Genomic DNA, 69,171 nt, shown 5'->3' with positions numbered 1-69,171 from the left:
CCCCAGGCCTTCCGGCGGGGGGCTGCAAACCCCCTCCTGGTGCCACCTGCACTGTCTCTCAGAAGCCAGCAAGCAAACTCGGGCACTCCAACTGGGACTCGGATCTCTGAACTGTTAGGCTAAAGGCCTTCTCTGAGTGCGAGTTCTGCCATGTCGGAGCAAAACGACAGCTGTCCCTGTCCTAGCTTACGAATGCGGAAGGGACGCCCTCCAGTCGCCAGACTGGTGACATTCACGTTCACTGCAGACTTGGAAACAGGTAAGACAGAGGACATGCCAAGTAAATAAAAAACAAAAAAAAAAAAAGAAGAAAGAAAGAAAAGAAAAAAAATCCCTGGAAGTCATTCTGTCCTTCCAACCTCAGCACCTAGCAGCTGTTTCTGGCAACGCACACCTCCCCAGTCAAACAGTACCAGAGCCTGACTCTCCTGCACAGGCCAACGTGCAGGAGCAGGTGCACCGGGCAATGCTGCCTGCTGGGCGCCTGCATCCCACACTGATGTGGCCGCGGCCCTGCTCATGGTCCAGCTCCCGGACTGAGCTCTGGGCTCCCTTTGGACTGGCCACACTGACAGGTGGGGGTGAACCAGCAATTGGAGAATTTCTCTGGCTCTCTGTGCATTTCAAATAAATGAAAAGAAAAATAGCTTGTAGAACAGTATGAAAATACTCTAGGTTACGATGAGGAAGGACACTCCGCAAATAACTAAACTGCAGAAGACAAGACCAGAATCCAGCGGGGCACCAGGGCCTTGCCCCAGCACAGCCCGGTGAGCCACGCGCCTGTCACAGAGCTGGCCTGTCAGAGCCCTGCATAGTCACACCCACCCCGCCTGGTCACAAGCAGCGGGCAGAGAGGGGCTTTTCTCCAAGCCGGCACTTGAGTGGCACATGACCCTGACTCCGGCCATCGGCCGTGCTCTGCCAACTGCTCTTACCGAGGGAAGAGAGCACAGGGCATTCCCGTGACTGCTGTCTGACAGGCAGAGAAAAGATGTGAGACTTGAAACAAAAATGCAGCTGGGCCTTGGGGCCTGCGAGCAGTGCCAACCCGGGCTGCCGGGGAGGGGCCCGGGCGCGTGCACAGAACAGGGCAGGTTGCCGACAGTGACGCCCATTGTCACCATCCAACCTTGCTGGGCCTCAGTTTCCCATCTGACAAAGAGCAGTTAAGAATATGTCATGTGTTTCTTTGGAAGTTCAGATACAGTCACGGACCCAGGGACATTCTCAAGAACGCTAACCAAGTCCGAGTTCACCACACAGCGGCGTGGGGGTGAAGTGCGCGTTGACACAAGAGCCTGCGCGGTGAGACTCACCTTCCCGAGCTGTGAGCTCAGGAGGGCTCAATGAAGCCAGCGGCGTGGCCTAGCGGCTAAACTCCACACCTTGAATGCACTGGGATCCCAAATGGACACCAGTTCTAATCCCGGCTGCTCCACTTCCCATCCAGCTCCCTGCCTGTGGCCTGGGAAAGCAGTCGAGGACGGTCCAATGCCTTGGGAACCTGTATCTGCATGGGAGACCTGGAGGAAGTTCCTAGCTCCTGGCTTCAGATTGGCGCAAAACTGGCCATTGCAGTCACTTGGGGAGTGAATCATCAGACGGAAGATTCCCTCTCTGTCTCTCCTCCTCTCTGTATATCTGACTTGGCAGTAAAAATAAATAAATCCTTAAAAAAAAAAAAAGACACCACATGACCATGCTGTGGGGACAGCACTCCACTAATCAATTGTGATGAACGCCCAACACGCGCCAGGGCCCCAGCCACACCGCCCGACCTAGTGCTAGGCCCACTTTTCTGACGGAAGGGGGGGACAAAATGGGTGTAGAGTTGGTGACAGCAGGCTGTGGCCAGGCCTGCGGCAAAGCACAGGGTCACCCCTGCCCTTCCCGTCCTGGGGCACTGCCTTCTCTCGCCGCAAGACTGATAAGGCAGTGAGGCCCACATCAACACCACCCACTACGTTTTTTCTTTCTTCTTATCAAATTATTTTTAAACACTTGTGGTCATGACAGCAGCAAATCAACAAGCAGTCAAGCAGTCAACTGCCGCCCTATTATGGGACACCAAAAGCCGGTAGGGGAGCCCAGGCCAAACAGCAGCAGCTGCGGATAGCCCAGATGGCCAAGAGCCTCAGCTCAAGGGAGTTCATCACCAAATCCAGCTGGACCCCAGAGACACGACGCCGCAGAGCTGTCCCAGAGCCGGAGGGAGCAGGCGGATCTCCTACGGGGACTGAAGGAATGAACCGAAGCAGAATCTGCTGGAAGTGGTCCTCCACAGCATCAAAAATTCAACCTCAGGCCCGGCGCGGTGGCCTAGTGGCTTAAGCCCTCACACTGACCACATCAGGATCCCATACGGGCACCGGTTCTAATCCTGGTGGCCTCATTTTCCATCCAGCTCCTTGCAGGGAAAGCAGTCGAGGACGGCCCAAAGTCTTGGGACCCTGCACCCGTGTGGAGACATGGAGGAGGTTCCTGGCCCCCGGCTTCGAATTGGCTCAGTTCCAGCTGCTGTGGCCACTTGGCCTTGGACAGTCCTCTACTGCTTTTCCAGGTCACAAGCAGGGGCTAGAAGGGAAGTGGAGCAGCTGGGATACGAACTGGCATCCATATGGCATCCCGTTGTTCCAAAGCAAGAATTTAGCCACTAGGTTATCATGCCAGGCCATATAAAAATACATTTTTAAAAAGATTTATTTATTTATTTTTATTGGAAAGTCAGATATACAGAGGGGAGGAGAGACAGAGAGGAAGATCTTTTGTCTGTTGATTGACTCCCCAAGAGGCCACAAAAGCTAGAGCAGAGCCAAAATGAAGCCAGGAGCCAGGAGCTTCCTCCAGGTCTCCCAGGTGGGTGCAGGGTCCCAAGGCTTTGGGCCGTCCTTGACTGCTTTCCCAGGCCACATGCAGGGAGCTGGATGGGAAGTGGATCTGCCAGGACTAGAACCGGTGACCATATGGGATCCTGGCGCGTGCAAGGTGAGGACTTTGGCTGAGCACTGCACCGGGCCCCATAAGCCATCTATAAAAAAGAGAAAACCTGGCTCTATTCAGTTTATTTATGTCTCCGCTCAATCACAGAACACACAGTAAATGGTCTTAGACCACTATGAAAACAAGCCCATTAACTGCACTGCGGCACTGGTTCAGAGTTTGGGTCTGCTGTTCTTGGCGTGAGGGCACCCAGACAAAATACCGATTTCAGGAGCTACCCGGGCCACTTCGTTCCCCCGGCTCAGGACACAACAGCTTCCAAAAGGCCAGCAGAAACCAATCCACCAAGGCTTTGACCCGGAATCGGACTGCTCTCCTGAACTAGGCTGACCCTCAGAAATCACGGAGCGGGGCAGGTGCTGCGGGGCTGGGGATGGAGCTGTTGCTGGGGTTGCCCGGGTCCCACACCAGAGACCTTGCTGGAGCCCTGTCTGCTCCACTCCCCGTCCAGCTTCTGGCTACTGCACCCCTCACAGGCAGCAGGTGCCAGGGGAGTTCCTGGCTCCTGAAACTCAGGCAGGCATAGCCCTTGCCTGTCACAGGCATTTGGGCAGTAAACCAAAGCATGAATGAGCTGTCACACTGCCTTTTTTTCTTAGAGATTTATTTATTTTTATTGCAAAGTCAGAGAAAAGTAGAGACAGAGAGGAAGATCTTCCATCTGATGATTCACTGCCTAAGTGACTGCAATGGCTGGCGCTGCACCGATCCAAAGCCAGGAGTCAGGAACTTCCTTCAGGTCTCCCACACAGGTGCAGGGTCCCAAGGCTTTGGCCTGTCCTCGACTGCCTTTCCCAGGCCACAAGCAGGGAGCTGGATGGGAAGTGGAGCTGCCGGGATATGAACTGATGCCCACATGGAATCCCGGTGCACGTAAGGTGAGGATTCAGCCTTGACAAAGCGTTCTACAGCCTTCCGCTCTGACTCAATGCCCAAGGCAGCCGTTTTGCGCTTCCCACTGGAACGAGGTACTGCACTTTCCTGACAATCCTCAGCTCTGGATCTGGCCCAGAGCAGTCGCAGCTGGATTCGGGTTTCTCCCAGGAGGCCTGGGCACTTCTCCACACCCACCAGCACAGAGGCAGACAAGGCCATGACCGGCAGGATCTCAGCCCACCTCTCCCGGGCCTGGACACAACCTGCCTGCTCCTGCTCTCGTCCTGGAGTGGCTGCTGTCCCCATATGAGACAAGGTATTCTTTTTTTTTTCTAATGAAAATTTTTTTCTTTATTTTTGACAATCTTTACACAGTTAACTAGGGCAAAAAGGTTCAAGGGCTACAGGACAGTGGGTAAGACTGTTATTTGCACATTTTTTCTTTTTTTTTTTTTAAAGATTCATTCATTTTATTACAGCCAGATATACACAGAGGAGGAGAGACAGAGAAGAAGATCTTCCGTCCGATGATTCACTCCACAAGTGAGCCACAATGGGCCGATGCGCACCGATCTGAAGCCGGGAACCTGGAACCTCTTCCTGGTCTCCCATGCGGGTGCAGGGTCCCAATGCATTGGGTCATCCTCGACTGCTTTCCCAGGCCACAAGCAGGGAGCTGGATGGGAAGTGGAGCTGCCGGGATTAGAACCGGTGCCCATATGGGATCCCAGGGCTTTCAAGGCGAGGAACTTAGCGGCTAGGCCACGCCGCCGGGCCCTGCACATTTTTTTTTCATGTACCGGGGATAAACGGGGAGATAAAGGGAGAAGCCCCACCCAGTCCCCCACCCATCTGCCTGATGTGGGGTATGCTCCGAGGGTCTGAGACAAGGTATTCTTACACTCCTGTTATGATAAACTCACAGTAACCTCAAAAAAGAACCAATCAAAGACAAACTTCTGCCACAGGAAAGCAACTCACGCTTAATGCTTTGCCACATGCCATGGGAGAATAATCAAGATGAGACCTTCTGCCCACAGACAGCGAGGCCGGCTCTGAAGACAGTGCCAACGGCAACCCAAGTGTCCAGCCTGGCCACTTGCTCACTAGGGATACCGGAAACACACTAACCACTCAGCAGGGAAATCTCACACACGGAGCACTAGGAAATGCCTACGTGCAAGGAGTGGCCGGGCCTGGGGGGAGAGGAATGCAACAGTTCGAGGCTGGTCGGAGGCAAGGAAGAGGCAGCAGGCAGGCCAAGAGCCGCCTCAGAGTCCAACAAATGACCAGGCAAGAAAAATTCACTCACTACCACAGACTACTCATGTACCGGGGATGGCAAAGTAGCACGGTGAGTTAACCTGCAGCCTGCAGCCCTGGAATCCCACATGGGTATTGATTCAAGTCCCGGCTGTACCACCTCTGATTCACCTCCCTGCTGACATACCTGGGAAAGGAGCGGAGGACAGCCTAGTCCTTAGGTCCTGGCACCTACGTGGGAATCCAGAAGAAGCCACGGGTTCGGGCCCGGCGGCATGGCCTAGCGGCTAAAGTCCTCGCCTTGAATGTCCCGGGATCCCATATGGGCGCCGGTTCTAATCCTGGCAGCTCCACTTCCCATCCAGCTCCCTGCTTGTGGCCTGGGAAAGCAGTTGAGGACGGCCCAATGCATTGAGACCCTGCACCTGCATGGGAGACCCGGAAGAGGTTCCTGGTTCCCTGCTTCGGATCGGCGCGCACCGGCCCGTTGCGGCTCACTTGGGGAGTGAAACATTGGACGGAAGATCTTCCTCTCTGTCTCTCCTCCTCTCTGTCTCTCCTCCTCTCTGTATATCTGACTTTGCAATAAAAATAAATAAATCTTTAAAAAGAAAAAAAAAGAGTCCAATGGTGTGGCCTAGCAGCTAAAGTCCTCGCCTTGAAAGCCCCGGGATCCCATATGGGCGCCGGTTCTAATCCCGGCAGCTCCACTTCCCATCCAGCTCCCTGCTTGTGGCCTGGGAAAGCAGTCAAGGACGACCCAAACCTTTGGGACCCTGTACCCGCGTGGGAGACCTGGAAGAGGTTCCAGGTTTCTGGCTTTGGATCGGCGCGCACCGGCCCATTGTGGCTCACTTGGGGAGTGAATCATCGGACGGAAGATCTTCTTCTCTGTCTCTCCTCCTCTCTGTATATCCGGCTTTCCAATAATAATAAAATTTAAAAAAAAAAAAAAGAAGCCACGGGTTCCAGCCCGGCCACTGTGGCCTTTTAGGGAGTGAACCAGTAGATGGAGGCTCTTTCTCTCTGCCTTTGTCTCGTTGCCTCTCAAATAAATAAAATATTTTTTAGAAATATTCACTTCTGGGCCCAGCGTTATAGCCTAGCAGCTAAAGTCCTCGCCTTGCAAGCCTGGGATCCTATATGCGCACGAGTTCTAATCCCAGCTGCTCCACTTCCCATCCAGCTCCCTGCTTGTGGCCTGGGAAAGCAGTTGAGGACGGCCCACAGCCTTGGGACCCTGCACCTGCGTGGGGGACCCAGAAGAAGCTCCTGGTTCCGGACTGCCCAGCCCCAGCTGATTCAGCTGAGGAGTAACCAGAGGATGGAGAATGTCTTTTTGTCTCTCCTAACTCTGCCTTTCAAATAAGAGCCGGCAAGTTGGTTCACATCAAAGAGCGCCTGCAGCAGTGTCGCCTCAAGGACTCCCAAGTCACCAGGAACACGCCTCCCATAAGCCAGGCAGGGGTAAGCATTCCTCCAGCCACTGATCCGGGGGGTGAACGGAAGAAGAATGAGAAGCATGTCACTGGCCATTCCTGACCTGGACAATGTGTGGAGTCGCCTCTTTTTCTCAGTCTAGGGCCATGGGTTCAAGTTTCAGCTGCACTCCCCAGGCCCACGTCCTGCTGCTGCACGCCCCGGCAGGCAGCAGGTGGCAGCCCCACTTGCCAGGGCCTTGCTACCCACAAGAGCGAGCCGCATTCCTCCAGCCTGAACCAATCCCAGCTGTTACGTGCACTTGGCTGTAATCTAGCAGATGGAAGGTATTTCTCTCAAATGAATTCATACATATGGAAAAAACCATAATACACAGTTGCAAGGTAGACATACCCACTAAAGTCCCTTGAACTTTAAGCAGACAGCACCAACTCCCAGACACGTCCTATACAGATCGCCCAAGCCTCAGTAAACATCACTGCCGTGACGGTGCAGTCATATGCCACCTCCGGAGTGCACTCCAAGGCTAGGGGAATGGAAGATGATGGCTCAGGAGCACCCACCTCAAAAAATAAATAAAATAAAAACCAAATCAGCTGTAATTCCACAGTTACTAGTCTGCATAGCCATGTGTCATGGTCGTTACATGAACCATAATCCTAAAGCGACTGCTCCGTCTCAGAGGGCCATCCAGGCCACTGTTTCTTTGGCGGGTGACAGGTGGCAGCGGGCCTGGGTGACCAGCTTCTCTCCAAGGCACAGGCATGGTGCTCCCTATGACCCCAACTCGGCAGGTGCTGCCGACTCCTGCACAAGACAATCCGTGGGGTATCACCTCTTCAGTTATTCCTAAACCAATGGACACATGGCCTCCAGAAGCCCAGGCGCCTCTGCCCTACTCCCGCAGCACCACGCGGCAGCAGGGAAAACCCTTTGTTCACAGGTACCATAAACCTGCAGTCTGGCAAGTGTTACACGCTTCCTTCGAATCAGCATACACAGCACAGGACAGACATCTGGCCAAGCAGGCAAGATGCCCACATCCACACTGGACTACTTGGGTTCGAGTCCCAGCTCAGGCTTTCCTCACTTCCCACTGATGCGGACGTTCAGAGGCAGCAGGGATGGATGAAGTCGCTGGGTTTGTCACCCTCGAGACACAAATGAGTTCCCGAGGCCTGCTTCTGGAACTGCCTTGCCTGGGACAGACACTGGGTGAGTGAACCAGAGAGCGCCCTCTCTCTCCGCCTCCTACACTGCCATTAGCTGTCCTGAGGGCGGGTAGGGGAATAACCATGGCGTCTACATGGGAAGAACAATAGGAATAGAGCCGTGCCGAGAGAGGAAAGACGAAGACTGCCCACATGGGACAAAAAACGATTTGTACATCTCCGTGTTGATTTAACTAGAGACACACAGAGAAAAAGACCTCTGATCTGGTACTTCCCCAACTGCAGGAACACCAGGCGTGGCCTGAGCCGCAGCACGCAGGGAGGCAGCGCTGCTGCCTCTGAGGTTTGCGGCAGCAGGTACCTGGGACCAGGAGCCTCAGCACCCTGGGGGGCTCCCTCGGAAGGGGTTCCAGTCACACCCACCAGGTGATCTCCCGAATCGCACAGTGGACACACGAGGCCTGGGATGGGCGGCTGAGAGACTTCAGTACCGTATGCAAGTACTGTGCTGCAGGAACCGGGACACAAGGAAGAGCGGGGAAGCATGCCCCAAAACAGAAAAAGAAGTGATTTTTTTCTTTTTGCACTTTTCTCATATTTTCTACAATAAAAGGTTATTTTTATACTCATTCACAAATCAGTATTATTTGCACATTTGGCTGCTGTGCACCCTTCAGAACACAAGTAACCTCAAGTGCCTCAGTTTCCCTGTTTGCAAAATAGGGATCACACTAGTACGCTCCCCAACAATCTGTGACAATACAGAACGTCTGTAATCATCCATTTTCTAAACAAACAGAAGTGCCAGGCACAGGAAGAACACTGCCAAGCGGAGCGTCGGCAAACAGCCCCAGGTGACATTTAGTATACACGGAGAAGTAGCTCATTCACGCTGAGACGCGTTCACCCATTGATCGCCTGCAGAGGACAGGCTGGTGTCGCGGCCAGAGGAGAGGTCTACAGAGGTGAACCTGGCTGGGGAACTGCTTGCAGTGTGACAGCGACATATATATATCTATCTCTCACAGGCTCAACTTCAGGGGCCCGGGGAAGCAGAGCTCGGCGGTGTCCACTCACTGCTCAGCCTTCCGTGGCGGGGTCCCTGACAACGACTGAGGGGGAGACGCTGCCTCTGCGCACACCCCCAGTCCATGGGGCTTGGTGGCCTCACCTTGCAGGAGAAAGTAGTCGGGAGCCGTGCGCTTCAGAGCAGCCTTGGCCTTCTCGCTGCTCCAGTCCACCTCCAGAGCCTCCTTCACGGGGCAGAAGATCACCTTCTGCGGGGAGACAGGTAGAGCGGCTTAGGGGTGACGCGCACTGGCTCCCATTCCGACAGCAGGACCTCCACGCCAGCTCTCAACAATTGCATCACAAGAGTGAGGAAACAGGTCCACCTGCAAAGCACCCACTACGTGCTGCCCCAGGCCCCAGGAAAACGGGAATACACAGCACAACTCCACATACATGGCTCCATTCTTGCTCTAGTTCTGACACAAGCAGGGAGCAAGAATTTATGATTAAAAATACTCTGGGCCTGCGCGATAGCGGCTAAAGTCCTCGCCTTGAACGCGCTGGGATCCTATATGGTTGCCGGTTCTAATCCCGGCAGCTCCACTTCCCATCCAGCTCCCTGCTTGTGGCCTGGGAAGGTGGTCGAGGACGGCCCAAAGCCTTGGGACCCTGCAATTGCGTGGGAGACCCAGAGGAATCTCCTGGCTTTGGATTAGCACAGATCCGCTGTTGCAGCCGCTTGGTGAGTTCATTCCCAGCTCCCATGGACTTAGCCACTAGGCCATTGCGCCAGGCCCGAAAGAACATTTTTTTTAAAATAAAGATAGGGGCCTGGAGTGATAGCATAGCGGTTAAAGTTCTCGCCTTGAAAGCCCCAGGATCCCATATGGGCGCCAGTTCTAATCCCGGCAGCTCCACTTCCCATCCAGCTCCCTGCTTGTGGCCTGGGAAAGCAGTCGAGGACGGCCCAATGCATTGGGACACTGCACCCGCGTGGGAGACCCGGAAGAGGTTCCAGGTTCCTGGCTTCGGATCGGCGCGCACCGGCCGTTGCGGCTCACTTGGGGAGTGAATCATCAGATGGAAGATCTTCCTCTCTGTCTCTCTTCCTCTCTGTATATCTGGCTGTAATAAAATGAATAAATCTTTAAAAAATAAATAAATAAAATATCTTACAAAAAAAAAAAAAAAAAGAATCTGTGCCTCTCCTCCCGCTGTGCCGCATACATACACAAATATCTTTAAAAAATCATTGTTGGGGGCTCGGCAGCGTGGCCTGGTGGCTAAGGTCCTCGCCTTGATCCCATATGACCGCTGGTTCTAATCCCGGCAGCTCCACTTCCTCTCTGTCTCTCCTCCTCTCAGTACATCTGACTTTGTAATAAAAATAAAATAAATCTTTAAAAAAAAAAAAATCATTGTTGGACTGTGGAAATTTCCAAATAATTTATGAGAACAGTATCAATTTCCCAAATTGGTCACCCACTATTTTAGGAACAGAGGTAAAATTAAATCTGCATTTCCTGGTCCATCATGAACAAACTTAGTGCTAATTCTGATTTTTTTTTTTTAAGATTTATTTATTTTTACTACAAAGTCGGATATACTGAAAGGAGGAGAGACAGAGAGGAAGATCTTCCATCCAGTGATTCACTCCCCAAGTGAGCACAACGGCCGGTGCTGTGCCGATCCGAAGCCGGGAACCAGGAACCTCCTCCAGGTCTCCCATGCAGGCATAGGGTCCCAAAGCATTGGGCTGTCCTCGACTGCTTTCCCAGGCCACAAGCAGGGAGCTGGACGGGAAGTGGAGCTGCCGGGACTAGAACCGGCGCCCATATGGGATCCCGGGGAATTTAAGGAGAAGACCTTAGCCACTAGGCCACGTCGCCGGGCCCAGTGCTAATCCTGAAGGCGCTGGTATGGGCAGTGCCCACCATGGGCACCCAGCTCCCCAGCTCCTAGGGAGAGGGAGCAGCAGAGGCAGCACTTCATCCCCACGGGCACGCACGACGCAGCCACGTGCGAACACTTCACAAGCTTCCGAGGGGCTGCCCTTGCGAGGTGCTCTCCCCACGTCTCCCTGCGCCTGGGGCAGGTCATTCCACCTCTCCTAACTTCTCAGGCACCTGCAAACTGAGATGAGAGTTCGACAGGCCTCCCTCCACCCACTATAGTGTCCTGTACACAGTAGGTATTTTCCAAGTCCTACAAAGAGCTGGCTGTTTGTGAAGGAAGCTTATCCTGCTTTTTCTGCCTGCACTGGTCTGGACTTTGCTGCTTGGCAAGCTTGCCCTTCAGGTGCCAACTCAAACACCACAGGGCCTAGGTGGCTCCACCCCCCAGCTCCACGCCATGCTCTGCTTTATCTGCTGCCCATCAGAGTCTATGTCAGGCTGCTGACCACGACCTGATTCTGCTGGGACTTGTCTCGTGACTTTTCCCGGGTGCCAAAGGAAGCAAACCAAGTTCAGGGCGTCCCACCCCGAGCGCCAGCCACTTTCCCACTGCTGTGCTTATCGCTTTCTAGCGTGTGTGCTAGAAAGGCCAGGCGTCTTCCCAGACGGTGTGAAAACCACAAGCTTTGTTTTTCCTCTGTTTCTTAATGTTTCTAATTTAGGAGCACAATGTGTACCATGAAGCCAAAACGGCTTTACAATATCTGGTTGAACCTAGGAAAAGGGGGAGGGGAGGGAACCCTAATCAGAAACCTGTCACAGGAAACAGGAAATGGCTGCTCTGCCACCCCCACCCTGCACTTGCAGAGCCTACCCTGACTATTCTGCACAATGAAAAGTCCCGTGGTAGCCTAGTGGCTAGATCCTCGCCTTGCACCCGACGGGATCCCACAGGGACACCACTTCATAACCCGGCTGCTCCACTTCCCATCCAGCTTCCTGCTTGTGGCCTGGGAAAGCAACAGAGGATGGCTCAAAGCCTTGGAACGCTGCACCCATATGGGAGACATGGAAGAGGCTCCTGGCTTCAGATTGGCTCAGCTTTGGTTGTTGCGTCCACTTGGGGAAAGAACCAGTGGACAGAAGACTTTTCTGTCTCTCCTTCTCTCTGTATATCTGCCCATGCAATAAAATAAATAAACCTTTTTTAAAAAAAAGGAGGGGGGACGCACATCAGGGCATTCTGCACTGGAAGAGAAGCCCTAGGGCTACAGAAGCTCAGAATGGAACAGAGCTGAGGCAGTAGCCAGCTCCTCACCATCTGGTGGAGGGTACAATGACAAGGCTGCCATGGGGCATTGTCACCAGGAATGCACTGAATGCGCGCAACCTTGAGGGACTGAGCTGCTCCACAGCTGACTAACAATGTCAGCTGGGGCATATTTTGATCCCTCCAAATTCGGCCCCCGAGAGGAAGGGGCCGTCCGGAGAGCGTGGTGGCAGTGGAGCCTGCAAGAGTGGTCCACTGAGGCCGCGCACATTCTCCTCAGAGCAAGCCAAAGTGGTTCCCGAGAGGGCCCCGGGCTTGAGGGGCGGGGTGGGCAGAGGAAGACCCAGCTGTGCAGATCTGGCAGCGCCCATCCTGGCTCCTGCATTTGGATGTGCCCAAGCAGGGCAAGTCCTTAAGCCTGGGAGGGCTTAAGCCATACAGGCCTTCACACCAAGGCCAAGTTCCACCCTCGTGAGAGGGCGTGATTCCTACACCGACAGGCCTACGAAGCTGCTTCTGCACTCCTCCCTCCCACCCCACCCCCACCCCCGCAAACTCACCAAAGCCAGTCAGATAAGCCTTACCGGAACCTCATAAAGGAAGGAAGGAAGGAAGGACAAAAAAAAGAAAGGAGCCAAGTTTTGGCCGAAATACCCATGTTCCCTGTGACCCTGTAAACAGACACTAAAATTAGAGCTTCGTCACATCTCTGCATCACACTCGCAGCTCCACGCGATTCCAACACAAATCCACACAGCATGGAGGGTGCCCCCCTCTGCGGCTCCTGCGGGTTTCTGGGGGTCTCGGCGCTCTTGGGAACCCCTCTCCGAGCAACTGCAAGGCCATGCTGTGACCAACACTCAACCACACAGCGTGGTAAGCCTGGCTTGGCACCCCGTTTTCCTCCTCACTGGACAAATCCAGCGCCGGCCACTCCGTTTCCTTTCCTGCGCTGGCCGACTGGGCTCCGACGGCGGCCGCCTCCCAGCTAACAGGACTTCCCTGGCCCACCCCCTGCTCCCTTCTCTAACATGAATTCAGTTACTGCCCCTCATCCTAAGACAAACCACCTTACAACATGAATGTCTGATGACAACTGCCCGAAGGGAAGGCTTTTCTTATTAAAATTACTCCATACAACCAGGTCAACAGTGGGGCCTCTGGTCAACAGCACGCAAACCAGCACTCCAAAAACGCTCATAGAAAAGCCTACACTGTTGGTTCTCTTACAAGCCACATCTGGCCAGGCCCTTCATGCCTCAGCAGTAACAGCTGGCGAGCACTTAGCAGCTGCCTCCCCACAAGCCAGGCCCGGCCCGTGTCCTCTGGCACCTGCCATGGCGACAGGCGAGCCTCAGGGCCCGAGCCCTGCCCTCCCACCCTCACAGGCTCCTACCTTTTTCACCATGGTGGTCTCTGACGGATCCAGTTTGGCTCTCTTGGTATCGGGTCTGTCTTCCAGGCCCTGGCTAACCTTGGCAACTTTAGTTTTCTCCCTAGAGGGTGACAAGGGGACTGAATCAGTAAATCGTGCCATTAAAATTTAAAAAAAAAAAAAAGAAGAAAGAAGGAAAGAAGGGAGGGAGGAAGAAATGAAAGAGAGAGAGAGAGAGAAAGAGCGAGCAAGCGAGCAGTACTACCCACAAAATAAGATGGCAAGCAAAGCTTTGGAGTCCTACAAACCTGGGTTCTAATGCCAGCTCTGAGAGCTGATAAGTCAGTTCCCAAACATCATAAACTGCCCAGCCTGTGGCCCAACACCTAGGAGTTTTCAATCAATCCAGTGATTCCTTTGTAAACATTCTCCTAGAGCTATAAAATAAACAGCCACACTTCATTCCTCATTGTGCCGTGAGCAGGTTACAATAAAATAATCGGTCCAGCTTTTTTTTTTTTTTAAGACTTACTTGTTTTTATCGGATAGTCAGATTTTACAGATAAAAAGACAGAGATCTTCTGTCCGCTGGTTCACTCCCCAAAGGGCCCAAGTGGCCAGAGCTAAGCTAGTCTGAAACCAGCAGACAGGAGCCAGGAGTTTCCTGAGGGTCTCCCATGTGGACAGAGTCCCAAAGCTTTGGGCCATCCTCTGCTGCTTCCCCAGGCCTCAGGCTGGATGGGAAGTGAAGCAGCCAAGACATGAACCAGAGCCCATATGGGACCCCAGTGCAAGCAAGGTGAGGGTGTAGCCACTAGGCTAAGATGCTGGGCCCTAGGCCACTTTTCATTATTATGACCTCCTTGTCCATCTTCAATGTACCCAAGATTGGTCCTCGGCCATAAACACGGGAGCATTAGCAGATACCCGGAATCTGTTTGTCCTTCCAATGCCACAGCTTCACTGGCAAGAAACAGGCGGCCCTGAGATCTTCAGTGTAATGCCCAACTGACCAGCAAAGTTCAGCTCTGAGTTCGAAGCTCCACCCCACCACGTAGGGCCTCGCTTTACTTCTCATTAGCAAGTGGGGGGAAGGTGCGGGGAGCTCCAGGAGCTGCAGCCAGAACACCAGCTTAGAGTTTTAAAATACTCCATCCCCTGCCACCTTTCATCCAGCAGCTGCAAGCCCCACACCGGCAGGCCCCGGCATGTGGGAGCTGCCAAGGTCTGCGGCCTCTGTGTTCTACAGCAGAGAGCCAGGGCTGTTTCCCCCAGGGCAGTCACTGGACCTGGGAGCATTGCCTAGGGAGCCTCGGGCTGACTGGGCCACAGAGACAGCCCGTCTCACCCTTTGGTACAGTTTTGACTACCTTTCAACCTGAACACATGTCCACCCAGGCTGGGGAACCCAGGTGTACAAACCCAGCAAGCCTTCCCAAGGCAGATGTGCCTCGGTACCAAGCCCAGACTCTCAGACTCTCCTTCTACAAGTCTGCTTGCTTTAGAATCAGATGAGCCAGGGGCCGCATGTCACACAGCCCGGAACCTCAGGCGGTGTGAGCTGACTTCAGCATCCCCGCCGAATGATTTCCTTCAAGGGTTCCTTTCCCTACCAGTAAACAGAACTAACTTCTGAAAATGGTCTCCCAGCACTTACTCCACAAACTCATGCTCCCCAAGGTTGGCAAATGTGTATCCGTGGTAGCCGAAAACATCTCCTGTGAAGAACTTGATGCTGTTTTTGTGACAGATCTGGTCCACTTTAACAATGACATCCCGGGAGCAGCAGGTCAGACACACCTGCAGAGAGAGCAGGGGAGGTCGGCGTGAGCTCCGGGGTCACGCCACGCGTGGGTCGGCCCCGCCGTCCACGCACCTCCTAACGAGCAGGCATACCCTCTCCGGGCATGTTGAAAGCCAGCTCCAAACTGGCACAAGTTCTCTGAGCCCAAGGATAGAAGATGACAGAAGAAAAGTTGCAGGTTTCACTATGTGGAAAATGTAAATTACAAGACTGTCACTTTCTGCAATCAAAACAAAGATGTGCCTAGCCAGGAAGCCAAGCACTGCAGGAGCCTGCTCCTCCAAACCTGTGAGCCTAGATAAAGCACATTCCACACTTCCACGAGAAACACAGCAGTAACCTAATAAGCTATCTCTGAATTCTTAAACCTATTAAAATCCACACTTGATCTTAGCCAAAAGGCTGAGAAGCCATTAAATCTGTTAAAATCCAAATGAGCTAGAGTGAAAGGCAAGGCTGGCTGCCGCTCTTGTTTACACTGAGCCGAAGGTCATCTCTCAACCCGAGGACGCCTCTCCCCTTTAGTCTAATACGTTGAGATCAGAAAATCCTGCTGAGACCTTTTCCAGATCTCCGCAGCAAACTACCTCAATTGACGGACACAGGAAGGCTTATGGACCAGGTGAACTTTCCTGAGAGCGGGATCCGCAGGGCGGCTCGGGCGCCCAGGTTGTCCCAGCAGGGCTGAGGAACTGGAAATGGCAAAGCTAATGGGCACTCTCAGAGGATCGGGCTGAGAGACAACTTCCACCCAGCAGCGTTTCCCCGGACAAGCGAGGTCCTGGGCGAGGTCCTCTGCTGCGGTGGAAGCAGCTCACTCAGAGGATGCAGCCTCACGGAAACGGCAAGAAAGCCACAGGGGAACCCACAGTACAACAGCCCCATGGGGTCAAGACACCCCCAACCTGGCTCATGAAGCCACCAGCATTACACGACCAACTGGCCGTGGCTTCAGACGTAACAAAGCCTCTTCCAATCCTCTAAGTTCAAGGGAGCCCTTGAAGTGCCCAATGTGGCTGCCACAGACAAGGAAGTCAGGACACCACCCCAGTGGTACCCGAGGTTACAAAGGACACCCTCACAGGTGATGCCCAGTCTACACTGTATCTGAATAAATGTGAACGAGAAATCTACCTATACAAGCCACTCTACTCCAATTCCAACCACTCACCTGACTGGTCTGCCATCTGGAACCAAGGCGCTCACAACCGCGCCAGTCAGCCAAGATCTGGTAAGCTTTCCCAGTGCACAGAAAACCACGTGGCCGACACACACTTAAAACTGCACCTGTCGGGCTTGGCAGCGTGGCCTAGTGGCTAAGGTCCTCGCCTTGATCCCATATGGCCGCTGGTTCTGATCCCGGCAGCTCCACTTCCTCTCTGTCTCTCCTCCTCTCAGTATATCTGACTTTGTAATAAAAATAAAAATAAATCTTTAAAAAAAAAAAAAAAGAAAAAAAAACAAAACAAAAAAAACTGCACCTGTCTTTTCACTTCTGCACAGACCTGGTCGTGAAACCCAACGAGGACTACAGTGAGTCTATCTAACCATGGCAACGTGGTCCCGGTGGCTGTAAAACAGACGGGCAGATCGACGCAGACCAGGATCAGGTGTGCTCTTGCTCAAGACAAAACAAATCTGTAGTTTGATTTTTTCTAACCCAAAATATGCCTCTACCAGCTAAAGTTATCACCAACTCAAGAAGCACCAGGGAGAAAACATTTGCAATTAGATGCATCGCCGCTCTGTGCAAAGATCCTGGAAGGAAGGCAAACGCCAGTGCGCAGAGACGGTCTGGGGCCGGATGCCCGGGCAAGCAGCCAGCAGCCAGCGCTGGGCACAGGCGGCTCCAGCAGGCCCAACAGACGGCCCTGCCTCGGGGCACATCGCAAGCCAAGAGACGAGCCGCCTACAGTGGCGCCTGGGGAAAAGCTCAGAACCCAGGCAGAGAACGCTCCCTGACCCCCAGGGAAACTCACGGCGTCAAACTGGCTGAAGAAAGACTCGGGTTTCTTCTCCAGCTCCTCGGTGTCCACCTTCACTTCCACCATCGGGTTGAGATTCTGAGCCCGCTCCAAGGAGGCTTCGGCTCTATTCCGGCCAACGGACCCACTCCGAATCAGGAACTGTGCTCCAGGATCCTCCGGAGAGACCTAGGGGGCATTTCATGTTTTTCTTAATCCTTTACTTTTCCTGGAAAACCATCTCAAAGCCAATAATGTGCCTGATTACCTAACTGGGATGCTAGCTCCCGTGACAATGTACCTAAGGCACACTCCCTACTCTCACCCCCCACCCCACAGAAGGACACTGGGGAGTAGGATGCAGCACTGTGGCACAGCAGGCAGCGCCACCACCTGCTGCACCTCCAATCCAGCTCCCTGCCAATGCATCTGCTGGGAGAGCAACCAGAGATGGCTCCAGCAGGAGAGGCCGATGCAGCTCCCGCCTTGGACCTGACCCAATCCTAACTGTTCTGGCCATTTGAAGAGTGATCCAGGGCCCGGTGGCATGGCCTAACGGCTAAAGCCCTCACCTTGAATGCCCCGGGATCCCATATGGGCGCCGGTTCTAATCCCGGCAGCTCCACTTCCCATCCAGCTCCCTGCTTGTGGCCTGGGAAAGCAGTCGAGGACAGCCCAATGCTTTGGGACACTGCACCCGCGTGGGAGACCTGGAAGAGGTCCCTGGTTCCCGGCTTCAGATCGGCGCGCACCGGCCCGTTGCGGCTCACTTGGGGAGTGAATCACTGGACGGAAGATTTTCCTCTCTGTCTCTCCTCCTCTCTGTAATATCTGACTTTGTAATAAAATAAATAAATCTTTAAAAAAAAAAAGAGTGATCCAGTGGACAGAAGCTGGCTCTCTACATATGTGTAGCTCTGTCTTTCAAATAATAAAGACAAAATCTTGAAAACATTTAAAAAATTTTAAGACACTTGACTTGAATTTTCTTCCAGGCTACTGATGGTTGAACAGCGCCCCCTTGTGTTTATAAAGACAAACAGGCACATCCTCAACTGCTTACAAATGGTAGGACCTGAGGAGGCACCGACCACGGGGGAACCAGGCACCCAGCACGTGGGGAAACCAGAAGACACCCGACTCCTGCAGCTGCATGTGCATGGGCCACCCCGGGGAACACCCACTCCTGTGTGCCCCAGCTGGAATCCAGGTGCTGCTCTCAATTTTAGCTTCCTGCTCCTGGGCACCCTGACGAGTAGCAGGGGATGGATCAAGTACTCTGGAATGTGCCACTCCCACAGAAAACCTAGCCTGACTTCCAGGCTGGCTTCGACCTGGCCCAGGTACAGAGCTGTGGGCACAGATATAATTTAAAAAAGAAAGAATGTTAGCGGTGAAGGTGACACAACGCCCACAGGAAACTCAGCCTTCCCAGTCAGTTACTTCGGATTTTTCTTTTTTAGGCTTTATTTTGGTTTTGATGCTGTTCACATAGTCAACAAAAATGCAGGCCCAGGAGGACCATCAAACAGGGTGGGGAGGGCCAAGGTACGGGGGAGGCTGGAGGCACATACTTCCAGTTTTCCTTGTCTTCTCTTTTCTGCCCAGGAGATTTTTAGGCATACATGATAAGACCACTTCCTCATACTTTTCCCAAGCACGATCCCGTTTTCCGTCCCTGGGAGCTCGTCTGCCCGGTCCCAGCACACAGCAAGCACGCAGCGTGCCCGGCTCCCGCTGAGGAGGCGACACGACCCGCACCTGCTCGTGGTCCAGCATGGTCAGTCCCTTCACTCCTGCCAGGATGAGGTTTTTGGCGATTTCAGCCCCAAGGCCTTTCATGCCGACGAGGAGCACCCGGGAGGCCCGCAGCCTGTGGGGCAGACAAGGGAACCAGGTGAGAGCCAGGCGGCCTGCTGGGCCACCAGAGAACAAGCCAAGGAGAGGATGTGGGCTCCGCCTGGATGCACTCAAGTGTCAACACCTCCGGGCCGTCCTGCACTGCCTCCCCAGGCCCCAAGCACAGAGCTGGAGGGGAAGCGGACAAGATGGGACAAGAATCAGCACCTACATGGGATCCTGGCGCTTGCAAGGAGAGGACTTTAACCACTAGGTTACTGTGCCAGGCCCTTAAATAAAATCTTTCCAAGGAAACTGTTGGATTCGCTGACCACCTGTGAAGGAACAAATCGGGTCTCTGGAGGCCGTGGGCTCATACGTCTGAGAAAGGGGCGCTCTGCGAGTTAAGAGAGCCCTCACCCCATTCCTGCTCAGGGAACCATCCGTGAAGGAACAAATCAGCCAAGTATAGAAAAAATATAGATGGCCTTCATTCAAAGAAAGCCCTTACACAGGCCTTTCTTCCCTGTGGAGCCGACACAGACACGGAGGAAGGAGCTACAGAGGAACAGGAACAGGCGAGGAAAGAAACGTGCAGGGGTTTTCAACTCCTCTTGACACGGATGCCAAAAGCAGGTGTCGCTTCGGTCCTTATTTGGTGAGGAATGCTGGCTTGTGTCCCTCATTGGCTCAGCAGTGGCTCCACTGCCTCGAGGGCGCTGGGTTTCCGCTGTCCCTTCTGGGTTTCAATTGGAGGCCTGAGTGACAGACAGGTTGGAAGCAGGCTCTGCCCTCTTCCCATAGCCACGGCAACCATCAGGGCCCACACCAAGAATGAGGTGACTGCAGAGGCCTGTCCAGGAGTGAGAGGCTGGGAGGGCGGAGGGGCGTGGAAGGAGTGAAGATCTCAGGAGACACAGGTCACAGCTCGCTGGCAGTACCAGAACGGGGCAAATCTTGCAAGCCTTGGGAAAGGGGAAGCAGGAAGTGGCGCAGGGTACAAGAAGGGATGTTGGAAACACTTCTCCCCCTCGGCAGGGCCCTGGGGCCAGCCTCCTGCAGCTTCACCAGGGCCCCCAGTGGGCACTTCCTGCCTGTATTACTGACATCCTGAGGTAGCAGTTCCCTTTAGGAACTGCCTTACACAACTCAAGGGGACACAAAACTTGCACAACACTAAGCTCACAGCAGCCCCGGCGAACCACTCAGCCCCACTTGCATAACCGCCGGCCACACCACTTCTCAACTAAAAAACAACCCCAGCCTCGCCCCTTGTCTCACTGCTTCCATTCCTGGTCCCCACAAGCCCTGGCCCCCGTCTCCACCGGACCTTACCACATCAGCCAGGTGCCGGCATGGCGCATTAGCGGGTTCAGCTGCTGCCTGTGAAGCCGACATCACACACAGTGTGCCAACCCGGCCTGGCTGCTCTGCTTCGGGTCCCGTTTCCTGCTGGCGCACGTGGAAAGCAGCAGACGGGCTGGCTGCGAGGTCCCTGCCTGCCGTGCTCTGGGTTTCAGCCTGGCCCAGCAATGACCGTTGCAGCCACTTGGGGAAAGAGCCAGCAGATGGACGATTCTCTCTCTGCTTTCAGCTATTTGCTTGCCCCGTCCCTTCGCAGCTGCACTATGTGTCCCTTCCGCTCCAGGAAAGGCTTCCGGTCCTGACTTTGGTGCCAATTCTTCAATGTTCCTCTGCCAACCCAAGGCATATCGGCTCCTAGGCAGCCAACAGCATAGCAACAGCCACTGGCCACCTCGGGGAAGATGAGAGGACCCAACTTTGCGGGCTGTCATGAAGATGAAACAAATCAAGGTTTGTAGAGCAGCTGGAGCAGCGCCTGGCACGTGAGTGCTACTGAGGCAACAACTCAGGCTGGTCTCGTGTAAGAGAACGCTCCAGTGCGCAAACAGCACCCTGGAGAGAGGGTTATCACACCTTAGCCTCTGCGACCTTGCAAACACCGAAATGAACCAACCCTCAGACACCCAGATCAAATGAGTGTTTCCATAATTTCCTGTCACCGCAAGGAAATCTGGGACGCCAAAGTTAAATGGGTGCCAAGGTCACGTAGCTGATCTTACTGCACAGGCGCTAACACAAGGCTCCAGGCCACACAGCTGTGCTGCAGCAAGAATCTAAATAAAAGAGTGCACGACACAGTGGCAGAGACTAATTCCCCCACCGGCAGCGCTGGGATCCCATCTGGGCGCTGGTTTCTATCTCCGCTGCTCCACTTCCCATCCAGACCCTGCCTCTGGCCTGGGAAAGCAGTCAAGGACGGCCCAAACCCTTGGGACCCTGGACCCGTGTGGGAGACCTGGAAGAGACTCCTGGCTTCTGATCGGCTCAGTTCCAGCCTTTGCCACCATCTGGGGTCATTGTGAACCAGCAAATGGAAGAACTCTCTGTCTCTCCTTTTTAAAACCTGCCTTTCAAATATAAATAATTCGGCCTGGCGCGGTAGCATAATGGTTAAAGTCCTTGCCTTGAACACGCCAGAATCCCATATGGGCACCGATTCTAATCCCAGCGGCCCTGCTTCCCGTCCAGCTCCCTGCTTGTGGCCTGGGAAAGTAGTCAAGGAAGGGCCAAAGCCTTGGGACCCTGCACCCACATGGGAGACCCAGAGGAGCGTCTGGCTCCTGGCTTCGGATTGGGACAGCACTGGCCGTTGTGGTCACTTGGGGAGTCAACCATGGGACGGAAGATCTCTCTGTCTCTTCTCCTACATATATATCTAACTTTGCAATAAAAATAAATAAATCTTTAAAAATAAAGTCCTTGGGACCGGTGCCGTGGCCTAGAGGCTAAAGTCCTCGCCTTGAACGTGCCGGGATCCCATATAGGCGCCGGTTCTAATCCCAGCAGCTCCACTTCCCATCCAGCTCCCTGCTTGGGGCCTGGGAGAGCAGTCAAGGACAGCCCAATGCTTTGGGACCCTGCACCCGCGTGGGAGACTCAGAAGAGGTTCCTGGTTCCCAGCTTCAGATCAGCGCAGCACCGGCCGTTGCAGAATCATCGGACGGAAGATCTTCCCCTCTGTCTCTCCTCCTCTCTGTATATCTGACTTTGTAATAAAATAAATAAATCTTTAAAAAAAACATAAAATAAAAATGAAGTCCCTGTCTTGCACATGCCGGGATCCCATATGGGCCACCGTATAGGATCTAATCCCCATGGCCCTGCTTCCCATGTACCTCCTTGCATGTGGCCTGGGAAAGCAGTCGAGGACAACCCAAAGCCTTGGGACCCTGCGCCTGCGTGGCAGACCCAGAAGCTCCCCGGCTCCTGGCTTCGGATCAGTTCAGCTGCAGCCACTTGCAAAGTGAACCAGTGGAGGAAAGATCTTTCAATCTGTAAACCTACCTTTCCAATAAAAACAGATAAACACATACATATATCAAAGCTGCCAACTCCCCTTCCTGGCTTCCTCTTCTTCCAAGTCGGTAAGAGCACTCCCAGCATTCTGCATTCACTGCGCCCTAGGCCCAGGTTCCGCCAGATGGCTTGTGGGCCCCTGGCCCTCCCCTCAGGTCCTGGGCCCCCTGGCACCTCCCGGGGGGGGCCTTCACCAGGCCGCCCCATCACAACAGCGCCCTTCTCTCTCCAGTTTCCACGGAGCTGCAGGTTGTGTTCCGTTTTCTCCCAAGCACTTGCACGACCCAGACATGACACGCCTTCCCCAATACCCAACCCCTCCAAACCCTCCTTTTCCAGGGGGGCTCTGGGCAACCTCTTCCGGTACCCCCAGACCACCTCTTCACCCCCGCCCCCCTAGACTCCGCCATCCTTTACTCTCTACAGGCCCACTGGAGGGAACTTGCTCAGAAACTCCTGGAAAGCCTCATTCTTCCAGCGGACCCGCCCCCTTCGAGGGGGTAAACTCAACGCTCCACGAGTCTCTCAGCATCCAGTTTGCACCAAGGAGAAATGAATGAATGACCCATGCCTCCCCGCGCCCCCACATCATTCATTCCAAGCACCTTGATGCCTTCCCAGCCCCCCCCAAACCTCCCCTCACCCGAACCGCGCCGTCACTCCTTCCGGGCGTCCGGGCCCTGAAGTGGAATCTTCAGGCGACTCCCCCAGGCCGCCAGGAGAGGCCTGTCCACCCCAACCCGCCCCCTCCGCGCCACCAAGGCGGCGTCTCCAGCCCCACGCGGCCCTGACCGTTTCTGCGCCTCCAGGCCCCAGAGGCGGATCTGTCGGTCATACTGCGCGGCCTCCTCCTCGCTGATGCCGCCGCCCGCTTCCTCCTTCTCAACCATGGCGCTGCCTGCGCTACGATCCCACCAACAGCCAGCCGGCCCAGCGCGCCGCCAACCGCCCAACGCGAGGGCTGCGTCTGCGCCTGCGCCGAGGCGCCGCGCCTGCGCACTGGCTCCCCGAGAGCCTCGGGGACCCGCCGGACAGGGCATGTATCTGTGGGTCACGTGACAGATGCTCCAGCCAATCCTGGATGAAAACATGGCGCTCTCCGCGGGCGATGGCCGCGTGGCCATGGAGGAGGCCTTTCGGTTCTGGGTGTATTGACGAGCGCGTCTGCGGAGTCTCTGGCTTGGGAGGGAGAAGCCAATGAAATAATTAAGTAGGGAGAAAAATGCTGTCTTCGTGAAATTTACCAGGAAAAATAACAGACTTGGGCCCGGCGCGGCTAAAGTCCTCTTCTTGAAGGTGCCTGGGATCCCATACGGTCGCCGGTTCTAATCCCGGCGGCCCGGCTTCCCATCCAGCTCCCTGCCTGTGGCCTGGGAAATTAGTCGAGGACGGCCCAAAGCCTTGGGACGCTATACCTGTTTGGGAGACCTGGAAGAATTCTTGGCTCCTGGCTCCTCATCGGCGCAGCCCTGGCAGTTGCGGTCATTTGGGGAGTGAATAATCGGACGAAAGATCCTACTCTCTGTCTCTCCTCCTCTCTGTATATCTGCCTTTCCAATAAAAATAAATAAAACTTAAAAAAAAAATCAGCCTCCTCGAGGGTCAGAGCGAGCAGTGGACAGATACCCAGGTGCACATGGAGGATATGGCAGTCCATCGGAACCTGCAGAGGACACCTGGTACCACAAGAGAGGACAGCAAAAATCAATCAAATACCCCAGCCATGTATTGGCAATGCAAATCTGGGGAAACGGAGACTCTAAGGTGGACTATGGGTTCTGCAGCAGTTTCCTCATGCTTGGAATGGCGAGGTTGGCAGCAATTCAGAACTGTTGAATTATCAAAACCACTTGAGCAGTGCCCTCAGAGCATGCCTCCAATTGGGGACCTGGGATGCATGGGAAGCTCGGTGGGGCTTCTCATTTTATCTCCCTCCTTACCCCAGATACAGAAAATAATATTAGTAATAATGTGGAAACGATAGCTTTACCCACTTTCCTGTAGCCCTGGACCTTTTGTGCCCTAATCAACTATGTAAAGATTATCAAAATAAAATAATTAACAAAATTAATAATATAAATCTTTTTAAACAATAGTTTATAGGGCTCGGCGGCGTGACCTAGCGGCTAAAGCCCTCGCCTTGAAAGCCCCGGGATCCCATATGGCCACCGGTTCTAATCCCGGCAGCTCCACTTCCCATCCAGCTCCCTGCTTGTGGCCTGGGAAAGCAGCTGAGGACAGCCCAATGCATTAGGACACTGCACCCGCGAGGGAGACCCGGAAGAGGTTCCAGGTTCCCGGCTTCAGATCGGCGCACACTGGCCGTTGCGGCTCACTTGGGGAGTGAATCATTGGACGGAAGATCTTCCTCTCTGTCTCTCCTCCCCTCTGTATATCTGGCTGTAATAAAATGAATAAATCTTTAAAAAAAATAATCAATTTGAGAAACAGAGCGACAGGGAGAGATCATTTCTGGTTTTCTCCTCAAACAGCCAAATGGGGCCCAATGTGATGCTCGATTAGGTAATACTCTGCCTTGCAAGCGCCAGGATTCCATGTAGACATCAGTTTGTGTCCCAGCTGCCCCACTTCTTATCCAGTGAATGCCCGTGCCCTGGGAAAGCAGCAGAGGATGGCCCAAAACCTTGAGTCCTGCACCCCTGTGGGAAATCTAGAAAAAGTGCCTCGTTCCTGCCTTTGGAAACCAGAGCTCAGTTGTGGCCACTTCGGGATTGACCAGCAGACAGGAGATCTTTCTCTCTGTCTCTCTTTCCTCTGTAAATCTCACTTTCCAATGAAAATAAATGTTTAATACAAAACAGCAGGGGCTTGGCGGCGTGGCCTAGTGGCTAAGGTCCTCGCCTTGATCCCATATGGCCGCTGGTTCTAGTCCTGGCAGCTCCACTTCCTCTCTGTCTCTCCTCCTCTCAGTGTATTTGACTTTGTAATAAAAATAAAATAAATTTTTAAAAAATATATATATACATAAACTGTATTTGATATGTCAGTGCATCTGCCAATGGGTACTTGGGGTATAGCCACTTGTGGACTGTGGTGAATAAGACTGCATACAAACGTATTTGCAAAATCTTTTACAAATATACCAAAGGGGGTCCAGTGTGATAGCCTAGTGACTAAAGTCCTCACCTTGTATGCACCGGTATTTTGTATGGGCGCCGGTTCAAGTCCCAGCTGCCCTTCTTCCCATCCAGCTCCCTGAGAAAGCAGACAAGGACGGCACAAATCCTTGGGACCCTGCACCTGCGTGAGAGACCCGGAAGAAGCTCCTGGCTCCTGGCTTTGGATCGGCTTAGCTCCAATCATTGTGGCCACTCGGGGAGTAAATCAGCAGATGGAAGATCTTTCTGTTTTCTCTCTGTCTCTCGTTCTCTCTGTAAATCTCACTTTCCAATGAAATAAAGAAGATATATATATATATATATATATACATACATATGGTTTTTAGTAACAGCTAATTAGCATCCTGGCCAAGTTAAGACTATAAGCGAAGAAAGGTGAGGAGCAACTCTGGTCCCCGGGTTGAGGAAGACCACATCATCCCCACCGTCCCTGCGCCGGCTCTGCTCCTATGCGCCTGCACCGGCACAGTAGCGTCCCGCAGGGACCTTGCCAGGCCCTCCCTCTCCTGCACAACCTTTGATTAATTGCTGTGCAGGGGAGCAGAGACTTTGGGATTTTCACAAAATGTTCCCCAGCTGATTCTAAAAGGTAGCCAGGGGATGGACCATTTAGATTAGTGATGAAGGCACTAGTGACCCACACTGCAGTCTCTGGAATCCAGCTGCTTGCTAAGAGACCCACGGAGGCCAGCTACCATGGCTTAGGCAAGGGCTCCCTACCTCACCCATGGGATTCCTGGAGGGAATTCTTGAAGCCTGATTTCAACCTGCCTCGCCCCTGGCCGTTATGGACAGCTGGGAAATGAACCAACAGACAGGAGCTATCTATCTACCAACCTACCTATCACCTATTTTATCTCTTAAATAAATAAAATTAACTAATAAATTAATAATGAAATTAAAATCTGTGCTTGGCTTTCAGTTATAAGATCAAAAGTGGGGCCCGGCACTGTGGCCTAGCAGCTAAAGTCCTCGACTTGAAAGCACCATAGGGGCACCGGTTCTAATCCCTGCAGCCCCACTTCCCATCCCTTGCTTATGGCCTGGGAAAGCAGTCCAGGACGACCCAAAGCCTTGAGACCTGCACCCACATGGGAGACGCAGAAGAGACTCCTGGCTCCTGGCTTCAGCTCGGGGCAGCAACGGCTGTTGTGGTCATTTGGGGAGTGAACCATCAGATGAAAGATCTTCCCCTTTGTCTCTCCTCCTCTCTGTATAGCTGACTTTGCAATCAAAATAAATAAATCTTTTTTAAAAAAAAGATGAAAGAAAGGAGGAATGGAGGGAGGGAGGGAGGAAATATAACAAATGAAACAATGAACAGTAATGCCCATAGCAACTCCATGCTCAATAGGCACAGCCAACCCTGCCGCCAGCAACCGACGACCGGTCTGCCCATCGCACAGCTATTGCTCAGCCACAGAACATAGTTTCACAGGTGGCCCAGGACACACTTTGGCACGACTAACGAGCCAGACATGAAAGCATAAATATTGTATGAGGTCTGTGATGAAACATCAAAATAAATAAATAAATAAAATATCCAAATGAGTGGCCCCACTACAATAGCTCAACTGGCTAATCCTCTACCTCTAAATACTGAGATCCCATAGAGGCGCCAGTTCGTGTCCCACCTGCTCCACTTCCCATCCAGCTCCCTGCTTATGGCATGGAAAGGCAGTGGAAGATGTCTCAAGTCCTTGGGACCCTGCACCATGTCAGAGACCTGGATGAAGCTCCTTTCCCCTGGCTTCAAATCGTCTCAGCTCCAGAGGTTTCAGCAATTTTCAGAGTAAACCAGCAGATGAAAGATGTTTATCTATTTCTCATTTCTGCCTTTATAGATATATATGAAGAAAACGAAGGTGTTCTTGGCATCACAGAGCGAATGCTCTAGAAACCATTGACTTGTGTCTTGTCACATGATTGTTATATGAAACTTAGCTTGATTTAAAGAAAAAAAATATTGGCCTGCAGGTTATTTGTGCCTGCTTCCTCTGTTCTCAGCAGTGAGAGGGCCGACTGCACAGGGATGGACCCAAGGTAGCTCTGTGACAAGCCAAGCCAAGGAGACTTTAGCCCATGGTCCTGCTGTTGATGCTGATGACCTACCGACCAGCAGGTGGCACTCAGTTTGGGTCCCGGAAGCATGGCAAGCACAGACTCACCACTCCCCTTGCCCATGCCTTACCCTACGACCATCTTCATCTGTGTTCTTTGTTTTTATATTTTCATTTACTATTTTTTAAAGATTTATTTATTTTTATTGGAAAGGCAGATATACAGAGAGGAGGAGAGACAGAGAGCAAGATCTTCTGTCTGATGGTTCACTCCCCAAGTGAGCCGCAACGGCTGGAGCTGAGCCAATCCAAAGCCAGGAGCCAGGGGCTCTTCCGGGTCTCCCACATGGATGCAGGGTCCCAAGGCTTTGGGCCATCCTCCACTGCTTTCCCAGGCCACACGCAAGGAGCTGGATGGCAAGTGGGGCTGCCATGATTAGAACCTGTGTCCATATGGGATCCCGGGGCGTGTAAGGTGAGGACCTTAACCACTACACTATTGCACTGGGCAATTGTGTATTGCATCTGTGTCCTTTGTAATAAGGACACTATTACATCTGTGTCCTTTGTAATAAGCTGTTCAACATCAAGCAGAAGCAGGAGGAGTCGTAGACCAGGTCCACTCATCCATGTGTGAGACCGGATGGAGCTCCAGAGTTCAGGGCTCAAGCCTGGCCCAGCCCAGCCACTGCAGCCATCCGCGGAGTGAACCAGTGAGAGGAAACTCTCTCTCTGTAACTCTGCCTTGCAAAGAAATAAATGAAGCCGGAGCCAGTGCAGTGGTGTAGCAGCTATGGCACCAGCAGCTATGCCATCAGCATTCCTTATGGGTGCTGGTTTGAATCCTGGCTGCTCCACTTGCCATCCAACCTCCTGTTTATGGCCTGGGAAAGTGGCAGAAGATGACTCCACATGGGATACCTGGAAGGAGCTCCTGGCGCTTTGTTATGTTTAGCCAATCTCCAGCCATTGTGTCCAATGGGGAGTGAACCAGTGGATAGAAGTACTCTCTCTGTCTTTCCTTCTCTCCTTGTGTAAATCCACCTTCCAAAAAATTAATAATTTTTTTGAATTAATACTTGTTTAAAAGTAATATTAGGGCTCGGCACAGTAGCCTGGTAGCTAAAATTCTCGCCTTGCACGCACCGGGATCCCATATGGGCCACCAGTTCTAATCCTGATGGCCCCACTTGAAGTCCTCGTCTTGAATGCGCCGGGATTCCATATGGGGGCCAGTTCTAATCCCGGCAGCCCCGTTTCCATCTGGCTCCCTGTCTGTGGCCTGGGAAAGCAGTCAGGGACAGTCTAAAGCCTTGGGTTCCTGCATCCACATGGGAGACCAGAAAGAAGCTCCTGGCTTTGGATTGGCTAGCTCTGGCCATTGCGGCCACTTGGGGAGTGAGTCATCGGACAGAGAATCTTCCTCTCTGTCTCTCCTCCTCTTTGTATATCTGACTTTGCAATAAAAATAAATAGATCTTTAAGAACAAAGATTTATGGGTGTCTCTCTCCCGTTTCGAGAGGCACCCCACCTCCCAGCTTTCTCTCTGGAGGTACTTTCCTGTTCCCTCCCCCTTCCCTCCTCACCTGGTCCCTTTGCAAATAAACTTTTCTGTCTGCAACAGATTCCTGGCTTTTTATTTCTATACTGAACTGAGGAAAGAAACCACCCCACCAGGCATTTCTGGGAACAGTGTCCTGCCCACACAGCCAGCATCCCTTCTGGGCCCTGGTTCGTGTCCCAGCTGCTGCACTTCCAATCCTGCTCCCTGCCTATGTGCTGGGAGAGCAGTAGCAGATGGCTCAAGACCTTGAGCCCCCGCACCCACGTGGGAGACACGCAGGAAGCTTGTGGTTTTGGATCCACATCTGCCTCTCAACTGAAAATGAGCCATTTAGCTCTATATGTTCAAGGATTCTATTTTTGGTATGTAAATCACATCTCAATAAAACTGTTACCTAAAAATAAAATTAAAAAAAAGATTTATTTTATTTGAAAGGAAGAATTAGCTGGACCAAGTCTCCTAGTCAAAGACCAGAAACCCCAACCAGTTTTCCTAAAAGGATGACGAAGAGGCAAGCACTCGGGCTATGACCCGCTGCCTCCCAGGCAGCAGGGAGCTGGACTGGAACAGTGTAGCCAAGAATTGAACCAGAACTCCAATAGGAGATTCTGGTATTTAAGTGGCCACTTAACTTGCTGTGTCACAATGCCGGCTCCAGTCCTATTATTTAGTAGCTGTCAGTAAGTTGCTCATGAAAACAGCCTTCATTATTAACCTTATATTGTGGGACCTGTTAGCCTGCTTTCTCCGTATCTTGTAGTGTCCTCTACAGAAAATCGCTTTCATTTCTGTCAGCATTTCCCAGAATGTCCTCTAGAGGGCGGCATCATCCCCCCGAGAACCAGAAGAAAAATGATTTTCTATCCCAGCCGGGACCATTGGCTCTTAGTTCCTGGGGACATCCAGGCTTCCTTTCGCAAGAGTAGGGGACAGCAACTGGGTGTACATTTTGCAGCTTCCCCCACAAAGACGTGCTTCTCTTTGCATTGCTATCTTGTCCCCTGTGTTTCTGCAGAGGTTGGTGATTGGAGGCCCTCACATTTTTTTTTAAGATGCATTTAGCTAATTAAAAGAGTTACACACTGGCTCAGCGCCGTAGCCTAGTGGCTAAAGTCCTCGCCTTGAAAGCACCGGGATCCCATACGGTTGCTGGTTCTAATCCTGTTGGCCCCACTTCCCATCTAGCTCCCTATGTGTGGCCTGAGAAAAGTCAAGGTTGTTCCAAGACATTGTGACACTATACCGGCATGGGAGGCCCAGAAGAGGCTCCTGGTTCCTGGCTTTAGATTGGCTCAGTTCTGGTCGCTGTGGCTGCTTGGGGCAGGGGGAGTGAACCATCAGATGGAAGATCTTTCTCTCTTCTGCTTTGTAAAAAAAAAAAAAAAAAACACAAAAAACTTCCTTTCCTCTTCTCTGTATATCTGACTTTCCAATAAAAATTAATAAATCTTAAAAAAAGAGAGTTACACAGGGCCTGGTGCAGTAACCTAGCGACTAAAGTCCTCGCCTTGCATGCCCAGCATCTCATATAGGTGCCGGTTCGTGTCCTGGCTGTTCCACTTCCATCCAGCTCCCCACTGGTGGCCTAGGAATGCAGCGGAGCACGGCCCAAAGCCTTGGGACCCTGCATCTGTGTGGGAGACCTGGAAGAATCTCCTGGCTTTGGATCAACTTAGTTCCAGCTGTGTGGCCACTTGGGGAAGAAACCAGAGGATGGAGGGTCTTTCTGTCTCTCCTTCTCTGTATATCGTTCTAATTAAAAAAATATAAAATACTGAGAGAGAGAGATGCCAAAGCGGGACACCTGTGTTCGGGTTTCAGCTCTGCTCAGTCCCAGCTTCCTGGAACGTGCACGCTGGGAAGCAGCGGGTGACAACTGAAGTAGTTGTGGGCCTCGCCTCGCACAGGGGAGACTCAAGTGGAGTTTCATGCTTCTAGCTTTGACCTTACCGTGACCAGCATGGCATGTACAGCCTTGGAGGGCGGTGGGCAACGTGTAATTGAGAATACAAGATATGAGACAGACACAAGATAAAGACTACAAGAGCGGGCAGCGAGAGGGAAGCCTCATCTGAGGAAGGGGCTCTCCCTTAGCAGGCTGCTGCCTGGAGCTTCTGCTGAAATGCTGGGGGAGTCCAGTTACAGGCTTTGAGGTGGCACAAATGTGGACGGTAGCCAGCCAATGCTTGACGCTCAGGAAGCAGCAGCGTGACCCATGCCCAGAGGGCAGGACGTGACTGTCTCAAGGATGTTCTAAAGCACACAATCCCGCGCCCTTCAACCATTGCCAGCAGTGGTCCTCGCCCGCAGGCCTTGACCTTGGCCTTGACCTTGGCCTTGGACCTGACACCTGACTCTCTTGCAAACTGTTGACTCTAGAATCTCATGGACCTGGTCTCCAGCACCAGCAGTTTGTGAGCTCAAGATTCCAGCCAGTCTGTCTTGCTCTTTTTTTTTTAATTAGAAAGTCAGATTTTACAGAGTGAAAAATAGACAAAGATCTTTCATCCACTGGTTCACTCCCCAAGTAGCTGCAACGGCCGGAGCTGAGCCAATCCACAGTCAGAAGCAAGGAGCCTTTTCCAGGTCTCCTATGTGGGTGCAAGGGTCCCAAGGCTTTGGGCCGTCCTCAACTGCTTTCTTAGGCCACAAGCAGGGAGCTGGTTGGGAAGTGGAACTGCCAGGATTGGAACCTGCACCCATGTGAGATCCCAGGCATGCAAGGTGAGAACTTTAGCCACTAGGCTACAGTGCTGGGCCCAGTCCTGCTCTTTTTTAGAGTCGCATTTTTCTATTTTACAAACTGCCAGTGACAGGCCTGGCCCAGACCTGGCTGTTGCAGCTCCTGGACGGATTAAGCCAGCAGGTAGAAAATATTTTTCTTGCTCTCTATTCTATCAAAAAAAAAAAAAAAATAGGGTCTGGTGCAATAGCGTAGCAGTTACATTCCTTGCCTTGCTTGTGCTGGGATCCCATATGGGCACTGGTTCTAATCCCGGTGGCCTCGCTTCCCATCCAGCTCCCTGCCTGGGAAAGCAGTGAAGGACGGCCCAAAGCCTTGGGTCCCTGCACCTGAGTGGGAGACCGGAAAGAGGCTCCTGGCTTCGGACTGGCTCAGCTCCAGCCATCGTGGCCACTTGGAGAGAGAACCATTGGACAGAAGATCTTTCTGTCTCTCCTCCTCTCTGTATAGCTGACTTTGCAATAAAAATAAATCAATAAAAGCTTATAAAAGGTACAAAGAGGGTCCAGAACAATGACTCAGTGACTGAATTCTCACCTTGCAAGCACTGGAATTCCAGAGCTTTCCAATAAAAATAATCTCGGAAAAAAAAAAAAACCAGAAGGACATTGTGATTCATACAAGGACAGGGAACATAGAATGGCAATTGATAGGATACATTTGAATGAGGACTCTTGATGGGATATAAAAAACAAAAAGATAGTTTCAAACAAGGGTGTGGGAATAATGATGGGCTCTGTGGAAAGGCTCCTGGGAACTCTGTAAGCTCCTCTACACCTCCTCCCTTATCCTATGGGAACCTGAGTCTATAAAAGCCTGACGCCACATCACTAACAAACTTCGGCTGTCTCACCAGCGGGATAGCTCCCCGTGCACCAAGCCGATCGGTTCAGGACAGCAAATACCAAAAAAATGTTTTGACAACATCTTATTACCATTTGCCCCTAGGGTAGAAAAGTCCCTAGGAGGTGCCAGAGAATTCCCCTGGTTAGAATAAACCCGGAAGAATGGCTAATAATGGGCTGCTCATTTCCCAGAAAGAGGTACCTGCTGGTAAAATGTAAGTATTTTATTTGAAACTGTATTAAGAATTCTTTCTTCGCCGAAGGAGCGTGTAAGCCACATCTCCTAAACGTCCGTGTTCTGGGTCAGGTGTGGACTGCTTTGGTGTGGTCTTACAGCCGCATGGCCAGACCAGCCTTCCAAATTTAGTACTCTGGTCCTGGGTTCTGCCTGGTTTTTTCTTCCCCGGGGTTTTGAAACAGGCTATTTTCCTCTGCCTGGATCTTCATGGCCCACCTCCCCCTTGCCACTAGGATAGAAAAGCCACTTTTTGTCTCCCGGGAACGGGATCGGTTCCCAAGCGTTCTGGTCCCCAGGCACCCGGTTCAGCAGCTGCAGAAAGAGCTCAGGGAAGCATGTTAGAAGCAAAACCTCCCTGGCTGGAAACGGCCCGCGCAGTCTCCCCGGGGCAGACAGAAGGACACCTGAGCCCCCCGCGACTCCAGGGAGCTTCAATTTGCATCAGCCCCATGGGAATATAACAACAGCTCCCTTTAGTGCATTGCTGACGAGGCAGTCAGAGGCTTTGGGGTGCAGTAACGAGAACTTTCCGCGTGCCACGCCCCAAATTCCTGCACTGCCCCCCAAGGCCCGACCAAGCCCCGCCCCGTGGCCAAGGATGATGTCATCCGCCGAAGTATGTAGTGATGTCACCTCCGGGACGGCTCTGGCGTGCTCCAGCCCCACTTCGGAAACCTCCGACTCCCGGACCCGGGCTCCAGCTCTCGGTTATTTGTTTCTCCCTCCCATTTCCCCCCTCCACTTAAAACTTTCGGTTCTTCCCGCCTCTCATCCAGCTGGCCATTTTCAGTTTTCCCGCTTGCTCTCGGGCGAATCGCTCACAGTCGTCTGACTCTCTTTAATCGCTTCTCCAAGCCCGCCGGTGGAGCTCATTTTTCCTAATTGCCTTTACCGGCTCGGCTCCTTTCGGCTCCTTCCGCCTGCCACCACTCACCCCCCCCCAGCCGACGCCCGTCTTCGGCTCTTTCCGTTTTTTTTTTTTTCTGTTTCTTTGGCTCCCCCCCTTCCCACGCTCCGATTCGTCCCGATTGTTCCCAGAGACTTTTGGGTGTGCGTTTCCTTTTAGCTTGATCATCCATCAGCTTCGGCTCTTTCCAGTTCTCGGCTTCTCATTTTTCTTCGGCTCCCATCTCCCGCTCAAGCACCTTTCGGCTGTTTCCGCCAGTCCTCGGCCTCTTGTCTGCCTTCGACTCTTTCCGTGAACCTTCGGGCGGCCTCGGTCCCTCTCCTCCACGTGACACGCCTCCGCCTCCCGCTTCCCCCACCCATCTCGCCCTTCCTCCGCCTCAGCCCCTGGGCTGGTCCGGGCCGAGCGGCCATTTTGTGTCAATTCCTCACTGCGGCGGGGGCCGGGCAGCCGGGGCACCTAGGGCAGCGGGCAGTCTGACAGTCAGCCTGTCTTCGCGGCCCGTTCCCTCTCTCCTTAAAATCCTTTTTTTTTTTCTTTTTTTAAACCCCCCTCTCGCTCTCCTCTTCTCCCCTTTCCCCCCTCGCTTGCTCCAATTGCGCGCGGCCCGGGCTAATCACACCCAACCACCCACCAGTGTCCGTGTTCCCCGGGTTTCCCGCCCGCGGGTGTTGTGTGTGTGTGTGCGTGTGTGGTGTCGGGGCGGGGGGCTGCTCTCGCCCCGATGAGGGCCCCGCGTCCGTGAGCGAGGGATCGCAGGGGCAAAAGGCTGTGGAGAGCAGGCGGCGAGCGGCCCGCCGAAGCCTAAGGCCGCGCGGCCTACGCGGAGGTCGGCGCAGAGGTGATTCCGAAACCGAAAAAATATATATCCAACTCCCATTAGAAGCCCTCAGAGCTGAAGTGTGTCCCTCCCGCCACGCCCAAGCAGTCCTTTTTCGTGCATTAACGTCCCCTCCCCCCCAAAAGGAACTATGGAGGCCGCGCCCGAGACCCCCCCGCCGCCGCCATCTGAGTCTCCGCCGCCGCCATCGCCGCCGCCGCCATCAACGCCTTCGCCTCCTCCGTGTTCCCCCGACGCCCGCCCGGCCACCCCGCACCTCCTCCACCACCGCCTCCCGCTCCCTGACGACAGGTCAGGCCCCCGGCCGGGCCGGGACAGCGTCCCCGGGGGGGAGGAAGAGGAGGAGGAGGAAGGGGGGCGGCCGCCATGTTGGGCAGGGCCGCGGAGGAGGAGGAGGAGGAGGAAGGCCGCGTCGGTGGGTGTCGCTCGCTCGCTCTTTCTCGCTTGCTTTCTCTTCCGGCCTCATGCGTTTACCCCCCCTCGCGGTGTTCGCCCGCTCTCCCTCGCTCTCGCTCTGTCTTTTTTGGGCGCCATGCTGAGGGGAAGGTGAGGAGGCGCCCCTGGACCCCCTGCGCCCGCCTGCCCGCCCTGGGAAGGGGGCGCCGGGGGAGGGGGCTGCGGAGACCCACGGGGGTCCTGGCCGCCCCTGCACCCGGAGCTGGCAGCCACGGGCCCGCCTGACCGTCGCCTGGCTTCGGGGATGGGGGAGGGGCTCCTGGACCTTTTTGGGGGGACCCAGAGCCACTGCTCCGCTCTTAGGGGCTTGGATTTGGGGGGAACCTCCCAGCCCCCGGCAGTATCCTTTCTCCTGGGGTTAGGTGCCCTGACCCTTTTAGCAGGCACATAGTGGGGGGGTCTCCGTTTTCCCCCCATTCCATCTTCCTCCTGGCGGGGGGGGGGAATCCTTTGGGTGTGGGCACTTTGGAATTATTTTTGGCGGGGGTGTTTTCTAGCTATTCCCTAGAGGGCAAGCTGGGAGGGTGTACATCTTGAGCCTTTTTGATGAACGGGAGCCCCTATTTGTTTTTTGGGTGGAATAAGCCCCTTTTCTGTGTTTTTCCTTAAAGGGAGGGGCTCCTCTTGTTTTTCCTAGGTAGGAGACTTGTCGGCGGGTCCTTGGCTTTTTTGGGGGTTAAGATTGTCTTGAAGGGGAGAGGTTAACCTCCCCGATTGTCTCCTAGGGCTGGCCCCTCTTTTGTGGAGAAATGTGGGTGCTCTCGGGGAGCGCCCCGCCATGCCACCCCGGGCCCTTTTAGTAAGTGCGAAGTGGGCTCCCCTCCCGATCCCTGCTCCAGCGGACGATGGTGAAGCCCGCCCCGCGCGGACTCTGGGCGAGGTTGGGGCCCTGGGTTCCCTTGCTAGAACCCAAGGAGTTGGGGTGCAGACCTTGCCCACGTTTTCCTGATGGGGCCTAGGAAGAGGTGTCGGGAGGAGGGGTGGGTTAAGAAGGAAGGTGGGTCTCGGCCGCAGGAGAGTGAGTTTGGGAGGTGCTCCGGGGTGCTAGGGGAGAGAAGGCACAGAGCAGATGGCTGCTGGGTCGCAGCCCGGGGACCAGCGCAGGACTGTTCCCCTGGCCTGGGGGTCGCTGCCAGGCACCACAACCCCAGCTCCCCTTCACCTCCCCCCCTCCGTTTCTCCTCCACAGACCACACTTTGCCTTTTAAAAGAAATGCCACCCACATTCAGAGACACAAGTGCAGCAGTTTGGTGAGCTTTGACAAAAAAAAATATTTTTTTTCTGTTTTGTTCTAATCAAATGTGTCGTCCTGGAAATCGCAGCCCATCGCAGCCTGACTCCAGTTCAAGGAAATAAACAGATTAGCAAAGGTTTGCTGGCCAAGCCCTGGTTGGGTGTCCGGGCCCCCTCTCGGGGCAGGTGCATTACTCAAAGGTGCTTACACGTTTTATTCGACCTCTAAGGAGTTCTCTTATGTCAGAAGTGTGTCTTACAATGGGTTGGGATGGTAAGTAGACTCTTTTATTGAGTAATTCAGTTATCTCCCTCTTAATGTCCCTTTCCTGCCTGCCTTCCTCCTTGGCCTGTAGACCACAGTGATGCTTGAGAGACGGACTTTATCTGTTCAAATCAGGATTCTAACCCGGTTGAACCCTTTTTAGACTTGCACATCCTTTTCAATGTTTAATTTTTAGAATTTAACGTACACAGCTTTCTCCAAAAAAAAAAGTGTGATACTGTAACATGACCAAAACAATGTAAAGGCCCATAAGGTGTGTGTTCCCACCCTTGGCACCCCTCCTCGGGTTTCAGTCCATTGCCTGTCACCAGCCCTCATGTTAGAAGAGAAGTGGGTACTTCAAGTCTGTCTGTAGGAGACAGGCTTACTTGAATTTGCTTGTATGATGGTTGGATTCAAGTTGATGTCTCCTCCCGTCCCCGTTCCCCCAATTAGTTCAAGTAGATCCCATTTCCTCATTTGACTCCAATATGTCTTACGGTGTCAGACGTTTTAGATTTGAGCAAGTCATTTGTAAAGTTACCGTTTAAGCACAAAGTCTGTGAGAACCGTGCCAAGCCCCAGCCCGGCCTGCCTCCGCCGCTCCTTTGTTGCAAAGCACATGCCAAAAGGTGTGAAAAAGTTGACGCAAAGAAAAAAACGTGTTGCACTCCCAGCCCTGTCCGCGGGACCACCGCCCGCACCACCCCCCACCGCCCCGTCCCACGTGTCCAAGGAAAGCAAGCAGCCACAGACATGACTTGCAGAACCAAGCACTGTACTGCCCATGTGTTTAAGCATAAGTTTTTCCGTTAAAAGACAAAAAAACAAAAACAACACGCTGAAGTTCCCCCTCTCCCTCCTCCTTTCGTGCCCTGACACTTTGTTAGACTAACACACTGTCAGTAGTGCAAAAAGGCCCTGGGAGCTTCCAGTTAACCCACGTTCGGGGGAGGTAATGTGAAACCTGCACTGAGCAGGCCACTTGTGTGGGTTTTTTGTTTTTTTTTGTTTCTGCTTTTTCCTATATTCACAACTTAACCGGCCTGAAATGATCTAGGTATGTCACCTCAGTTGTGGGAGAAGGATGCCTGAAAGCCACAAAGGCCTGCCCCCCGAAAGTGTCTGAAGCACCAGCTCACACACTGGGTCCGCTGAAAACTAGCTCCCAAGTTTCCCAAGCTTTGCAAGTCCTCTTCCCCAGGGAGCCGAGAGCAGAAATTAAATGTTAGCTGAACAGCTTATTTGAAAATTTAAAGAGGAAATGTTAAGGAAATGGGGTTTCTGTTGAAAGTCATAATTTTAGTAATTATTCACTGAATTGAAAATGTTTCCCCAAACATTTAAAAGAAAATTCTCAGGCCAATCAACCCAAGGGTTTTTGGTTTTGTTTTTTTGTTTTGTTTTTGGTGCTGGAAGGACTCTCATCCATCAAGTCCAAACCCTAGTAATCAAATCAACTACACTCTGATAATCATTGCTTTTGGAATGTCACAGTACAGCACTTCTTCCCCTCTCCAAACTGACGTTCTTGTATTAAAAATCAAATTAATGGATGCTGCAGAAAAAAAGAAAAGGGTGTCACCCAGAATACCTGATTTAACAGCAAATCTTCTACATTTGTAACTTCTAAATTTTTGTTTTCTCTGGATGAGAGGTTTGATTTGAAAGCAAAGTCAGAAATCTCCCGACAGAAATCTGACAATGGGCCAGCGGCCCTAAAATCCCTTTCTTTTCTGCCCTCTTTGAATTGACTCTGGGACAGAGTGATTCCCAGGAGGGGCCTTTGAATGCCCAGGTCTGTCCTGTCTCCCAAGCAGTTAATGATTTTCCATTTGCTCTGAAGGTTTTTACATTTTCGCTTCTTGACGAGCCAGAATGGTCTTTGCGTAAAGCTAGCTGTTTCCGAAAGCCACTGCTGAGGGCTCTCCTTAGGCAGGCGGGTCTCGAGGGAAAGCTGCGCTGCACCTGTGGACGCTTTGCTGGCCGCCGGCCGCCTGGCAAGTTAGGGCTGGATGCGAGGGGCCTACAGTGGTGTGAGATGAACGTCCGGTCAGAGGTGGAGCCTTCCAGAAGGCCTCCATCTCTGTTCCCTGCTGGCAGATCTGTAACCCTCTCCCATGGGAGAGAAGCAGCCACCTCAGGGTCCCTTTTGTTCACACTGGTTGTCTTACAGTGTTTTTTTTTTTTTCCGTGGTGCTGGAATCCCTAGAAACATTGGTGGAGGCCAGATCCGATTACAGTAAATACCTCTGTGGTGACAATCGCTAATGAAACTATTTTCAGGTCTCTGTGGGGTAGCTTTAAGTGAGACCATATTCCCGGCAACCTAATTTGGGTCCCTGCGGATGGAGCAAGTGGTCCTGATCGGCGAGGGGAGGCTGAGTGACAGTGCAGGAGCTCAGAGCAAACAGTGAACTGACAGGAGGAAAAAATGGATGATTCCTGCTGAGACAATACCAGTTGATATTGGCTTGTGTGGCTTTTCAGTTTTTGTCTTTTGGTTTTTATTTGAGAAACAGAGCAAAGCTTGCTTTGAGCCAGGCCGAGGCCAGGAGCTGCAAACTCCATGTCTCGCACGAGGGTGACAGGGTCCCGACTACTTGAGCCGTGGCCTGTCAGGTCTGCGTCAGCAGGATCCTCTCAGAAATTGCTCACGGGTATCCCAGGTATCTTAGCGGCTCCACCAGATACCTACTCCTAGATGAGATTGAATGGCCTCACCCACGGGGATGTGGGAGCAGAATGCCTGTCGGGGGAGGGAAACACTGGGTTTCCTAAGTAAAATCTGAGAGAAAGGCTCAAAAGGCTGCTGGCTTGTGCAGGTGGCTGGTAGGGAGTGCTTGGATGAGCCAAGGGGGACGAGAGCTGGAGAGACGGGCTGAGGGGTGCACTCCGTGGCTGGGCCTTGCGGGTCTCCCTACCCGGTCTTGGCTGTGTTCTCATGCTTTTGCTGGTTAAGGCGAATGCGGTTTGGAGGACATTGTACCAGGCGTTTCTGCGTTGGTTTAGTAGTGGGTAGGGGGGAGGTGGGCACTTTCCTGGCACAGCAGCCACTCGGTGGCAACACGTGTCTACATCTAGTTACTAGATTTCCACCCCCCAGCAGTACACAGGGCACTTATTTGCTCTTTGCTCCTTCTGGACAAATTGTTCCTAATAAGGAATCTTTCGTTGAGTGTGCTTTGCCATGCTGCGTGTGTGTGACTTGGTGACTCAGCACCCTGTCAGGCAGTAACATCTTTGTGCATACTGGAGGTGGCAACAGGATGTAACGGGAGAATGGGCTCTGCAGCCAGATAAGCCAGGGCCCCTCCCCGGCAGTGCAGTGGGCAGCAGGGGCTGCATGCAGATAATGCCTGTTCCTCGGGGTCCTTGGGGTCACAAGAGCTCCTTTGGGACACCCATACAATTCCTGGCATTCAGGGAATCTCTTTGGTTTCCCTACTAGGGAGAAATCCTAACTAGAACTTACGCAGAGCGTCCTGTCCACAGAAGAAAGAAGGGCGCTGTGTGAAAGTGGCCCAGCCCCCCTCACTCCCTGGGCCCTGGGCAGCCTGCAGAACCGCTGGCTGCTGGTGGGGGTGACACTCAGCGGAAGCCATCTTGAGGCACTGCCCGCCTGCTCCGCATCCTTAGTAGAGATGCTAAACAGTCCTGCCGTCTACAGCGGCTTGGCCTGGCACCTGCTGTGCTCATGCTTTGCTGTGGGAGGCTGAGTCATTGCCACAGCCTTGGTAGGCCTCCTGAGTCCTGCCAGGCAGTCCTACCACCTGAGGCCAGTCCGAGGCTCGAGGGCTGCCCCAGCCCGGAGTGACTGCACCCTTGGTCATTGGCAAAGGCAGGTGAGGCTTTGCTCCCTTGGCAGCCTGACTTGGCTCGTGCTTTGCTGGAGCAGGGGATGTCTGTGTCCTGGGAACCTCACTGGCTGGCCTAGGGTGGTGCCCGCCTCTCCTAGGCCGCCCCTTACCTTCGGGTGTCCAACTGAGCTGCCTTCTGCAGTCTCTGGCCTTGAGGAAGGGCTTCTGCTGCCACTGGGGCTGCAGCTATGGCGTCGTCCACTCATTAATAGGCATCTGCAAAGCGGCCGCCTTAGATGAATTGTGAGATTCGACTCTGTGGCCGGCTCACTGGCAGGCCTATCGGGAAACCCTGCCACTGGTTGGCCAGGCTCGTGGTTCCCTTATCCCAGCCATCCCTGTTGGCAGTCCCGGAATTGGCCACCTGAACTCCAGAGCCATACAAAGTAACTTAGAATGCAGCTGAGGCCCCTCCATCCCAGGAACCTCTGTTGGCATGGGCAGGGTAGGAGCCAAGGGCAGCTGCAGACGGGGCTGGGCAGAGTGGATGGGCCAGTTACCCAGGTTCTTGGTCAACTTCCTTTGTCTTTCCTAAAGGTGACAGTGCCACTTGTGTAGGATCAGGGAGGCACTGGTTCTGGGTCGCAGAGCTGGTGTGCGCCAGAGGTAGCCTATTGGAGACCCCAGCACAGTGTCCACATACTGTCCCGTGTCTGAAGTGACAGTGTCTGAAGGCCATTTGCTGATGCAATGGAAGTTGGTAGAAAAAGCAGTTACCTTAAATGTTGCTCTGTGAAATTTGTGTTTGACAGCAATGTAGGTGGAGCAGAGAAATCAAGGTCAGAACGGGGAAAGCTACCGGGGGTAGGATAGGAGCCCACCAGGCTTGATGTCGTCGATAGCCAGCCAGCACGCAGCCGCCTGGTTTGTCTTGGAGACTGCTGTGGGCAGGGAGCTGAGCCAGGGGCGAGCAAGGCCTGTAAAGCTCAGCCTGCGGACACCGCAGCGGCATGGCGTATAGGTGCGTGGCGTGCTTCCCCCGCTACCCTGTGGTCGTCACTTGTTACTATGGCAAGGAGTTCATGCACAGGGATATTCCAACTAGAGCTGGTCGTGGTGAGGGTTGGTGTGTGTGCGCCCCCGGCCAGCATGGCTCCCTCGTCCTTGCACGCCCCGCTTTCTTCCAGGGGATGTGGAGTGGCAAATGGAGGCTTCTAAGCGTTAGGTGGAAAGGATTGTCATTCAGGAGGGGTATGCAAGAAGTAGCTCTCCTCATGCCCTTCCGCTGTGGCCCCCGAGGGCGCTGGGCCCAGGCCCTGGTGTCGCTTGGCTGATGTCTACTGCAGGTAGCTCGGATTCCTGCCCTCCTCATTTCCTTGACAGACACTAGGGCTTGGGTTTCTTCAGGGTTCTGGGCAAGCCCTGCTACTGTAGAGGGCGGGAGAGTGCTAACGGGACTACAGTGACATCAGCAGCTCTGGTGGGTCTAGAGCCGTCCCTCTGACCAGCCAGGATGCCATTGATGAACAGAATGAGGTTGCGCCGGGGAGACCCGGAAGGGGTCCAGGTTTTTGCAAGTTCCTGGGTGTTGATGAAATTGACCCAGGAAGAGTGTGGCTAGTTGAGACTGCTAGGCCAGGTTTGGGGAACATGCCCTGAACTGGGCCCCACAGGGTAACCAGTTGTTGCATGCAGGTACTCGCCATTCTGCCTAGGACATTTGTTAGTAGTGTGTGGAGTGGAAATCTCAGGGGTCCTAGGCCATAGGTTTATTTTATTTTTTCTTAAGGTTTATTTTATTTTTATTGGAAAGTGAGATATACAGAGAGGAGGACAGAGAAAAAGATCTTCTCTCTGTGGATTCACTCCCCAGGTGGCTGCAACGGCCGGAGCTGAGCTGATCCAAAACCAGGAGCCAGGAGCCTCTTCCAGGCCTCCCACAGGAATACAGACAGGGTCCCAAGGTTTTGAGCCGTCCTCCGCTTCTTTCCCAGGCTACAAGCAGGGAGCTGGATGGGAAGCAGGGCTGCCAGGATTAGAACCAGTGACCATATGGGATTCCAGGCATGCAAGACGAGTACTTTAACTGCTAGGCTAGCACGTCAGGCCCCATAGGTTTGTTTTTAGAGGGAAAATATTAACACTTTGGTTCAGTTTATGTTGAAGCAGATTAGTTCCTCTGAACGGTAAAATTAAAATGTCTTACAGGTTTACAGAGTGAGTGACGAGACCTTGTCCAGTCTCAAAATCAGTCCTGGGCTGAGAGCAGGCAGAAGGGGGCTGCCACGGAGCTGAGGGGCAGGTGCCAGGGCCCGCACTGCCCAGGAGTGCCTCTCTCTGAGAGCAGACGGAAGGGGGCTGCCATGGAGCTGAGGGGCAGGTGCCAGGGCCCGCACTGCCCAGGAGTGCCTCTCTCTGAGAGCAGACGGAAGGGGGCTACCATGGAGCTGAGGGGCAGGTGCCAGGGCTCGCACTGCCCAGGAGTGCCTCTGTGGGAGAGAAAGAGGAGGTCCCTGCCCGGTTCCTCCAGCAGCTGCTCTGCTCGGTGCTTCAAATCATGGCTGCCTCACTTCCCGATCCAACTCCCTGCTAATGAGCCTGGGAAAGCAGCCGACCATCGCCCAAGGATTTCCCAAGGATTTGGGGCCCCTGCACCTGTGTGGGTGACCTGGAAGAATCTCCTGGCTTTGGACCGGCCCAGCTCCAGCTGTTAACAGCCATCTGGGGAGTGAACCGGTGGATGGAAGATCTCTCTGTCTCTTCCTTTTTCTATGGCTTTTTATTCAGTAAATAAATGAATAATAAAAAGATTGAGTAGGAGAGACCTACCATCTACTGGCTCACCCCCAACATTTCTCTAATAGTCAGGACTGGGTTGGGCCGAAGCCAGGAGCCAGGAACTTCATCTTTGTTTCCTTCAGAGGCAGCCAGGGCCCACGAAGGGCTTGGGCCGTCTTCCGCTGCTTTCCTCAGGCCAGTAACGGAGCTGGATCCTACATGGAGCAGCTGGGACATGATGCCAGTCCCATGGGGTGATTGTTAGCACCTCACTCTCGGCTTTCTTGGAATACTATTGCATTTAATCTGTTCTCAGTATGCTCAGCTTGTTTTCCACTACATGATAGTAAATTTCAGGGTAGGAATTGTTTTGTCAGTTAACCTGTTGAGCGAATAAATTCTTTGCCCAATATTTTCTAGTTGTGTTGAGGGTGGAGGCCAAGGACCAGGCCTCTGGTGCCAGTTCTGCCTCTTGTGTGATCCTGTGGCCACATTGCCTCTGATCTCCAAACCTCACTTGGCTTGTCTGTAAGACTTACTGCCCGTGACGGGGCAGGTACATACGGGGGGTGTGTGTGGGGGGGAGTCCAGAGCGGGCCTTGCTGCTCCACAACTCTCCCGTGGCACACCCAAGGGAGCCCTGGGACTGGGGCTGTTGAGGAGGAGCTGGCAGAGAGGGCTGTGGAGGTGCAGGTTGGGGTGGTGGTGTCCGCGGCCTCAGGCGGTCAGCCCTGTGGGGCCTCCCAGCATCCTCCCCGCGCCAGGGTTGGCCACCAGAGCTGCCTGATGGAGAGGAGGCCGTGTGCCCTGCCACCCAGCCTTGCGGTGACTATGGCTCCAGTCACCTCGCCCTCTGGCTCAGAGTAAACTCCAGATCTCATCTTACCTGTTAAGTTTTTCAGTGTGGGTCTCTGACTCAAGGATTTAAAATCCTCATATGTTATACCACAGAGCTGCAGTTACTTCTAACAGAATTAACATCTTTCTCCTCAGGGTTGTGTGTGGCTTGTCCCATGTGTTTGGGCTAGGTGGTGAGCCGGCTGTCTAGCTCACCTCGAAGCATGAGCTGTGGGTGCTGGTGGCTGGGCTGGACTGGTTGGCTTGTGCCTACATGTGCTCAGGCAGTGGCCATGATGCAAGCACGTTGCCGTGAAGACAGTGTGATGTCACAGAGTAAGCTGAGACGTAGCCCTTCGCTCTCAATTTGTAGTTGATGGACCTAGGTAGTAAGGACACTGAAAAGCATGTGCAGGCCCCAGAGGCTTATTTCCAGGATTTCCTGGCTCTGAAAATCCTTCTGTGGGGCTCCCTGAACGGCTGCCTCACTACGTCCTAAACGTAGGCGTCTGGGGCCTGAGCTGCTTTCTAAGGATGGCTCCGGGCCTTCACTCTGAGTACACGGCAGTCCTGCAGGGCCAGCCCCGAGGAACCTAGGCCGCTGGTTAAACATTTGAAGAGGCGGGGCCTCCTTGTAATTTTTGTCATTTTGTCCCCAGTTAATGGCCCATTCAGAGCCTACCCAGGTAATTTGCTGCAAGCCTGGGCAGTTAATGGTCGTAACCCTGACCTTCACATTAAGCTAGCCGCCTCATGGTCTTCAGGTAACAGCCGCTGCTCCCACCAACTCTCCTCCAGGTCTCCTCTGGGTTCTGCCACTTTCCCCCGCCAATTCCCTCTGTGAGCCAGGGGCAGCTGCCAGCCAGGGACCCTTGAAAGCTGCCAGGTTGCCTAGTGTCTCGCTGGGGCCTTTGTCACTTCCCAGGCCCTGGTTCTCCCTCGACCTTCCTTCGGGCCAGGCGGATGCCTGCTTCTGGTTGGAGCTGAGGATGGGCGATTCCGTGTGGGTTTTATCAACAGGATCAGTTAGGAGAGGATGGTGTCAGTGGCAGGCCAAATGCCAGGCTTGTATGTTATAGTGTCCCCAAGGTTCCGGTGGGTTGTCCCTCCCCCACAGAGCACACCTGACGCCCCAGCTAATTAAGACTTGCCATGTATATGTGGGCCTGGCCGCTGGTTCTGAAAACCAGCAGCCAGCCACTGATTTATCTGCCGCTTACTGGGGGCTTCCCGCATGCTCTTCGCCCCACACTCCATGTGAGGGATTTTATTCACGATAGCTCATGTAACCCTTACACTGCCTCAGATAGGTGTTGCTGTTGTCCTGTTCTACAGATGAGAAGATCAAGGCTCATGCTCCAGACCAACAGTATGTTCTAGGGGGAAGGCAGAGCTGGTACAAGGGCTTGATGCCCCAAACGTGCCCTGAGCCCCGTGGAGTTGGCCCAAGGGGCGTTCCTTAGAATGGGCATCCAGTTCTGAACAGGGAGACCTCAGTGCTTGGCAGCTGGTCCCCGGGAGGCAGAAGCCCGGGCTAACTCTCGGCCGCGTCCCCCTGGGGCCAGTACCCAGTCCTCTCCCAGTGCGGCCAGTTCCCATCTCACACCCCTGGGCTGAAGCAGCCCTGTGCAGGCTGGTGCTGTGGAGTCCTGTGGGGAATGCTTGTCTCAGGAGGGTTGGCAGTGCGGCTTGGTCCTCTTCCTGGAGGATTATGTCACACTCTATTAGGCACGTTCCCTGGGGATTTAATCCCACTGTGACGGGGATTCTGCTGGCGGCGTGAAGCGGCACTGCTTACACTCGGCTGCTGTGCTGTGCAGCCGTGCGGGTTCTGCCCTGGCCCCCAGGTGGCTTGACATTTTTTCTTTGAGTGTCTGAACAGAAGAGTTAAATTTTGTTTTCATGCAGGCCATTTGGGTGGGCGTGGAGTGCATCTCCTGCCGTGAAGGGGGTGCTGCCCCCAGGTGAGCGCGGGTAGAGAGGTTTGAGAGCATGATGGGGCTAGGTCAGTGTCAGCCCCAGTGACCCTTCTTAAATCAACAGTGCCTTTGGAAAAAAAAAAAAGTCCTTTGTGTATTTTAGTCTCTCACCACCCAGGGACACAAAGTTGCAAGTGTTCCCCTGCTTGTTCCTGGGCTGCCGGGGTGGAAGGTGCCAAGCCCCCTGCTGTGGGCAGATACCAGTGCCCCCTGCCCTGCCTTGCTGCCCTTCTGGAATGAAGGAGCTTTTCTGCCAAAGGCTGGGTGGGTATTGGTGACATCAGCACATGGGCTGTTCAGGATCAACCACTGGTGAAGCGGCGGTAGAGGAGTTGAACTTCAAGTCCTGTCCCTGGTTGCCTGGGCAGGGCCACATTCAGTGATTGCATGGACTGTTCCCTGCCCTCGTCTAGAACCCCCCGGGATGCTGGGGTGCAGTTTCTCTCTTGGATGCTTGGCCCTGAGCCCCAGGTGTTAGCTGTAGAGAGGCACCAGTGCCTGCTCTGGTCTGAACCAGCTGAGGCCTGCACATAGGGGTGGACCCTTTATGGGAGTTTTGCCTTCCCTGTCCTGTGTGGGGCCTGTGTGCCCCTGTGGGCCGTGGCGGCTGCCTGCGGACCAAGCTTCTGCTTGTTAGTGTCTGTCTAGTTGGGTGGGAGGGTGAGGCCAGGTGCCGGTACATGTGCTGCGTGTCAGAGTTGTGGTGTGTGGTGAGCAGGTCCCTCTGCTGTGTGAGGGCCTGCATGCCTCCAGTCTGTCCCTGGGTCATGCCCCATGTGGTGCCAAGGCGACCCTGGCTGTCTACAGGATTCCGGTCAGGGACTGGTGTCTGCATGGCAGGAACTTTGCCACATCACTAATAGCCTTTCCCACCAGACTAAACCAGTTTTCCCAGTCAGGTGGCCCTCTCACTGTTGGTGAGGCCACCTCCCGCTGGTTTGTGGCCACACCCTGGCAGAGGTGCCTCCCTTGGCAGGAACGCCACCCCCATCCTCATCCAGGGTTTGCTCTGTGTCTTCCTGGGCCAACCTGGTGCCACGATTGCATCCTCAGATTCGTTCTTTCTCTTTCCTTTGGAGGTGGGAGGCGTTATTTCAGTCCTGCTTGCCGTTGTTGGCAGAGCTGAATTTGACCTCTGCCCTGTGGTGTCCCGGGGCCTCGGCTGCCTGTGTTGTCAGCGGACCATGCTGGGAAGGAGAGTTCATGGGGAATCTCCTGGGGGCTGCTCCCTGAGGTCTGGGAGAAGGGCCGCCGTGCAGAGCCTGTGCGGCCATTTCTCCCTTTGTGGCTGCTGCAAGCCATGCCTGCTGCCCACCTCCCTGTGTTCTCAGTTTCTGTGCGTGGCTTCGTGTAGGTGGACTTTGTACGTTCCACCCCCACCTTGGTATGGTCGTTTGTGAGGAACTTTTTCAAATTGAAAGGAAGATTTTTTTCTCCCTCACCAACTCTTGTACTTGTGAGAACTGTGTCTGTGGGTTTGGCTGAAACACTGGATTCTTCTCCAACTGCTCCATCCTTAACCCTCTCCCTTCCCCACCCCCCACCTTTCCCCACAGGTAGCTAGGTCCATAGAGAGTCCTCGTGTAGTTGTATGTAGGGAGAGCACTTCCCATTTGTGAAGTTTCCACGAGTTGGGGATGAGCTGCAGGGGCTGGCAGGGGTACCTGCGGGAGAGAAGGCAGGTTCAGTGTCGCAGGAGGTCCCAGCAGAGGGCTGAGGGGCCACAGCCCAGGTCTGCCTGGGGGAAGGTCCAGGAACACCCTTAACTCCTGAACCAGGGCCCCGTCCTCTGTTGACAGCTACCACGGTCAGCGGCAGTGTGCAGGGCCCCTGCGGGGCTCTGTCTTCTGAAGAGGGGTTTTGTACAGACAAACCCCTGTGGAAGGAGTGGGGGAGGTGGGCTGCAGGTGCTCCCAGCTCTGGGTGCTGGGGCTTTGCACACGTGGGTCAGTGGTGGGGCCTTTCTGCGCGCCTCTCCACACGCTCCTTCTCAGCCAGGTGTTGCAGGAGGAAGGGTCCCCCGTTCTCCCAGGGGTTACAGCTGCTGCCCATTACAGACAGGCCTTCTGGTCCCCTCGGCCCCGCTTAGCCCAGGGCCCGTGGGGTCTCCTCCCAGACCCGTGTTCATGCTGCTTTGGGCTTGCTTTGTAGGGAAGATGGTGAGTTGGAAGAAGGAGAACTGGAAGATGACGGGGCCGAGGAGATGCAGGACACCTCTGGGGGACCAGAGAGGAGCCGGAAGGAGAAGGGGGAGAAGCACCACAGTGACTCCGACGAGGAGAAGTCTCACCGGAGGCTGAAGCGGAAACGCAAGAAAGAGCGGGAGAAGGAGAAGAGGCGGTCGAAGAAGAGGAGGAAATCCAAGCACAAAGTAGGTTGGGGATGTTTGCAGGGCAGCGGCTGCTGCTGGCCCCGCGCTGGCCCCGCGCTGGCCTGGAGGGCCTGTTCCTAGGGTTTCCTCCTACCCTGAGTTGAAGAAAGGCCTTTAGATCTTTCTTTATGCTCCATTGCCACTGATGCCCCTAGGTAAGGTGTTTCAGGGTGAGCACTCGGCCCTTCTGGCACGTCTCGGCGTTGTCTGTCCCCGGGCTGGCAGCTGGAACGAGTGGCCGAGTTGGTGTGTTGCCCTGTTGTTGCAGCGCCACGCTTCTTCCAGCGATGACTTCTCTGACTTCTCGGATGACTCGGACTTCAGCCCCAGCGAGAAGAGCCACCGCAAGTACCGGGAGTACAGCCCGCCCTACGCGCCGGTGCGTGCTGCCCAGAGCCCTGCAGGCTCCGTGCTCTAGGGGAGGAAATTCCCACCAGCTTGCTGAAGCGGGGGATGGGGCAGGCATTTGGGTCCAGGCAGCTCCTGGGGAAGGGGCTGCTGGTCCGCAAGGTGCTTCCTGTCCACCACTCTTCTGCAGTGACCTGTGGTGGGGAACGAGCAGGAGCGGCAGGGAGCCGGGGGAGCGAGTAGTGAGTGTTGAGTGCTGCAGAGTCAGGCCGTCCGGACTCGCCCTCTCATCTCTGTCAGCATAAATCTGTTGAATTATTTGTTCGGTTTCTATGCCATTATTTTTCTTCAAGAGAAACATCACCCTGGTTTCTTAGGTTTTGATAAGTCGTGTCAGATTATCAGTAGCTCTTTGAGGCTGCTGCCCCTGGCCTGTGACTGGGTGGCACTGCTCACCCGTGGTGGCTGGTTATGGTCAGATGTGGCAGGTGGCTGGGACTGAGCCCCCCACGAGCGACAGGGAAAGGAGGGCACGTTGTGTGCTTCAGTTACAGACCAGGCTCGTGTACGCTTGTCTCTGTGTACAGTGTGTGTTGTCCCGTTTTTCTGTAACGAGGAGGCAGGTGAAGTTAAGCGTTAAGCCTTTGCCTTTCCGAGCAGTGTGTAGCAGGCAGCCCCCGCACGCCCTGCCGCCCGCTCCCGTGTCGCTAACGTCTGCCCTTTGTGGTGTCAGCGTCACCTGCTGGGCTCCATGGGTTATTTGCTGCAGACTTCTGCACTTCTTTGCTTTGGGATTTGTGGTGTGACTGGCATTAAGGACTCCTTATGGGCTGAGGGGAGCCGCAGCTCTGCCCCTGAGACCGGCTGGGTGGTCCCTCCACCGAGGCAGCCCCTCACAGCCAGCCCTGTGCAGTGTCCGCTTGGCCCGCAGCATCGTAGCTCGGGTCTCACGGTCCAGGCATGGGCCTCGTCATGCTGGCTTCCTTCCTTCCTTCTCTTCACTTCACTGTCAGCGCGTAGCGCTCCTGTCTGTGGCATCGTGGCTTGTTTCTTTCCTTTGCCTCTCATCCTCGGTGTCTACAGGTGCCACGCCACAGTTTCTCCCTCCACTTGCTGGTTGGTTTTGTTTCCGTATGGGTCACCCGTCCACGCCTCTTGGCTCCAGCATGCTGTGGAAGTCTTGTTGAACATGGCCGTCTGGCAGGTCACTGGATGCCGAGGTCCTGGGCAGGTTGACAGAAGAGCACACCTCCTGTGTGCCAGGCCCCTTCCCTAAATGTGCCTGCTCTGCATCCCTGGAAAATGCCCCCTTCTCTCCCTCTTGGTTCATCTGAGCCTGTGGGGTCCGCATGGCTCAGTGGTCAGCTCAGATCCTTTTTGAAGAGCAGAAACACCTGGGCCTTGGGGAGAAGCTGTCGCAGAGTGGCTGGGGCCAGGGACAGCAGAGGTGCAGACTGATGTGGCAGTTCAGGGAAGGGTTGGGGTGTTTGATGGTCCCAGACCAAGGCTGAGGGGCTGGCTCACCCTTCTCTTCTGGCTTCTCTGGGACCCAGTCTCACCAGCAATACTCCTCATCACACACCACACCTCTGCCCAAGAAGTCCTATTCTAAGATGGATAGCAAGAGCTACAGCATGTATGAGGACTACGAGAACGAGCAGTACGGCGAGTACGAGGGTGACGAGGAGGAGGACATGGGCAAGGAGGACTACGACGACTTCACCAAAGAACTCAACCAGTACCGGCGGGCCAAGGAGGGCAGCAGCCGAGGCCGAGGTGAGCCCCTTGCCTGCAGCAGCGCCTCCTTCCTCTGGGCCAGCCTCACAGGGCCTCCTTTCATGAGGAGAAAAGCCTTCATTTCAGGTTGTACTACCAGAGGAGAGGCGCTGGGACTACACACACACGGCCCCAGGGCTGAGGTTAGGCACAGGAGACGGGTTGGGAGGAGGAGCCCAGGCTGCCTACATGAGACAGGCCAGCATGGCTGAAGGGTTGTTTTTTAAAATTCATTTCCTGATAAGTGATGGGGGGAAGAGCTGGACCCAGCTACTCTCTTATCTGGATTAGGGTAATTAACCGCCCCATGTGCCCAGCCTGACAAAGGTGCCTCTAGCCTGTGGACCGTCACGCCTCTGACCTTTGCACCTGAAGCGTGCAAAGGGTGGGATGGGGTTGGTGGGTCCGGTGAGTGCCAGTCTCCTGCCAGCTCCACACCCCAGTGGCGGGGCCTCCAGACCCTGCCTCCCCAGGTCCCTACGCTATGCTCGCTCTGGGTGACTGGTGGGCCTCGAAGCAGCACTCAGTCCTTAGCAAGCTCCCCAGGGCAGGCCCTTGGGCCCGCAGCATGGGGAACAGCTAGACTGCCGGGGCTGGCCAGGAATATAATGCAAACTGTACTATAGGTTACATTGTCAGGTTCCCACACTAAGCAAATGAAGAGGATAGAGCCTGGGCAGTAGTTAAGATCCTGCTTAGGATACCTCTGACCCACATGGTGGGGTGAGGGTTTTAGTCCAGCTTCCTGCTCAGGCATACACCCTGGGGAGCAGCAGTGATGGCTTGCATGTTTGGGTCTTGTCACCCACTGCAGACAGCCAGCTGGATTCCAGGCTCCTGGCTATAGCCGTTGCTGGAGGGGGTTGTGAATCAGTGAAAGGAAACATTTCTAATTTTCATTGGAGCAGATCAGATTCACAGAGAGGAGAGACAGAGATCTGCCATCTGTTGGTTCACTCCCCAAATGGCCGTTAGCAGCCAGAGCTGAGCCAGTGTGAAGCCAGAAGCTTCTTCTGGGTCTCCCATTCAGGTGTAGGGTCCTAAGGCTTTAGGCCACCCTCAGCTGCTACCCAGGCTCACAAACAGGGAGCTGGATGGCAAGTGGAGCAGCTGGGACACGCACCAGGCCCAAACAACGGATTGAATTTTTTTTTCTGTCTCTCTTTTTTTTATTGATTACATTGCATTATGTGACACAGTTTTATAGGCACTGGGATTCCCCCCTCCCCAAACCCCCCCCATGGTGGATTCCTCCACCTTGTTGCATTACCACAGTTCAAATTCAGTTGAGATTCTTTCATTGCAAGCAACGGATTGATTTTTAACAAGCTGTTGTACTAACCCACCCTGTTCAGGATCTTATTTCAGCGTAGTTAAGATAGACACAGGGCATCTCTTACATGTTCTCTGTCCTGCTGTGTGTGTGCCGCTGGCAGCACTTCCTGCTTTGTCCTAGCTGCATCTCAGGTGCTGATAGGCCACCTGTGCTGGTGGCTGCTGTGGTGGACAGCATGACCCTAAGCAGGCAGGTTAGGCAGGGCTGTGTATGCCACGAGCACAGGACTGGACCCTCGGGGCAGGGCTGCCAGGGCGGCTGTGAAGGATTTTTGGGGGAGGAAATGATTGGCTTCGGGGGACCGTGGGCTGCCTGCTGTCCCATGGGTGGGTTCTGGACCTTGGGGCTCACTGTGTGAATTGTGTTCAGGCAGCCGAGGTCGTGGCAGGGGCTACCGGGGCCGCGGAAGCCGTGGAGGATCCCGAGGCCGAGGCCTGGGCAGGGGCAGCCGAGGCCGGGGCAGAGGCTCCGGGGGAGACCACCCGGAGGATGAAGAGGACTTTTATGACGAGGAGATGGAAGTAAGGTTTTCTGCAGTCCTGGGACCGGGTCTGGGCTGTGTTGCGAGCACTGTGGGAGGCTCCTCTGTTCTGGAGGTGCAGGGGCACCGTGGCTGTGACGCTGAGAAAGAAGCCCTGGCCTGCAGGCCCTGTGCTTGAGTTTTCATTTCTGCTGTTGCAATAGGGAAAAGCTCCTGAGGGCTTTGGGAAGGGATTAGAGGTGGACTATGACAGACGGTCCTGTTCCTGGAGACAGGGTTTCAGGACTGTCCCCAAGAAAGACTGCCTCAGTGGTCGGGAGCCTAGTGGTTTGTCCATCCCCACAGGGAAGCACGCACCGCGTTCGCCTTCCTACTCCAGCGTGACACCACCCCACACCAGCACAGCCGGCGCACACTGGGGTCTGCCTGCTGGGTGGGGCCAAGGTGGTCAGAGGCATGGTTTTCAGGCTGCACAGCTGCCCTTGGGCAGGTCGGGATGTGTCCTTGGGGACAGTGTTGGATGTTCCCTCCTGCCACTTGTCTGTCCTCTCTCCTGGGCTGTTCTAGTACGGAGAGAGTGAGGAGCCCCTGGGAGACGACGACTACGACGAGTATTCCAAGGAGCTGAACCAGTATCGCAGGTCCAAGGACAGCCGAGGCCGAGGTGGGCAGCGCTCGGGGGCCAGGTGGGAAGGGTGGCTCCTGGGAAGGGCCAGCCGACTGACCCACTCCGTCTCCTCTGCAGGGTTAAGCCGAGGCCGTGGCCGGGGTTCCCGAGGTCGCGGGAAGGGAATGGGCCGGGGCCGCGGGCGAGGCGGCAGCCGAGGAGGGATGAGCAAGGGTGGCATGAACGATGAGGACGACTTCTATGACGAGGACATGGGCGTGAGTCAGCTCTTCACCCTGATCCCAGCTCCGAGACCACCCCAACCCTTGACCCCTGCTCCCGTCAGCCCCCCATTAGCTGCTCAGGGTTAGTCCTTTCCTGGGAGATCCTGCTGTTGAGGCCTCAGTGTTCAGCGTGCAGCTTCAGCAGCTCCCTTGGATGAGTCCTTGGTGGCCTGCCTTTAGCCTGGAGTGGCTCACGGGAAAGCGCTGCTTCTTGCTGTGGGAGATGGGCTGGTAGGGCATGTGTGTGCAGGACCCTCTGTGCTCACGCAGCGTGGGCCTGCACCACACTGGGCTGCACCCCGACAAGGCCTGCCTACCCCTGCTCCCCGTCTCCTTGGGCTGGCATTCACTCAGCCTGTCCCCACTGTCTTCCTCTTGCCCTCTCACCCAACAGGATGGTGGTGGAAGCTACCGGAGGAGTGACCACGACAAGCCCCACCAGCAATCTGATAAGAAAGGCAAAGTCATCTGCAAGTACTTCGTGGAAGGCCGGTGCACGTGGGTGAGGAGCCCTCGCTGAGGCGGGCACCGGGGGCCAGGTCGCTGGAGGCGGTGTGGGGTGCCTGAGGAGTTGCCCTGCTCCCCAGTGGGGAGGGCCCACAGTGAGATAATACATGTACATGCTTTTGGTTTTAGTGGGATTTTTTTTTGGGGGGGGGGTGAGCAAAATTTTCAGTTAAACCATATGATCTCAAACGTGTTTATGGAGATTGCTGCTAATAAAAAGCTGGCGAGGGGTGTGTGATAGCTTTCAGGTAGAGAGGGCCTGCTCACCTTGGCAGGGCCTTCAGGGCAGGCAGGGCCAGCACGGGGACCTGTGCAGGGAGTACTCTGTTTCTCTTGTTTGAGAGGCAGAGTGGGGGAGACAGGTTTCTCGCCTGCTGCTTCGCTCTCCACATGCCTGCTCGTGGCGGCTGAGCATGGATGCCAGGACCAGCACTGCGTGGGTCTCCTGTGTGGGTGGCAAGGCCCAGATCCTTGAACCCTCACTGCTGGGAAGTTGGGATGCAGAGCAGCGCTGTGCCATGGGGTACAGGCCTTGTGAGCAGCAGCTCAGCGCGCTGTGCACAGCACTGGCCCAGGCTGAGTTCTGAAGTACACAGGTATAATTCAGTGTTAGTCCAGCGTCCTAGCTGCATACAAGGCAACGGATGAGTATCTGATATAATTCACAGACTTTGAGAAATTTGAAATTTCTTTCTTTTTTTTTTTTTTTTTCTGTGCCCTTTTTTTTTTTTGAGAAATTTGAAATCTCAAAACTTGGAGAAGAGGGGACAGGGTGCGGCTTCTGTCCTCTGTTCCCGGTGATGGTGAATGAGCCCTAGGGGAGGGGGAGGAAGAGAAGGAGTCGGGGTCAGGACACACCTTGGGTTGCACCCAGGGGTGTTGTGTGTGTTTGCAGATGAGGGACAGTGGACTCCAGGAGTTTCCACATAGGCATGCTTGTGTTCCCATGGGATCCCGGGACGGTACCAGGCTTGCTGGCTCCCCAGAACCTCCCATCTGTCCTGGTATCACTAGAAATTCTTGCCTTCTGTCCTCGTGGATGGGCAGCGGCCTCCCATCTGAGAGCCTGGGGAAGGGATTGGGTGAGCGGAGCCTGAATTCAGGAGTGTGCTCTTTGGGGTCACCTGCCCATGTCTGATGGCTTGGAGCAGCATGGAGGCTTGGACTTGCAGTGTTTTCAGCTGGACACATTCTTCACCCAACCAAGTCAGGGCGGTGTTGGCAGGGTAGAGAGGCTGGGTTAGGGCTCGGTAAGTGATAAGAAAGCAGCGAGTAGTTGAGGAAGAGGAGGAGGAGAGAGTGACCAACTGCAGCAGAGGGCATGCAGTGGGGGAGGGGAGCTGGTGCACCTTGCAGAGCTGGGCACACTGGCAGCTCAGAGCAGGGCAGTGGGTGCTCAGGCCTGCCCTTCCTGGGCCTGGGGACCCTGTACACCACCAGTGCCAAGGCTGCTCCCCTGGCACAGCATCCCGAAGGCTCACCGTCCCAGCTCTTTACCTTCTCTTCCAGGGAGACCACTGCAATTTTAGCCATGACATTGAGCTGCCGAAGAAACGAGAGCTGTGCAAGTTTTACATCACTGGATTTTGCGCCCGAGCTGAGAATTGCCCGTATATGCATGATATCCTTGGGCAGCTGTGGGCACCCAGTGGCCCGAGGCGTTCCCACCCTCACAGGAGCGGTGGCTATTCCCTGTCCTGCCTGTTCTCTGTGCACCTGTGGGCCCCATCTGCACTGATGCTGCACCCATTTCACAGATGACTAAACTGAGGCAAAAGCCCTTGTTCTCCCTTGAGTATGCACTCAAGGCTGGCCCAAACCATTGTCTGGCTCTGGGATTTTTCCAGTTGGCTTTGCAGCCTCCAGCAGGCCACTTTACACAGGAGTCTCTGACTCAAGTTACTGTGAAGCACTGGGCGCCCCGAGCAGAGCTCTTTCCTCTTCCCCAAGTCCAGGGCAGTTGGAGTTCTCCCCCAGATAGGTTCCTTCCACAAAATGAAATATGAGCCTTAACGTGCTGTCAACGTGACTTCCCGTGTAAGCTGTACCACACCACTGGGAACTGCATCAATGGCGATGACTGCATGTTCTCCCACGACCCACTGACGGAAGAGACGCGCGAGCTCCTAGATAAGGTACTGCCTGGGCGGGCTCTGGGGACCAGGCCACACACCGTGACTGCGCAGCCAGCTTGATTGCGAGTGGGCCATTCTAAGGAGGCAGTGGGACCGCAGCCCTCTGCAGAGAGGGCTGGGCTGGCCACAAGGGCGTCTGGTCCCTGGCCAGGGCAGTGTCGCTGTTTTCCCGGGGTGAGGGTGGGAAGCAGCGACATAAGAGGAAGGCCTCCAAGATCTCACGATGTGCCTGGGAGAGGGGAGGGTTCTGTTCTGGGTGGGAGCTGTCTGCAGCTCGTAGTGACCCTTGGAACGAGATCCCCTTGGAACGTGAAGGGTCCCCAGAAAGCCACCCTGGTGTTGTACTGTTGCTGAGGAGCCAGGCCGAGGCGTGTGCCCTAAGTGTCTGGCCCCAGCCCCTTGATGCACTTGAGAGTGAATGGCCAAAGCCATGCTCCTTTCCAGCAAAGCCGTCCTGCCTTCTAGTGGTCCAAGGACTTGAGGGAATGGGCGATTCTCAGAACGGAGAGAAGGAACACATCCCTGTACCCCAGTTTCAGGAGTCTGTCCTGCCAACTGCTGACTGGGAGGGCTTGGGGCCCAGGGAGCCCCACGCAGACATCCTAGGAGAAAGTACTCACTGTGGCTGGTTCCTGGAGTGGCTGGCTACTGTGGGGTTAAGGAGCCATCTATAGAGTTTGGAATAGTGGAAGTAGACCTAAGTGGCAGAACCCAGAGTGGCCACTTTGCAGTAGGTGGCTCCGACAATACCTGGCCGAGAGTGCCCCCTGCTGGAGGCTCAGTGTGCACTCACAACTGGCGGAGTTCACAGACATACATCAAGCCTCACATAGTTCCTTTTAAAACATGTTCAGTAGAAACATAAGGTTGATTTTTTTTTTCCTTTATTTTGTTTTATTTACTTGTTTTTTATCGGGGAGAAGTTACGTTACTTAAAGGCAGAGTGACAGAGATGTTCTGTCTACTGGTTCACTTCCCAGAGGCCAACAGCTGGACATGGGCCAGGCTGAAGGCTGGAGCCAGGAGCTCCGTCAGGCTCTGCCGTGGGGTGGCCGGAGCCCAAGCCCTTGAGTCGGCATCTGCTGCCTCTACATGTGCATCAGCAGGAAGAGCCGGTCCACCACTGGTTCACCTCCCTGGCGCGCCCCCAGCCAGGCTCTAGCAGGCCGCAACTAGGAGCCTAGAATTCCATTCGGCTTCCCATGTGTGTGACTGGGAGCCCACTCGGGCCAGCTCCTCAGCTGCTGCCCCAGGCACTTACACAGGCAACTGGGTTGGGGGTCGAGCTGACGCGCAGGCAGGGTTGCCCTCGGCACCACAGCAGTGCCTTCCCAGGGTCTTTTTGTCAATAGCAGATATTCCTGAGTCAGGACTCACTGGTAGGAGTCTCTCCTGCCTGCGGGAGCACACAGTAGGGCACTCCAGGTAGAAGCCAGAGGGATGGGGTTTAGCTGCTGGCTTCAGGCTTTTTTTTTTTTGTAAAATATAAATGTATCAGACACGGAGAGGATGTGTTGCTCGTTTCTTGGTTCCCTCCCCCACGATGACCCTGGGCTGCAACCCCAGTCTCCCACAGCGGTGAGAGACCCCAAGGCCTAGAGCCAACCTGCTGCCCCACGGGGTGGGCGACGGCAGGAGCCTGGAGTTGGGAGTGTGGGCAGACCTCGAACCCACGGGCTCTGGGAGGGGTGCGACTCTGTGAACCACCTCTGGACAACTGTGAGGCCAGACACCTGCCCCCCACACACACGGGAGAGTCTCTCAAAGGCATTGTCAGTGTCCTCGGCCACCCCAAGTGCGATCCCAGCACGTGCCGAGCGCATGTTCCCTGGGGAGGCATGCTAGCGTCGGTGATGGAAAGGTGGAGTGCAGAGTAACCCTCTGGGGAGAGGCTGGGGAGCTGCTTTGTCCAGACGCTGTGGCGTGCTCCGGCAGCTGGGGGCATGGGGCCCCAGGGGGGAGGCCGCCCTCCTCCCCGCCTTTCTCTTGGGTTTTCTTTCCGTCTTTCTAGAAATAGCAGGGTTGAAGCTCACTTCTGGGTGAGGTTGTGTAGGATGCAGACAGGAGCAGGTGGCCGCACACTGGGGAGCCCTGCTTGCTTCGTCGGTTGGTCCCATGTCCCCTGTTCGCTTTACTGTCAATCGGCTGTGCGTGCATGCACGCGTGTGTGCTGGTGTGTTTTTCCCAGATGCTGTGTGTAGGGGTGTGTGTGGTATGTGTACGGGCATCTCCACCTCGTGCTATCTGCTGCTGGGTACACTGCGTTGTGGGAATGCTCTAAATTGGTTTTTTGGTTTTCAGTTGAAGATCATTGATTTGTTTTCAGTTTGAGGCAGAAACTTGGAATTTGTGACCAGTAGCCTTGACCTTGTGTACGTGGCATACGTGGCCCCCACATCTCTGCCCACAGCCGTGGCACCATACTTTGCTGACCTCGGTCCTGGCTGCTGTCCTGCTTTTGCAGGGCTCGGTGGTGTCTGTGACGGGGAGGGAAGCTTTGTATGCTAGCCGAGTCAGGGAACCACAGAGGTGTGCAAACCAGTCTGTCAGGCAGGGCAGCCCGGGCACTGCTAGGAGGGCACTGTGGATGGCTTCAGTGATATGCCCAACCGGATCCTTGCTTCACTCGGGCAACAGGCCCCATCTTCTGGGTGCAGGGCCGTGAGGGGTGCGTGCTGGGCTGACCCCAGGAAGCAAGAGCAGCCATGAGGCCAGGGAGGAAGTGTCGGGGAGTCTGGCCCCCGCAGAAGGCAGACCGTGGAGGGTCAGTGGGAGGGGAGGCTCGGGCGGAATCCGTGTCAGTGCTGTTCCTGGTGAGTGATGTGTAAGCTGCTTGAGCTTCGCCTGTCCCTTCAGGCGTTAACTTAGTGGCGCTGTGGGGATGAGAAGGGAAACCAGGGCCATGGGGCAGGGTGCAGTAGGAAGGGCAGCTGAGCCACGCAAGGGCCAGCAGTCAGCTGCAGGCCAGGGTTTAAGTCAGACCACACTTCGGATCCTGGCTTGGGGCTGGGGGGCTTTGTGGCTCTGGGGTGATGGAGGTGTGGCCAACTGGAGAAGGAGGGGTGTTGAGTAGGGAGCACTGGACCATGAGGGTGCGGCAGGCTTGGCCCCAAAAGCCATAATTCCGTTCCCTTGCCTGCTGGCCTCCACCACCTGGTGTGGGTGCAGTGACCTGTTGGGCGCAGGCAGGAGTGGAGCGACGTGGGCTTCATTTTTGCTGCTGTGGCTCACCCAGAGAAAGTGAGCTGGTCCTTAGTGTGTGCCCAGCACTCAGGCTGGGGGAGTGTGGGCAGGTACTGACAACCTACGGGGTTGCTGGCAGAGCTGGCCTCGTCATATGGGAGACCCTGAACTGCTGAGGCATCCACCTGCTGGATTGCCAGCCCACGTTCCTGGCACCTTCGGTGTCTGGCTTCAGTGTCTGCTGCTGGTTGTTAGGTGCAGGGAAGGCCCTGAGCTGCCTGACCGGCTGCAGGCGAGAGGAGCTGTGAGGGGCTTGCTGTGAGCTGCGTTAGAGTCTGCTGGGTCTAGGGGACCTGTGCTGCTGTCCCCCAGGCAATCCCAGGCTCGGGCTGGCCAGCTTGCCAGGAGGTCTTCCCCTGAGAGGGCGAAGTGTGTGGGGGATGCCCAGTGAGCAAGTCCTCTCCAAGGTGGGTCACACGGGAAGCCGTGGGAGACTCCCTGCCGGCTTTCCCCAGCACCTGCTCACCCAGGCAGGCTCACCCAGAGGGGGCCCGAATCCCGAGCTCATGAAAGAAAGCAGGTGTGGGCTCGGCAGCGTGGCCTAGTGGCTAAGGTCCTCGCCTTGATCCCATATGGCCGCTGGTTCTAATCCTGGCAGCTCCACTTCCTCTCTGTCTCTCCTCCTCTCAGTATATCTGACTTTGTAATAAAAATAAAATAAATCTTTAAAAAAAAAAAAGAAAGCAAGCAGGTGTGAGGTGTCTGCACAGAGTAGGCCTGTGAGCCCTGCCCACTGGTTGGAGGTTTCTGGGCACCTTCCAAATCCGGACCCCAGAGCCCGCGAGAGCCCGCGGCTTCTCTGCGGCCCTCACGGGGTCCTAACAGGCAGGTGCTAGGCTCTCCAGCTGGACATGTGGTAGGGCGCTAGGAGTGAGGATGGGGACAAGAGACAGGACAGCCGCTGAGGTGACCATTAAAAAGAGACCCAGCAGTGGGTGACCAAAAGCCACACAGTTGGAGGAAGGGTGTCAGGTGAGAGGGGCTGCCATGTGCCAGCAGCTGCTTGACGTCTCAGCACACATGGTCAGGGGCTGAGTTTTATTGTGCGTGAAAGGAGAGATCCTTAAAACTCAGCTAGGACAACCCATCTGGACAATAAGTAGCTGGACTCCATGCTTAATATATGTTTGCAAGGAAAGAAAAAAAAAAAAAAAAAACTCAGCTAGGACAGAGGAATACTACTTGGTTGTCAAAAGGAATGGGGCACTGTCAGATGACAAAAACATAGCTGAAGTGTGCCAGTCATGAGAGGCACGCTGTGGACAGTTCTGTTTCTGTGCGTGTGTGGATCCAGTGATTGCAGACTGCAGATCAGTGGTCGCCATGGTGAGCGGGCTGGGATGCGGCCTGGCTGCTTCGTGGGCACAGGGTCTGCTGTGAGGCTCAGGAACACGAAGGCGGAGGTCGCCCAGGACACACTGCGTCTGGGACGTGCACTTCTGTAGACTGGCTTCCCAGGGACTTGGTTGTGAAGAGGAGTCAGTTTTTGGCCGAGTGCTGTCAGAGCCTTGGGGCCTTCTCCAGCTGTTCCTCAGAAAACCCAGGTGTCCACGCTGCGGCGTCCAGGTCCCTCGCTCGGGGTCACCCCGCCACTCTCTTTATCCCATAGATGCTGGCTGATGATGCTGAGGCAGGCGCCGAGGATGAGAAGGAAGTGGAGGAACTGAAAAAGCAGGGCATCAACCCCCTGCCCAAGCCACCTCCCGGCGTGGGGCTCCTGCCCACGCCCCCACGGCCCCCTGGCCCCCCAGCCCCCACGTCACCCAATGGTAGACCGATGCAGGGTGGCCCTCCGCCACCCCCGCCGCCCCCGCCACCGCCCCCTGGACCCCCTCCGATGCCCATGCCTGTGCATGAGCCCCTGTCCCCGCAGCAGCTGCAGCAGCAGCAGGACATGTACAGCAAGAAGATCCCTTCCTTGTTTGAGATCGTGGTGCGGCCCACGGGACAGCTGGCTGAGAAGCTGGGCGTGAGGTGAGTACTGCGGCCACAGGGCCTCCCTTGGAAATTGGAGTCCTGGTGCAGGTCCCGACCTTGGGTCCCAACCTCACCTCTCCTGGGGGCTGGGGCCCAGCTGTTGCTCCGCAGCTGTTTTCACCTCACAGGCCATGTTTCCACCTCTAGGTTCCCTGGACCCGGTGCACCTCCAGGACCAATGGGTCCTGGGCCCAACATGGGGCCTCCAGGACCTATGGGGGGCCCCATGCACCCGGACATGCATCCAGATATGCACCCGGACATGCACCCAGATATGCACCCGGACATGCCGATGGGCCCTGGCATGAACCCCGGCCCACCCCTGGGCCCCGGCGGCCCCCCAATGATGCCCTATGGTCCTGGAGACTCCCCGCCTTCTGGAATGATGCCCCCCATCCCACCAGCCCAGAGCTTCTATGAGAACTTCTACCAGCAGCAGGAGGGCATGGAGATGGAGCAAGGACTCATGGGGGACGCAGGTATGTGGGGCTCCAGGTTGGCACCAGGGCCACTTGGTGTTGCTGAAGGGAGTAGTCTGGGAGTTGTCGTCTGTGGCCCAGGTGTCTGGAAGCATGCACCCAACCCCCATCCATGTCCCACTAAGTGAATGTCCCAGTGACGGAGCTGTCACCCTGTGGAGCAGGGCACTGTTTGCCGCCCAGCAGTCCTGGGAACGTTGTCTCGGCATGCCAGAAATGAGGAGTAGGTTCCTGTCAGGACTTGGGTGTCCTGGCTGGAGCCACCTCCTTCCAGACAGTTCTCAGCTTGCTAGTGTCAACCTGACTGCTTGTTTTGTCCCATGATTGGCCGTTTTGCTTCCTTCATTACTTCCTGTTTTGTCGTCAACTTGTGTGTAAAATGCACCATCAAAGGTTGTGGGTTCAGTCTTTGGGGAGGTGGGGATTGTGGATTTGCAGCTGTGCGGGGGTCAGAGTGAGCGAGGCACCTGGGCCTCAGCTGCAGCCGCCTCTCTCAGTGGGGGGAGAAGCAGGTGGAAGTGAGTGAGTCAGCTCGTTCCCGGTGGCCATGGTTGGCAAAAGGGCTGAAGCAGTGATGAGCCTCAGATATGTGACAGCAGGCCGGAAGAGGCCGGGCCGGGGCCAGCGTGTGTACAGAGGACAGCAGCTGCTAAAGCCAGCTTGGCGAGCCTGAAAGGCTGGGGAGCCTGGCAGGGCGGTCTCGCCACCGCGAAGAGGGTGGGCATATACGAGGGTGATGGGTGCTGGGAAGACTGTGGGCTATTCTGGCACCGTCCTGGGGAGGGAGGAGCAGGCGATGGCCCTGCCGCAACCTGAAGTAGCGGGCTCGGGCATCAGGCTTCAGATCCAGCACTGTGAGTTAGCGGGAGCCCCACGTGTGCTGGCGGGGAGCAGGAGCAGCTCAGAGGGTGCTGCGCGTGTGCCACGTGTGGGGCAGTGCTTCCTCTTTGGCCACTTGGAGCGTGGGCTAGTCAAGACCCTTGTGGAAGCCTCTCACTCTAAGATTGATTGACTTACTTGAAAGGCAGAGCCAAAGAGAGTGTGAGGGACGGGGAGGGAGATCTTCCACCCACGGGTTCACTCCCAGATGCCCACATGGGATGCTGTGGCTACAGGCTTCACCTGCAGTGTTACAGTGCTGCACCCCCCAACTTTTTTGTTGTTAAATGTATTTAAATTAGAAATGACTCCCATGTCATAAGGCCTATCGTTTGAAGTATGCGGGGTTGGGTTTTGCCACCTTGATGGTTGGGCAGTCTCAGGCGGTGGCTCTCCCTTGCGGGTCCCTGACCAGCCTGTCCCCTGAGCCCCTATGTCCAGCTTCCATGTGGCCGAGGTAGCCTTTCACTGGTTGCCTTGCACACCCTTGTACATCTGAGGGTTGTTCAGCTTCTGGACCTACGTTACGGGAGCGCTTAACTGGCAGCCGTGGCCGCACCCCATGCCAGTGCGGGAGAGTGGCGGCCTGGGCCACAGCACTCACTTGGACTCGCTGCCTCCACCCTCAGCTCCCATGTGCAGGGATCTGCTGAGGGAGGGACCTTATGGCTCCTTTTTTTGTATATATTTCTTTGTTTCATTTTGTTTTAATTTTTCTTCTTTTATATTTATATTTTTAAAATTTCATTTTATTGGAAATGCATATTTACAGAGAGAAGGAGAGACAGAGAGATCCTCCACCCACTGGTTCACTGCCCAAATGCCTGCAGTGGCCAGCGTGGGCCAGGCCAAAACCACGGGTCTGGAGCTTCTTCAGGGTCTGCCATCTGGGTACGGGGTCTCAAGGTTTTAGATCATGGTCCAGTGCTTTCCCAGGCCATAAGCAGGGACTTGAATTAGAAGTGGAACAGGGGCCCGGCGGCGTGGCCTAGCAGCTAATGTCCTCGCCTTGAACGCACCAGGATCCCATGTGGGCGCCGGTTCTAATCCCGGCAGCTCCACTTCCCATCCAGCTCCCTGCTTGTGGCCTGGGAAAGCAGTCAAGGACGGCCCAAAGCTTTGGGACCCTGCACCTGCGTGGGAGACCCGGAAGAAGTTCCTGGTTCCCGGCTTCAGATCGGCGCGCACCGGCCCTTTGCGGCTCACTTGGGGAGTGAAACATCGGATGGAAGATCTTCCTCTCTGTCTCTCCTCCTCTCTGTATATCCAGCTTTCCAATAATAGTAAAATCTTTTTTTTTTTTTTTTTAAGATTTATTTTATTTTTATTACAAAGTCAGATATACTGAGAGGAGGAGAGACAGAGAGGAAGTGGAGCCACCGGGATTAGAACCAGTGGCCATATGGGATCAAGGCGAGGACCTTAGCCACTAGGCCACGCTGCCGAGCCCAATAATAATAAAATCTTAAAAAAAAAAAAAAAAAAAAAAAAAGTGGAACAGCCGGGACATGAACCAGTGCCCATGTGGATGCCAGTGCTCAGGTGAACTACCCTGTTGAGCCAGGGTGCTGCCACACCGTCCCTTTTTGTTTGTTTGTTTTGTTTTGTTTAAGATTGAGTTATTTGAAGGGCAGAGTTACACACAGAGACAGATGTCCCATCCACTGCTTCATTTTCCAAATGTCCATACCAGCTGGTGCTGAACCAGGACAAAGCCACAAGCCAGGAGCTTCTTTTGGATCTCTCACATGGATGCAGATGCCCAAGGATTGGGACATTCTCCATTGCTTTCCCAGGAACATTAGCAGGGAGCTGCATTAGAAGTGGAACAGCCAGGAATTTGATCCCATGTGGGATGCGGAAAGTGTTGCAGGCTGTGGTTTAATGTATTAGGCCACAACGCTGCCACTCCTAAGATTTTTTTTTTTTATAGGGCCCAGTACAATGGCTCAGTTGGCTAATCCTCTTCCTCTTGTAAGCGCCAGAATCCCACACGGATGTAGGGTTGTGTCCCAGCTGCTCCACTTCCCACCCAGCTCTCTGCTTGTGGCCTCCTGGCAGTGGAGGACGGTCCAGAGCCTGGGACCCTGCACCTGTGTGGGGGACCAAGAAGAAGCTCCTGGCTTCTGGCTTCAGATCTGCTCAGCTGCAGCTGTTGCAGCAACTTGGGGAGTGAACCAATGGACAGATCTTTGTCTCTGTTCTTCTCTGTAAATCTGACTTGCCAATAAAAATAATAAAAAAAAGAGATGTTCACTTTATCCCCTAGATGAACGCAGCAGCCAGCTCTGGACCAGGTCATGGCCGGGAGCTTCATCTGGGTCTCTTACATGGGTGACAGGCGCCAGGTCTTTGGCAGGGAGCAAGGGGGGAAGTGGAACTGTCAGGACATGAAGAGGCGTCATAGGGATGTCCCTGTCCTAGGCAGTGGCTCCACCTGCTGTGCCACAGCACCAGCCCCTAGTGACTCTTCAAGGTGGCACCCCCTTCAGCCCCAGCCCCTTTCTACCTAGCCAGTCAGCGGAGTTCCCGGGGTGTAGACAGTGATGGCGGAGGACTCCGCCCCGCCAGGGTGAGGTCAGAGCAGGGTGACAGCAGCTGTGGGTCCTTCTATTTCCTCCTGGTTTTCATTTAAAGTGGTTGAGCTCAAGCTATGAGATACCGTATTTCTTTATTGATTATTACAAAGTGAGCAGGAAACTACCCACAGCAGGCATTTAGAACAGACCAGGACTGTGGCAGGTGGCAGTGGCGGGAGATGGGGGACCAGCGAGGCCTCCCTCCCGCATGGAGTCTCCTTCCCAGAAAAGCCGTCTGTCTGTCTTTTGAATTCTAACCTTGCATCTCACAACCACGTGTGCCGTGTTGTCTATCTCCCGTCATGCACCACCTCTCGGGGGACCTCATCCTCGTCGTCGCTGCCCTGCTCCCGTGGAGGGCAGCTCGACTGGCTGTGTGTTCTCGGCAGGCTCGCGACAGGGGTCGGCTTTGGCGGGCAGGGGCAGGGGGGTGGAGTTGGCACCTCGTGGCCCTCGACGTGAACCCCCGGTTCTTCCCTGCCACAGAGGACTACGGGCACTACGAAGAGCTGCAGGGGGAGCCTGGGGAGCATCTCTTCCCCGAGCACCCCGTGGAGCCCGACAGCTTCTCTGAGGGAGGGCCCCCAGGCCGGCCGAAGGCGGGCGCCGGTGTCCCCGACTTCCTGCCCTCGGCCCAGAGGGCCCTGTACCTGAGGATCCAGCAGAAGCAGCAGGAGGAGGAGGAGAGAGCGAGAAGGCTGGCTGAGAGCAGCAAGCAGGACCGGGAGAATGAGGAAGGCAGGTGTCCTCCCAGGGGCGAGCGGCAGGGGCGCCCTGGCTGGCTCGCTGGGCCGCTGCATGTCCTGGAGAGAAGTGCAAGTCAGGGCGGACCTGAGCGTGGGTTCCTGGGGGGAGGCCTGATCCATGAGCGGGAGGAGGGGGCGGCGCAGGCAGCACGGCTGACTGCTGGAGCCTTTCCGGGGGGCCTTTAGGGGAGACCCTCACAGCCCCTCTCCCCAAGACCAGACTCAAGCTGGGAGGTCAAACCCTATGTTGCAAGAAGCCTGTATACTGATGATAGTCAATCATGAGATTGATTTTTGGGGTTCCCACGCCTGGCTGAAATGGGCACGTGTCTAGAACGTGAATCCAGAGGCCCAGCTTGGAGCCACAGGAAGAGGGACCCGCAGGCAGTGCCTCCCCTGGTGCTCTGAGGGTGCCTGGGCCAGTCTGGGCCTGCCCACGTGGCCCCGCTTGGGTTCAGCACCTGTTCTTGCCTGGGACACGGTAGCCTCATGAGGGGCCTGCGCCAAGTGCCCGAGAACCCCTTGCCCCGGGAGGGCAGTCAGTGGTGGCTGCTGTCCAGACCTGGAGACGAGGGTCCAGAGCCCAGCAAGCCACGGGGGGGGCCTGGAGGGTGAGGAGGCGGCGGCAGAGCCTTGGTGAGCCCTCCCCGTGCCCAGCCCCATGCTTCCACACCCCAGGCCCCGGGAAGGGGAGGGGGCATGGCCCAGGTCTGAGAAGGGAGTGCCGAGGAGCCCTCTGCCCCAGGGACCGCCGCGGGGTCTGAATGATGTTAGGGCCACTCACGCCCTCTGCCCCTCTGTTCTTCCTCAGGGGATACCGGCAACTGGTACTCGAGTGATGAGGACGAGGGCGGAAGCAGCATGACCTCCATCCTGAAGACCCTGAGACAGCAGACGTCCAGCCGGCCCCAGACTGCGGCTGGGGAGCTGAGTGGCAGTGGGCTGGGGGACCCTCGCCTCCAGAAGGGACACTCCACAGGAAGCCGACTGGCTGACCCACGCCTAAGCCGGGACCCCAGACTCAGCCGTCATGCCGAGGCTGCTGCAGGGCCAGGCCTGGGGGACACCGGGCCCTGTGACCCCCGACTTGCTCGCTCCCTGCCTGCCTCCAAGCCCGAGAGTGGCCTCCATTCCAGCCCCGCAGGCCCAAGCAGCTCCAAGGGCTCTGGGCCGACCACCACCGAAGAGGAGGACGGAGAGCGGGCCCTGCGGGAGAAGGCTGTGAACATCCCGCTGGACCCGCTGCCCGGACACCCGCTGCGGGACCCTCGGTCACAGCTGCAGCAATTCAGCCATATCAAGAAGGATGTGACCCTGAGCCGGCCGACCTTCGCCCGCAATGTGCTCTGGAACCCAGAGGACCTGATCCCACTGCCTGTCCCCAAGCAGGACGTGGTGCCCCCTGTGCCTGCTGCCCTGCAGGCCATGCCCACACTGGACCCCAGGTTGCACCGGTCCACCTCCTCGGGGCCCCCGAGTGCCCGGCAGCGCCCAGGAACATCTGCGGACTCCAGCGTGCCAGGCTCTAACCTGCCCGACTTCGAACTTCTCTCTCGAATCCTCAAGACTGTCAATGCTACCGGCCCCTCCTCAACAGCCCCTGGCACAAGTGACAAACCCAGCGACCCCCGGGTGCGAAAGGCCCCCACTGACCCTCGGCTGCAGAAACCAGCTGACCCAGCAGCCTCCCGGGCGGCCAAGCCCAGCCCCCCTGAAGCAGCCTCCCCATCCTCCAGCCCCAGCGGGGAGTCCTCTCCACCAGCCACGGCGCCCTACGACCCCCGCCTGCTGGCCGCCGGCGGGCTGGGCCAGGGCAGCAGCTGTGGGCAGAGCAGCGTGCTGAGTGGCATCAGCCTTTATGACCCGAGGACTCCCAACGCTGGTGGCAAAGCCACAGAGCCAGCCGCTGAGGCGGGTGCCCAGCCCAAGGGCACTGAGGGCAACGGCAAGGGTGCAACCTCCAAGGCCAAGGAGCCTCCCTTCATCCGCAAGTCGGCCCTGGAGCAGCCCGAAGCAGGGAAGGCCAGCAGTGCTGAGGGGGGCACGGCCACAGACCGCTACAACAGCTACAACCGGCCCCGGCCCAAGACCACCACGGCCCCGGCTGGGGCCACAGCCACCCCACCCCCCGAGGGTACTGCACCCCAACCTGGGGTGCACAGCCTGCCCGTGCCCACCCTCTTCGGGACCGTGAAGGCAGCACCCAAGTCGGGCTCAGGAAGCCCGTTTGCAGGCAACAGCCCAGCCCGCGAGGGGGAGCAGGACGCAGGATCGCTGAAAGATGTTTTTAAAGGCTTTGACCCCACTGCCTCCCCCTTCTGCCAGTAGTGTGAAGCGCTCTCTTCCACCCGCCCCCAGGGTGCTGATCTGGGGCACCGGAGCTGGGGATTTAGGGGTGGGGTGGGTCTGGGTGATCTTTCCTTTTTCTTTCTTTTTTGTTTTCTTTTTTTCTGAGCAGTACTTCCTTTGAAGCTTATAAATTGTATGTAAACACCTTCAGTTCTGGTCAGTGCTGCGGGGCTCCTGGCCTCCCACTGAGAAAACCCACTTGGACACTGGAGCCGTCACAGGTCCCCAGGCCTCCGTGGAGGTGGATCCCCGGCCTGCTGCCCCGGGGTCTGGTGGGTTTTCTAGGCAACGCTTGGCAACCCTTGGCGCTCGCCAAAGAACAGCAGGCTTCCAAGAAGGCACTGAAAGCTGCAGGAGCCCGAGGGGAGACTGAGGCAGGCCTGGTGGGAGTGGGGTTGAGCAGTGCCAGGACTGTGGGCTCGGCAGCATCCTTGCTGTCCTGTGCTGGGAGGCTCAAATCCCTCGGCACCCTGGGTGCTTCGCTTCCTGCACCCGGTGCAGATCCTGCCCCGCAGCCTGCAGCAGGAGGGCCCCTCGGAACCGGGTGGACCTTCTATCAGTATTACCCGTCCTCCCCTGTCCTGTCCCAAGGGGTCTGCCCACCGCCTCACCCCGGGTGCCTGCACCGCCCCAGCGCCTGAGGACAGCTCAAGGATCCGCGTGCGTCCACTCCGCCAGAGTCCTAAGCAGGGGACCTGGGACAGCTCTGCCCGCTTGACCCGGGGGGCGGTCCCGGGGCTGGCTGGCTCGCTAAGTATGCTATGCTGTTTCATTTGTGTACTCTTTCCCAAGAGGGCCTGTGGGAAGGAAAGGAGGCTGAAGCCAGTTTGGGGTGGGTGGGCTACACTGGGGCCCTCCTTTGCCAGGAGGGGATGGGCATCTGTTGGCGCTGGCTCCTCCGCAGCCTTGCCACAATGGCTCGGGGAGGTGCATGTAGCCACAGCCCTGTGCACAAGGCCCAAGGAGGCTGGGCAGCGGGCAGAGGCCCCGAGTCCTTCATGGGCGCAGCACCTGCCCTTTCCCTGCTAACAGTGGGCAGAGGCGGGGCCCCCGCATCAAAGACTTCCCTCCCATTCCCCAGAAAGAAAATACA

The 69,171-nt window shown here is 55.3% G+C and overlaps 2 protein-coding genes across 2 annotated transcripts in view; one reads left to right on the top strand and one right to left on the bottom strand.

Annotated features, from left to right (window-relative positions):
* The window catches only part of SAE1 (SUMO1 activating enzyme subunit 1), a 32,598-nt gene extending 9,340 nt beyond the window's left edge, over window positions 1-23,258 (bottom strand). The window contains exons 1-6 of the mRNA XM_058674670.1: window positions 23,086-23,258; window positions 18,835-18,946; window positions 17,089-17,262; window positions 14,963-15,105; window positions 13,327-13,426; window positions 8,926-9,031 (exon numbers count right to left, since the gene is read on the bottom strand). Of these exons, the coding sequence (XP_058530653.1) occupies window positions 8,926-9,031; window positions 13,327-13,426; window positions 14,963-15,105; window positions 17,089-17,262; window positions 18,835-18,946; window positions 23,086-23,183 (733 nt within the window). The 5' untranslated portion in view covers window positions 23,184-23,258. The remainder of the gene's footprint in view (window positions 1-8,925; window positions 9,032-13,326; window positions 13,427-14,962; window positions 15,106-17,088; window positions 17,263-18,834; window positions 18,947-23,085) is intronic.
* Window positions 23,259-33,497: 10,239 nt separating this feature from the next.
* On the top strand, window positions 33,498-68,682 carry ZC3H4 (zinc finger CCCH-type containing 4). Its single transcript, XM_058674087.1, has 15 exons — window positions 33,498-33,591; window positions 34,758-35,047; window positions 48,133-48,352; window positions 48,621-48,731; window positions 50,254-50,476; window positions 52,182-52,333; window positions 52,861-52,957; window positions 53,039-53,178; window positions 53,579-53,686; window positions 55,201-55,317; window positions 55,722-55,826; window positions 60,679-61,043; window positions 61,194-61,525; window positions 65,470-65,721; window positions 66,541-68,682. The coding sequence occupies exons 1-15, from the start codon at window positions 33,511-33,513 to the stop codon at window positions 68,055-68,057; spliced, it is 4,110 nt and encodes a 1,369-aa protein (XP_058530070.1). The 5' UTR covers window positions 33,498-33,510; the 3' UTR covers window positions 68,058-68,682.
* The last annotated feature ends 489 nt before the right edge of the window (window positions 68,683-69,171 follow it).

The sequence above is a fragment of the Ochotona princeps genome, chromosome 16 (assembly GCF_030435755.1).
Source record: "Ochotona princeps isolate mOchPri1 chromosome 16, mOchPri1.hap1, whole genome shotgun sequence".
Lineage (NCBI taxonomy): Eukaryota > Metazoa > Chordata > Mammalia > Lagomorpha > Ochotonidae > Ochotona > Ochotona princeps.
Note: the sequence above shows the minus strand (reverse complement) of the source record. Positions and strands in the feature narration are given on the sequence as shown.

What these genes read in the sequence shown, in the direction of transcription:
- ZC3H4 (XM_058674087.1), top strand. Translation starts at nt 33,511, where the DNA reads ATGTCACCTCCGGGACGGCTCTGGCGTGCTCCAGCCCCACTTCGGAAA. An exon ending in ACAGCCCGCCCTACGCGCCG is followed by an intron (nt 48,732 to 50,253) that starts GTGCGTGCTGCC and finishes TCTGGGACCCAG; the next exon opens with TCTCACCAGCAATACTCCTC. An exon ending in TTTATGACGAGGAGATGGAA is followed by an intron (nt 52,334 to 52,860) that starts GTAAGGTTTTCT and finishes GGGCTGTTCTAG; the next exon opens with TACGGAGAGAGTGAGGAGCC.